This window comes from Lepidochelys kempii, chromosome 8 (genome assembly GCF_965140265.1).
Source record: "Lepidochelys kempii isolate rLepKem1 chromosome 8, rLepKem1.hap2, whole genome shotgun sequence".
Taxonomy (NCBI): domain Eukaryota; kingdom Metazoa; phylum Chordata; order Testudines; family Cheloniidae; genus Lepidochelys; species Lepidochelys kempii.
The window spans coordinates 106,437,188-106,507,432 of record NC_133263.1 but is presented as its reverse complement, the minus strand read 5'-3'; the positions used below and the strand labels follow the sequence as shown (position 1 = coordinate 106,507,432).

Sequence of the window (70,245 nt, the reverse complement as noted above, 5' to 3'; positions counted from 1 at the left end):
CAATGACTCCAAGATCTCTTTCTTGAGTGGTAACAGCTCATTTAGACCCCATCATTTAGTATTTATAATTGGGGTTATTTTTTTCCACTGAGCATTACTTTGCACTTATCAACCTTGAATTTAATCGGTCGTTTTGTTGCCCAGTCACCCAGTTATGTGAGATCCCTTTGCAGTCAGCTTTGGGCTTAGTGATCTTGAGTTATACCATTTCATCTGCAGACTTTGCCACCTCACTGGTTACCCTGGTTCTCCGCTTCGAAGGGCACCTGCCTGCCGCTGGCAGTGCTCATGCACTGGCCGAATCAGCACCCACCCCCTGCCCAGTCACGCCGGAGCAGCAAAGCAGGCCCCAGGCTATGGATCCCCCTCGGGGGCCAGACAGGCCACTGGGGAAGGAGCTGTGCAGTGACCAGTCTGTGGTGTGTGCTCAGAAAGCCGCAGAAGTGCGGATACAGTAGGTCCTGGCATGGCAGCCCTCTCCCCTGCTCTGAGTGCTGCATCAGCCGATGGATTCTTTGCAGCTCTTCTGGCCATGGCTGGGGTTACACTGATGTGCATTTGGGATTTTTGGAAGCGAAGGTGTAATAGCCGCAGCCCTTGGACGCTGTGTTTCCCAGCCCTGCCGTGCAATGGGGGATAGACCGCGACCGAGATTTCAGAGGTCTTAAGGCCAGAAGGGACCGTTGGGGTCAACCGGGCAGTTCTCCTGCCTCCCCTAGGCCAGAGACCCTCCCCATGACTCCCACATCCACCCCGGAACCTGGCTGAGCTAGAGCATGTCTCTAAGAAACACGTCTGCCTGTTGTAAGCCTCTGGCAGGATCATGGCGAGGAAGCTATGATCTGCCCCCTGCCTATGTGCTGCACCTTTGTCACTGCCAGCGACTCCAGCCCAGGGCCACCACCGCACCCAGAATGAACCTTCCACCCCCCTCAGCTTGATCTGCACTCCCAGGGCGCACTGTCCCCACAGCGTTACCCAGGCGCTGTGCATGGTATCCAGAGCCAGCATGCCTCCTCACGGTGCGTACCAGCACCACACGGCACACGTTGTCCGCACGCTGCATGCAGCCGTCAGGACAGCCATGCTGCCTGCACCATTGTCACACAACACGTGTCACCAGCCCAGAGCATGTGCCTGCATGCAGTGTTCAGGGTCTGGACATGGGAGGTACCTCCGCCACGGAGCAAGCATCATGTGCACATGGCATTCTGGGTCCACCAGGCTGGTGTCACACCCACGCATGTGCACCCCCTCTCTGACTGCCTCTGGGCTGTTGAGGGGGATGAAAGTCTCAGGGAGGGAGAACATCAAACTAGAGCGGAGGGAAACAATCCATAGTTGGGACCCTCCTTCCAAGTGATGTCATCGTATCCTCTCGCACTGAGGGTACCCCTCCTGGGGAGGGAACCCCAGTTATTAGGATCAGAGAGGTTATAGAATTGGGGGATTTGATCATTAGAATTACAGGTTTGTTTGTGATGGCTGGGAGAACCGTCTGGTGACCTGCCTCCCCGGTGCGAAGGTTGCGAATCTCTTCTGACACCTCGCCAGACATGAGGACAGACAACTATCTATTGACAAATTGTAGAAGTGCTTGTATGCAGATGCTTGAATTCTAAACCCTACAATGGGTGAACGTGAGTGCCTGGCATTAAATGAGGATGATGATAAAATAGGTCTCTCAGAAGCTTGGTGGAACAATGCTAATCAGTGGGAGACAGTAACACTAGGGTACAAAATATATATGGATGACAGAGTGGGTCGTGCTGAGGAGGGGAGTGGCACTATATGTGAAAGACAGCATAGGGTCAAACACAGTAAAAATTAAATGGATCAAACTGTACCGTAGAATCTCTGTGGATAGAAATTTCATACTTGAATAATAAGAGTCTAGCAGTAGGAATATTCTCCCGACCACCTGACCAGGATGGTGGCAGTGACTGTGAAATGCTCAGGGAGATTAGCGAGGCTACAAAAACAGAAAACCCAATAATAATGGGAGATTTCAACTCATATTGCCTGGGTACATGCCATCTCGGGATGTGATGCACAGATAAAATTTCTAGGCACCATTCATGACGGCTTCTTGGAGCAGCTAGTTCTGGGACCCACAAGGGGAGAGGCAATTCTTGAGTTAGTCCTAAGTGGAGCACAGGGTCTGGGCCAAGAGGTGAATACAGCTGAACCGCTTGGTAATAGTGACCATAATGTAATGAAATGTAACATGTTTGTGGGGGGGAAATACCAAAGAAACCCACTGGAATAGCATTTAACTTCAAAAAGGAGAACTACACAAAAATTAGGAAGCTAGTTAAATGGAAAGTAAAAAGGAACAGTCACAACAGTGCAATGCCCGCAGGCTGCATGGAAACTAACTAAAAACACCATAGTAGAGGCTCAGACTCACTGTATACCCAAAATGAAAAACAAACAGTAGAGGACCAAAAAAAATGCCGCCATGGCTAAACAACAGAGTAAAAGAGGTGATTGGAGCCAAAAAGGCATCTTTTAAAAACGGGAAGTCAGATCCTACTGAGGCAAACAGAAAGGAGCATAAACTCTGGCAAGTCAAATGTAAAAGGATAATGAGGCAGGCCAAAAAAGAATTTTAAGAGCAACTAGCAAAAGACACAAAAACAAAAAAGTCCATCAGAAGCAGATAGCCTCCCAAACAATCTGTGTGGCTCCTGGGTGATCGAGGTGCTAACGGAGCACTCAAGGAAGACAAGGCTGTTTCAGAGAGACTAAATCAACTGTTCGCATCGGTCTTCATGGCAGAGGAGAGGAGGGAGGTTCCCAGACCTGAGCCATTCTTTTTAGGTGACAAATCTGAGGAACTGCCCCAGATGGAGGTGTCAAGAAAATTTTGGAGCAAATTGATAAATTAAACAATAAGAAGTCACCAGGACCAGATGGTATTCACCCACAAGTTCGGAAGGAACTCTAATATGAAATTGCAGAACTACTAACTGTGGTATGTAACCAATTGCTTAAATCAGCTTCTGTACCAGATGAGCGAAGGATAGCTAATGTGACACCAATTTTTAAGAAAAGGCTCCAGGGTGATCTCATTAATTACAGGCCAGTAAGCCTAACTTCAGAACCAGGCAAATTGGCTGAAAGTGTAGTAAAGAACAGAATTACCAGAGGCATGGATGAACACGATTTGGTGGGGAAGACTCAATATGGTTTTTGTAAAGGAAAATCATGCCTCACCGATCTACTAGAATTCTTTGAGCGGATCAAAAAACATGTGGACAAAGGTGATCCAGTGGATACAGTGTACTTGGACTTTCCAAAATCCTTTGACAAGGTCCCTCACCAAAGGCTCTTAAGCAAAGTAAACAGATGTGGGATAAGAGGGAAGGTTCTTTCATGGATCAGTAACTGGTTAAAAGACAGGAAACAAAGGGTAGGAATAAATGGCCAGTTTTCACAATGGAGAGAAGTAAATAGGTGGGTCTGCCAAGGAGCTGTGCTGGGACCTGTTCTGTTCAATTTATTCATAACTGATCTGGAAAAGGGGGTGAACAGTGAGGTGGCAAAATTTGCAAATGATACAAAATTAATCAGGATAGTTAAGTCTGAAGCTGACTGCAAAGAGCTACTCACAAAAAATCTCACAAAACTGGGTGACTGGGCAACAACATGGCAGGTGAAATTCAGTCTTGATAAATGCCAAGTAATGCACATTGGAAAACATAATCCCAACTATACCTACAAAATTATGGGGTCTAAATTAGCTGTTACCACTCAAGAAAGAGATCTTGGAGTCATTGTGGAGAGTTCTCTGAAAACATCCACTCAATGTGCAGTGGCAGTCAAAAGAGGTAACAATGTTTTAGGAACCATTGGGAAAGGGATAGATAATAAGACAGAAAGTATCATAACGCCACTATATAAATTCATGGTACGCCCACACCTTGAATACTGCGTGCGGTTCTCAAAAAAGATATATTAGAATTGGAAAAAGTACAGAGAATGGGAACAAAAATGAATAGGGGTCTGGAACAGCTTCCGTATGAGGCGAGATTAAAAAGACTAGGGCTGTTCAATTTGAAAACGAGACTGAGGGGGGATATGTTAGAGGTCTATAAAATCATGACTGGGGTGGAGAAAATGAATAAGGGAGTAGTATTTACCCCTTCACATAACACAAGAACTAGGGATCTCCCAATGAAATTACTAGATAGCAGGTTTAAAACAAACAAAAGGAAGTACTTCTTCACATAACACATAGTCAACTTGTGGAGCTCTTTGCCGGGGATGTTGTGATGGTCAAAATTTGGGTTAAAAAAAAAACTAGATAAGTTAATGGAGGACAGGTCCATCAATGCTATTAGCCAGGATGGGCAGGGACGCAACTCCATGGTGTCCCTAAATCTCTCATGGCCAGAAGCTGGCAGTGGATGACAGGATGAATCGTTATAGAATTACTCTGCTCTGTTCATTCCTTCTGAAGCCCTGGCACTGGCCACTGCCAGAGAGACAATGGCTAGATGGGCCAATGGTCTGACCCAGTATGGCTATTCTTATAGACCCATAGAATCACAGGACTGGAAGGGACCTTGAGAGGTCATCTAGTCCAGCTCCCTGCACTGAGGCAGGACTAAGTATGATCTAGACCATCCCTGGCAGGTGTTTGTCCAGCCTGCTCTTAAACCCCTCCAATGATGGAGATTCCACAACCTCCCTAGGCAATTTATTCCAGTGCTGAACCACCCTGACAGTTAGGAAGTTTTTCCTAATGTCCAACCTAAGACGCCCTTGCTGCAATTTAAGCCCATTGCTTCTTGTCCTATCCTCAGAGATCAACAAGAACAATTTATCTTCCTCCTCCTTATAACAACCTGTTATGTACTTGAAAACTGGTATCATGTCCCCTCTCAGTCTTCTCTTCTCCAAACTAAACAAACCCAATTTTTTCAATCTTCCTTCATAGGTCGGTTTTCTAGACCCTTAATCATTTTTGTTGCTCTTCTCTGGACTTTCTACAGTTTGTCCACATCTTTCCTGAAGTGTTGTGCCCAGAACCAGACACACTAGTCCAGTTTGAGGCTGTATCAGTGCAGAGTAGAGCAGAAGAATTACTTCTCTTGTCTTGCTTACAACACTCCCGCTAATACATCCCAGAATGATGTTCACTTTTTCTGCAACAGCGTTACACTGTTGACTCATATTTAGCTTGTGGTCCACTATGACCCCCAGATCCCTTTCCGCAGTGTTCCTTCCTAGGCAGTCAGTTCCCATTTTGTATTTGTGAAACTGACTGTTCCTTCCTAAGTGGAGGACTTTGCATTTGTCCTTATTGAATTTAATCCTATTTAACTCAAGCCTGGTCTACACTACAGAGTTAGGTCGAAGCAAGGCAGCTTATGTCAGCCTCACTCTGTAAGTGTCTATGCTCAAATTTTGCTCCCACCGACATAACTGCCCCGCGATGCTGATTTAATAAAACCACCTCTGTGAGCGGTGTAGAGTCCAGGTCAACGTAGTTAGGTCGATGCCGTGTCAGTGTAGACATCACTGCTCACATTAACTGTTATTGGCATTCAGAAGCCATCCCACAATGCCCTACACTGACAGTACAATCAGTCCAAGCGCTCCTGATGAGGACACACACCGCCGACACAAGGAGCATAGTGTGAACACGCAAAGCAATTTAATAACTGTGCTGGCTGTATGCCAAAGTCACTTAGGTCGACAGAATTTTGTAGTGTAGACATGTCCTCAGACAATGTCTCCAGTTTGTCAAGATCATGCTACATTCTAATTCTGTCATCCAAAGCACTTGCAACCCCTCCCAGCTTGGTATCTTCCACAAACTTTGTAAGTGTACGCTCTGTATGCCATTATCTAAATCATTGATGAAGATATTGAACAAAACTGGACCCAGCACTGAACCTTGCGGGACCCCACTTGTTATGCCCTTCCAGCATGACTGTGAACTCTTTGAGTACTGTTTTCCAGCCAGTTATGCACCCACCTGTAGGTTCATCTGGGCTATATTTCTCTAGTTTGTTTGCGAGAAGGTCATGAGCCATACCAACATTGAGATATACCACATCTACTGCCTCCCCCATGCACAAGGCTTGTTTCCCTGTCAAAGAACGCTATTAGGCCGGTTTGACATGATTTGTTCTTGACTGTTACTTATCACCGTATTTTCTTCTAGGTGCTTACACAAATTGATTGTTTGATTACTTGCTCCATTATCCTTCCAGGTACCAAAGTTAAGTTGACTGGTCTGTAATTCCCTGGGTTGTCCTTATTCTCCTTTTTATAGACAATACTATATTTGCCCTTTCCCAGTCCTCTGGGATCTCTCACGTCCTCCACACATTCTCAGAGATAATTGCTAATGGCAGCTCAGAGAACTCTTCAGCCAGTTCCTTAAATATTCTAGGGTGTATTTCATAAGGCCCTGCTGACTTGAAGACATCTAACTTGTCTGAGCAATTCTCAACTTGTTATTTTCCTATTTTAGTCTGAGATCCCACCCTGTTTACACTAATGCTCACTAGTTAGTTGTCGGATCGCTGTTGATCTCTCTGGTGAAAACTGAAACAAAAGAGGCATTTAACATTTTGGCCATTTCTGTATTTTCTGTTATTGTCTTTCCCTCCTCATTGAGTAACGGGCCAACCAATAAGATGGGGGTGAACTAGAGGGCCTTGTGTTAAAGGAGGATATTGATATAATAGGCATCACAGAAACCTGGTGGAGTGAGGACAATCAATGGGACACAATCATTCTGGGGCACAAAATACATCAGAAGGGCAGAACAGGTCTTGTGTGGGAGGGCAAGAGTGGCACTGTATGTGAAAGAAGATGTAGAATCAAGTGAAATAAAAATCTTAAATGAATCCACATGTTCCATAGAATCTCTATGGATAGTAATTCCATGCTTGAATAAGAATATAACAGTAGGGATCTATTATCGACCACCTGACCAGGACAGTGATACTGACGATGAAGTAATCAGGGAGAATAGAGAGGCTATCAAAATAAAGAACTCAGTAATAGTGGGGGATTTCAATTATCTCCATACTGACTGGGTACATGTCACCTTGGGATGAAATGCAGAGACAAAATTTCTTGATACTTTAGATGACTGCTTCTTGGAGCAGCTGGTACAGAAACCCACAAGGGGAGAGGCAACTCTCGATCTAGTCCTGAGTGGACACAGGATCTGGTCCAAGAGGTAACTATAACAGGACTGCTTGGAAATAGTGACCATAATACAATAACATTTAACATTCCTGTGGTGGGAAGAACACCTCAACAGCCCAACGCTGTGGCATTTAATTTCGGAAAGGGGAACTACACAAAAATGAGGGGGTTAGTTAAACAGAAATTAAAAGGTACAGTGACTAGAGTGAAATCCCTGCAAACTGCAGGGACACTTTTCAAAGACACCATAATAGAGGCTCAACTTAAATGTATGCCCCAAATTAAAAAACACAGTAAAGGAACTAAAAAAGAGCCACCGTGGCTTAACAACCCTGTAAAAGAAGCAGTGAGAGATAAAAAGGCATCTTTTAAAAAGTGGAAGTCAAATCCTAGTGAGGTAAATAGAAAGGAGCATAAACACTGCCAAATTAAGTATAAAAATGTAATAAGAAAAGCCGAAAAGGAGTTTGAAGAACAGCTAGCCAAAAACTCAAAAGGTAATAACAAAATGTTTTTTAAGTACATCAGAAGCAGGAAGCTTGCTAAACAACCAGTGGGGCCCCTGGACGATCGAGATACAAAAGGAGCACTTAAAGACTATAAAGTCATCACAGAGAAACTAAATGAATTCTTTGCTTCAGTCTTCTTGGCTGAGGATGTTAGAGAGATTCCCAAACCTGAGCCATCCTTTGTAGGTGACAAATCTGAGGAATTGTCACAGATTGAAATGTCATTAGAGGAGGTTTTGAAATTAATTGATGAACTTAACAGTAACAAGTCACCGGGACCAGATGGCATCACCCAAGAGTTCTGCAAGAACTCAAATGTGAAATTGAGGAACTATTAACTATGGTTTGTAATTTGTCCTTTAACCTGTCAGCTACTGTACCCAATGACTGGAAGATAGCTAATGTAATGCCAATATTTAAGAAGGGCTGTAGAGGTGATCGTGGCAATTACAGACCAGTAAGTCTACCGTCACCGTCAGTACCGGGCAAATTAGTTGAAACAACAGTAAAGAATAAAATTGTCAGACATACAGAAGAACATAAACTATTGCTCCAAAGTCAACATGGTTTCTGTAAAGGGAGTTCATGTCTTACTAATCAATTAGAGTTATTTGAGGGGGTCAACAAACGTGGACAAGGGGGATCCAGTGGACATAGTGTACTTAGATTTCCAGAAAGCCTTTGACAAGGTCCCTCACCAACGGCTCATATGTAAATTAAGTTTTCATGGGATAAGAGGGAAGATCCTTTCATAGATTCAGAACTGGTTAAAAGACAGGGAACAAAGGGTAGGAATAAATGGTAAATTTTCAGAATGGAGAGGGGTAACTAGTGATGTTCCCCAAGGGTCAGTCCTAGGACCAATCCTATTCAACTTCTTCATAAATGATCTGGAGAAAGGGGTAAACAATGAGGTGGCCAAGTTTGCAGATGATACTAAACTACTCAAGATAGTTAAGACCAAAGCAGACTGTGAAGAACTTCAAAAAGATCTCACAAAACTAAGTGACTGGGCAACAAAATGGCAAATTAAATTTAATGTGGATAAATGTAAAGTAATGCACATTGGAAAAAATAACCCCAACTATACATACAATATGATGGGGGCTAATTTAGCTACAGCTAATCAGGAAAGAGATCTTGGTGTCATCGGTGATGAAGACGTCCACGCAGTGTGCAGCGGCAGTCAAAAAAGCAAACAGGATGTTAGGAATCACTAAAAAAGGGGATAGAGAATAAGACTGAGAATATCTTATTGCCCTTATATAAATCCATGGTACACCCACAGCTTGAATACTGCATACAGATGTGATCCCCTCATCTCAAAAAAGATATACTGGCATTAGAAAAGGTTCAGAAAAGGGCAACTAAAATGGTTAGGGGTTTGGAACGGGTCCCATATAAAGAGAGATTAAAGAGGCCAGGACTTTTCAGCTTGGAAAAGAGGAGACTAAGGGGGGATATGATCGAGGTCTATAAAATCATGAGTGGTGTGGAGAAAGTGAATAAGGAAAAGGTATTTACTTGTTCCCATAATATAAGAACTAGGGGCCACCAAATGAAATTAATGGGCAGCAGGTTTAAAACAAATCAAAGGAAGTTCTTCTGCACTCAGCTCACAGTCAACCTGTGGAACTCCTTGCCTGAGGAGGTTGTGAAGGCTAGGACTATAACAGGGTTTAAAAGAGAACTAGATAAATTCATGAAGGTTAAGTCCATTAATGGCTATTAGCCAGGATGGGTAAGGAATGGTGTCCCTAGCCTCTGTCTGTCAGAGGGTGGAGATGGATGGCAGGAGAGAGATCACTGATCATTACCTGTTAGGTTCACTCCCTCTGGGGCACCTGGCACTGGCCACTATTGGTAGACAGGATATTGGGCTGGATGGACCTTTGGTCTGACCCAATATGGCCGTTCTTATGTTCCTATGACCCTGCCCTGGGTCTTCCTCTTGCTTCTCATGTATTTGTTGAATGCTTCCTTATTACCTTTAATGTCCCCGTGGCCTTTATAATTTTGTCCCTACATGCTCATGTTGGTTTTTGATGTTCATCCTTTGTAATCTGACCTAGTTTCCACTTTTTGTAGGACGCATTTTTGAGTTTCAGGTTGTTGTAGATCCCCTGGTTAAGCCAGGGTGGTTTCTTGCCATTCTTCCTTCCCATGCACTGGAGTACTCTGCTCTTGTGCCCCTCATAATCTCTCTTCAAAAAACTGCCAACTCTCCTGAACTCTTTTCCCCTCAGACTGCCTTCCCACGGGATTTTACCGACCAACTCCCTGAGTTTGCTAGTCTGCCTTCTTGAAATCCATTGTCTTTATTCTGCTGTTTTCCCTCCTACCATCCCTTAGAATCATGAACTCTACCATTTCATCACCACTGTCACCCGAGCTGCCTTCTACCTTCAAATGCTCAACTAGTTCCTCCCTGTTTGTCAGAATCAAAGCCAAAATAGCCTCTTCTCTAGTTGCTTTCTCCACCTTCTGTCTCCAGTGCATTCCAAGAACTTGTTGGAGAATCTGGGCCCTGCTGGGTTATTTTCCCAGCAGACGTCTGGGGAGTTGAAGTCCCCCATCACCACCAAGTCCTGGGCTTTGGATGATTTTATTAGTTGTTTAAAAAAAGCCTCACCCACCTCTTCTTCCCGGCTAGGTGGTCTGTACTAGACCCCGACCATGGCATCACCCTTGGTTTGTACCCCTCATGTCCTAACCCAGAGACTTTCAACAGGGCTTCCTCCCTCTTCTATCTCAAACTCAGCAGTGCCTCCTCCCTTTTCTCCTTGCCTGTCTTTCCTGAACAAGCTGTATCCCTCGATACACATATAGCTGTCGTGAATTATCCCACCAAGTTTCTGTGATGCCAATTATGTTGTAATTGTGATTATTCACTAGTATTTCTAGTTCTTCCTGTTTGCTCCCCGCACTGCTTGCGTTAGCGTACAGACAGCTCAGATGTTCATTAGCTTTCCCCTCTGTATTTCCTCTTGTCTCTCCTTTGTCCCTGCTGCCCATGTTCCCCCCAGATTCTGACCCTTCGCCCAGGTCACCATGGTTTGGACTCACCTGTGGGCTTTTGTCTCCTGCCCCCGTTGAACCGAGCTTACAGCCCACCTCACTCGGCTAGCCAGTCTGTATCCGCAAATACTCCTCCACTTCCTCGATAGGTGACCCCATCTCTGCTCTGCAGTCCTTCTTCCTGGAACAGCTCCCCATGGTCAAGGAAAGCGAAGCCCTCCTGGTGACACCATCCGCACAGCCAGCCATTCACCTCCGGGATGTGTCTGTCTCTGCCCGGGGCCCTACCCTTCACCCCAGGGACGGATGACAGCACCACCTGCCCCCCGCCCAGCAGCTTCAGCCTGATTCCCAGAGCCCTCTAGTCACCGCTGCTCTGCAGTGCCCGTGGTGCCCGCCTGCACGGGCAGCTCGGGGTAGTAGTCAGGGCCAGATGATCCTGGGGAATGCTTCCGGGCCCCTGGCAGGCTGCACACCTCGCGGGAGGCCAGTGCAGAGGGTGCGGAGTTGATCCCGCAGCAGGTCCCGCACGGTAAATCCCTGGGGCTGGCGTAGGCGACACTGCCCTTGACCCCGTGACATTAGGGCTTGGTTCAGGACCCACGTGCTGGCCTGCCCGTGCCTTGCGGGGACCAGGTGCTTGCTGGGGGTCTCTCTGGGCGAAGCAGGCTCAGCTGAAGGGAGCTGGTGCTACTCCTCCTTCGCGTTCCTGCGTTTCCTCGCTGCCTGGACGTCAAACGAGGGGCAGAGCTGGCCTGGGGGGCTGGATGGGATTTCACCCACAGAATCTGTTCCCTTGTTAGTGCTTGGTAGCATCGTTCCCTCAGAGGCTGAGCAAATGCGACCTCTGCGCCGTGTGTTATGCGTCCCCCCTCCATGCATGCGCCACAGAGGAAGCGAGACTGTTATGGGAGCCAGTCGGCTAGCTGGAGGGTCTGGTGCTTTAGCTCAGGCTGCAGGGACACAGGCTTGCAGCTCTCGAGGTCGCTGGGTCAGTCCCCCCCAGGGCAGCTGTCACATAAGGACCATGTGTTTCAGTGGCTGGTGGCTCAGCCAAGCTCTCCTTGATCTGGTCCCCATGTAACAAAAACCATCACCCTTATAGCAGAGGGGCTCTGTGAAGGCTGCTGGCCCAGTGCTGGTGGGCTCTGTGCTCTGCATCTGGCACCTACCAATACCGAGCAGCGCTGCCCTGCGGCTTCACAGGTGTTGTTCCCCCCAAACAGGCCCCAGAGGGATTATGGGGAATAGACTAGACAAGAAACAACCCTCTGGAAAGGACTTTGCTTCTGCACCCCATGGGGGTCACAAGGCCCTCAAGGGCAGCACAGAGCCCCAAGGGGGTGAGACTGGAGGAATCTTCCCCCAGCACTTGAATCTAACCTCTTTGGCGTAGAAATTAGTCTTTCAGCTGATGCACTTCGTGTTACAAAGCTACTAGTAATGCCCATCGCTAGCCAAGCACCTGATGCTTTGCAGACAGTGCTGAATTAACCCTTTGCAGTAGATCAGTCTTCTCATCCCCGTTTTACAGGTGGGGAAACTGAGGCACGGAGCAGGACCATGACTTACCCTCAGTAGCCCAGTAAAACAGTTGCAAAGCAGGGAACAGAACCCTGAAGTCCTGCCTGTGCCATAAGGGTGGATCCGTGCACACTTACATGTCATTATAGCATCAGAAGTAAAGTAATCAACATGCATAATACGCGTGTGTGAGATTTCTGTATCTACTCCAGGCAGATGTGCCTTATGGGTATATTTGTGTACACACACGTGCATGCACACACATAAGAACATAAGAACGGCCATAGTGGGTCAGACCAAAGGTCCATCCAGCCCAGTCTCCTGTCTGCCGACAGTGGCCAATGCCAGGTGCCCCAGAGGGAGTGAACCTAACAGGTAATGATCAGTGATTTCTCTCCTGCCATCCATCTCCACCCTCTGACAGACAGAGGCTAGGGACACCGTTCCTTACCCTCCTGGCTAATAGCCATTAATGGACTTAACCTCCATGGATTTATCCAGTTCTCTTTTACATAAATTCATGGCAGTTAAGTCCATTAATGGGGCACTCAGGCTGGGCACCTAACTCCCCTAAGTCGCTGCGCTCCCATGGCAGGAGGAAGTGAGGGCTTGAGACCAGCCGGGCTTTCTGGAAAATAGACCCTGCTGGAAGTTGTGGTTTGAAGAGATCACAAGCATGGCCGATACAGGGAACAGTGGCGATGGAATAGATGAAGCTGCTGCAGGGCGTTTGGTGTGGTGCTGCACACCATGCTGATTAAACCCTGGGCTGATACCAGGTGAGGGAGGCGCACAGGCAATGGATTAAATGCTGGCTAACTGGAATTGTGATATAATTGTGCCCAGGGAATCATCCCTGAGCAGGCGCGGTTCCAGCGGGGAGCGGTTCTTGGCCCTGCACTATTTAACATTTCTATCAATGAACCCTGCAAAGGAAGAACAGATTAAATCGTTACTTGTTCCGTGTTTGTACAGGGCCTAGCACCGCGGGGTCCTGGGCCGGGACTGGGACTCGTAGGTGCTACAGTAATATAAACAATGAATAATAATAATTAATTACCAAGCCAGTTGGGCAAGGAGACCAAGACTGGGGGAGAGGTAAATAGTGAACAGGTCATTGATACAGAACCACCTGGATCACTTTGTAAGCTGGGCGCAAGCAAACAGTCTGCGTTTTGATAGGGCTGCATGTAAATGTATCCATCCAGGAACAGAGCGTGCCAGCCATTCGCACAGGATGGGGGGCTCTCACTTGGGAAGCAGTGACTCTGAAAACGATTTGGGGGTCATGGTGGGCAATCGGCAGAACATGAGCTCCCAGTGGGACGCTGTGGCCAGAGGAGCTAGTGGACCCTGGGGTGCATAAACAGGGGAATCTCGAGTAGGAGCAGAGACGTTCTTGTCCTCTGGGTTTGGCACCGGTGCAACCACTGCTGGAATCCTGTGCCCAGTCCTGGTGCCCACGGTTCAGGAAGGATGGTGATAATTGGAGAGGGGTCAGAGACGAGCCAGGAGAACCTGCCTTCGGGTGTTAGCCTCAGGAACCCCAGAACTGAACCCAGGGCTCCCAAGGGCCAGCTTGCTCGAATGGAAGAGCCCTTGCTGGTCCCAGGAGACACACTTGTGCCTTGCCTGGGGCTCACAGGGAGGAGTCTGATTGAGGACCCTGGTGAGGAGGTCTGAGGGAATGAAAACTGCCCTCTCCCATCCTCACAGCCTAGGCACGGGGCAAGGGGCTCGCCCGGAGCAGGTGGCGTGGCAGGACTGGCTGTGCAGGCTGGCAAAGCAGAGCAGGGACTGGAGGGGAGGGGTTGTTCCTGAAGGGGATCTCCCTGGCACTGCCCGGGACCAGACAGGGAAGAGCCCAGGGGCAGAGACTCACCCAGAGTCCTCACTTCCCTCCCTCTGAAGCAAAACTACCCGCCTGCCCCGCCAGCTGCTTCAACATGCTCCCTGGACATGCCTGGCACATGCGTGTGCTCCCCGTGTGCTGTTCCCTCTAGGCCCCATGGACAGCTCTCCAGTCTGTGCCAGGAGCTCACCCCCAAGGAAGCTGCGCAGGGATCACCCAGCCCCTGAGGCCCTGGTCTGCAGGAGACCGCAGCCGCATAGGGAGTGCTGCAAGCTAGGGGGCCCTCCCCCCCAGAGCGGGGCCCTCTCATCCAGCCTCTGCTCTGGGCTTACACACAGGACCCCCTTTCCATGGTCTGCCGGCCCCTTTCCCCTGCACCCTGGCCAGCACCAGGCCCTGGTTCTGGCTCTGGCTGGGCCGGGCACTGGATCTGCAGGCTGGGGAAGGCAGTGACTGGGCAGGAGCTGCTCCGATCACGTGCGGGGGCAGGTGAGCGCCCCAGCCCCAGACCTGTTCTGTCAGATTGGGGCTTGAGTCACCGCCTGGCCTGGCAGCCGCCCTGCACTCTCCCGGAGCACCCAGAGCACCATTGCACCGCCTGGAGCCTCCCCGCTCCGTGCAGCTGTGAGATCCAGTGAGCCGGATGCAGGGCCTTCTCCGGGTGCACCCAGGGCGTGGGACTCGGGGCAGGGGCCTGCTCCGGGCAGGAGGCCCCAGAGCACACAATTCAGCCCAGCGCGCCCTGGAATGCTGGGGAATGCTGCACCAGACACCCCTGTCCCGGCCTTGGGCTGGCAGGGGCCGGCTGCCCCCAGACAGAGGGTCCAGGTGTCTCTACAAGGCTGGTCCCATAGGAGCAAAAGAGCAAGATGGAGAATTTCATTGCCCCATCCAAAGAGACGCCCGGTCCTGTCGTCTGTAACCTACAGACAATGCCTAGAGCCCACAGCGACGGACAGATAGAAGGACAGGGGTGCCAATTCCCCTTGAACCCACCATCCCCATGGCATGGGCCAGGAGCGGCTGCTGGGCTGGGGCCCATATGGGGTCAGCAGGGAAAGGGGAGGAATCCACACACATGCGAGCAGCTCACCCAAACCGGCATGACCCATGGGAAGCAGAAGGGAGTGTCCAGACCTGGGTCTGCCAGAGGGTGGCACCCCGCTCCCTGCAGCCCTGCCCCGCTTTGGAACATTCCTCCGGGGAAACCCCGCAGCCAGCCTCGCGGGCCCAGAGCAGCGCATCAGCCCCGCAGTGTGTGCCGGGCCCCGAGAACCAGCCCGGCAGGAGGACGGGGAGCCACGCTCTGAGCTGCACCGAGCATGAACCCTGGCCAGCCTCGCAGGCCGCAGGCCCCTGCTGAGACCAGAGGGGAGAAATGGGCAGGCGGGGCAGGCGAGGGCAAGCACGGCCGCTGTTCTCACACCTCGGCTAACGTCCCCGGGGCCAGCATGGCCCCCTGGCTAGTGCCTCGACCGTGCCAGACGCTGCCCCCAGAGCGCCGCCCTTCCCTGGTGTGACCAGGCACGCTGCCGCAGGACCTCCAGGGCTGCATGTTGCCGGTGCACCGTGCACGCCCGCATCCGCGTCAAACAGCCACCGGCATGACCAGCATTCGCTGGGACGTCAGAGGCCACACGCAAACCAGGCACACACCCACATTTGCGATGCCAGATTAACCCCGCCCAGGGGCGGGGCTCTGCCGTGCATTTCACCTGGAGGGGGCGGAGCCAGCTCAGAACCCCACCCACTGAGCCTGAGACAATCAATTGTAGCACAATCCACCAATGGGAACACTGCTTAGAAGCATACATCATTAGAACAAGCTGCCATTGGCTGATCCATGATCCCCTGGGAGGCAATTAACCCTTTGTGGGTGTCGCATGTGCCAGGGCAGCAGTTCCCACGCCCCATGACCCCCCAGGGGGCCACGGGATCTCTGGCCAGGTGGGGCAGGCCGTGGCTCTCCTAGGCTGGAGGGTGTGACGTGGGCAGGGGGTGCTCACGCGTGCTAAGGGGAGTGCTGTGACAGTCTGGTGTGGACAAGTCAGTGCAGACAGTCATTGGGCAGCTAATGAACCCGAGGTAACGTCCCTAGTGCAGACGTGGCCTGGGAGGCAAAGGACTTGGGGATACAGTGCCGTGGCCACGCCGCGAAGTGTCCTTGCTGGGACTGGAGAACTCCCAGCTGGCAGCACAGGGATTGGCAGGTGTTGCAGCCGGGTCGCACCCCCGGCCAACCTGCTGATGTGTCCCTGGGCCTGGAGATCCTGAAGTCGTCCCGCCTTGGGCTGACCCCATTTGCTCCTCTCCGACTCCAGGCCCATCCTTCCTTCGCCGTCAGGATGCTGCCTCGCCAACTGTTACAGGAAAGCGGACGCGTCACTCCCTCTCCTGCCTGCCGGAGAGGCTACTCTGTCTCCCCATCTTCCAGCCTCACTGCCCCTTCCCTGGGCACAGTTTGCAAAGGGGAACTGGATTGTCCATTCCCTGCTGCACCGTGAAATCCGGGCCAGGCCTGCTGCAGTGAGTTTCCTTTTGGACGTTGTTATGAACGAGGAACATTACTCATGCTGGTTGCAAGCAGCCCCTGCCCTGGCTGCCAGCTCCCCCTGTCGTTCCCTCTCCTAATGGGTAGGTGTTGGTGGAGGCTGTTTGTACCTCTGCAGCATGTTGGCAGGCTTTCTCCTTGCCCTCGCCTCTTACCCCTGTGCAGGCAGATCAGGGCTGACCTGAGTTTTGCTGTGCACCGTTCCCAGGGCATCTGCCGGAGTCCCAGCAGCACACAAAGCTCAGAGCACTGGATGCAGTGGTTGGGTAGGAAACTGCAACCATTAATGAAGCCACTGGGTTGCTCGGGTGTAATAGAACAGGATAAAATAATGACAACACAGAACATATTGTCAGGACACTGCACCGAACAATGACACGGCATGGCCGGGAGCAGCTGAGCCTGGAATGTGACCACAGAAGCGCAGAGAAGTTGGTTAGAAATATGGCCAGGATGAGAAACTGTGAAATCCAGGATTGTGTGGGTGCCAAGCCTGCAAGGTGCTGAGTGTTTGACCGACTGAGCACTCAAGTCCTGGTCGCACCAGGCCCTTGGTTTGGAGAGGAGAAGGGTCATTAAAAGCCATGAGATTCTGAGGCATCTAATGCAGAGGCTCTCAAGGACCTTGCTCTCTTGCTGTGAACGGCAGCAAACTGAAACATGTTGATACTTCATGTAGGTAACCTCTGGAACTCCCTGCTGCAGGAGGCCAGAGCAACAGTTACTGGGGCTGCATTAGAAAAAGGGAGGGGTAGTGTGAAATAGCAGCAGTATCTCTAGCAGACCTTGCGCAAAAACAGAGCCAGGCCTCAGCTCCCCCTTCCCTTCCAGTTCTCGCTGGGTAATGAGCAGGGATTCTGGCACACAGGAGGGGAGGCCATTAGCAGCAGCCACACTGGGGCTGGCAGGAAGACTACTGGGGTGGGAGGGGGGATGCAGTGCTGCCCAGTGAGTGATGCAACATACCTGGAGAAGCAACCTGTGTCTCCAGCGCCAGAGATAGCATGTTAGCGTGGCTGATCCTGCTTCCAGGAGCCCTGGCCCAGCTCCTCACATGCCTATGGGAGTTAGGCCCCTGAATACCTTTGAAGAGCTGGACCCAGGAGCTCTGTTGTTTAAATGGGCACAGAAGTTAAAAAGGTGGGCCAAATTCTGCCTTCAGTTCCACCTGTGTAAATCTGGAGCCACTGCACTGATTCGGTGGGGTTGGTCTGGCTTTGCACTAGTGTAACTGAAACCAGAATCTGACCCCTTGGAAAGATTCATCCTTTCCCATGTGGCTAGTGACACTGGAGAGGAGGCGAGTGTTACCCTCTCACTGCCCTTCCCCCTTCCACAGTCCAGCTGCCTGCACGAAACCTGGTGAGTTTCCCTTTCTGTTTCCGCTCAGTTTCCCTTCGGATTGATTCTCTTGGCCATGCCTAGTGCTTGGCACTGAGCTCTCTGCCCTGCACAGGAAGGGTCACCTTGCACCCAAAGTAACTGGCTGTGCATTGTGGATCCTCTCCTCCCACCCCGTAAAATCAGGGAACGAGTTAGGTTTCGTTCACAACTTTGGCTGCGGCCGAACTCCCGCTCGAAGGTTTCTTCATTTCCCATTCCTGTCCCAGGCTCGGTTGTTATCAGGGTTAGCATCTCGCAAGGAGAGAATTCACACTCCAGCAGCCAGAGACCTAGGGGAGCAGATGAACTGCTAAGGAGCACAAATCCCATTTTCTATGCAAATAGCTGGTGTATTTGTGAACTTGCTGGGGAGAACCCTCACATCAGGGCCTGGAGAAACAATTGTCTCGCTGCAAAAAGGTTTCCATGAGGTGCGAGTGGCTCCTTAAAATGTTCATTGATCTCTCAAGAGCTGGACATCAGCATTGTTTGAATTCCACCCAATAAACCCCTTCATTGAGAGAATTGGGTCATTAAGGAATGTGAGCTCAGAAAGGGGAATGAAATCTTGTCTTCTGCTCCCCAGGCCTGTGTTTCTGTCCTTCCACTGAGATCTTTATCCTTCACTAAGGGTCAATTGTGTTAATTTCCCACTGGCGGGGATACAGATCAAAGTCTCCAGCTCAGAGATGGCTTCCGCCCTGGGGGCGCATTTAAAACTATGTTCCTAATGGGCACTTTTTTTTTTGCCTTTGAAATGAACCAAACTGCACCAAAGGCCAAACTATAGCAAGGGAGATTCCCCCTAAAGCCATACAAGGGCTCTGAAAAGACACAGCCCTGTTTCCAAGGGCGGGGGGGTCTCCTTGGTGTAGGTAATCCACCGACTCGAAAGACTGGCCCTGTCTACATGGGGACTGCGGTTGGTTTCACAGCCCCAACCGGGTATGGATTTTTCAGATCCCTGAGGGACGCAGTTGACCCGACCGAGTGTTCTAGTGGAGAGCCGGCCTCAGTCGACAGAACTGCGCTCGTAGCGGGCGTGGAGAACTGGGCTCAGGAACGGGGTCTGTGCAGGCCTGAACCCTTCCCCCAAGCGAGGTAGTTAAGCCGACCTCACCCCTGTGCAGACAGCGCCAGGCTGATGGAAGAAGTCTCGCATTGCCCTGGCTAGCGGCTCTTGGGGAGGGGATTACCTGTGCCCTGGGAGAACCCCTAGATGTTTCCAGTACGGTGGCACTTGGGATGAGTGCGCTCGCCCCGTGGGGCTGCCCCCTTCCTTAGTCTCCGGGCCTGGCCTGTGCGGGAGAGTCACGCTGCTTTGTCCTGACCCAGGGCCCGAACTGCTCTTGCTAAATCAGTGCTACCCCTGTATGGAAGCTCTTCGTTCAGTGGAAACCTGGCCTAGAGCTGTTTAGTTCAAAGCAGCACTCGAGTCCCACGGCCCCAGCTCCCCAAAACGTGCCGGACTGATATGAGCCAGGGCTGACACGATTGCAAAGTGCCCAGTTTGCACCAGTTTAACTAAACCGATTAAAACACGCGCTTTAGTACAGTGGTGCCCATTCTGGGGAAGCCAGGCCTAGAGCTGAGCCAGCAGGTGCCTAGCTGGATAGATCTGTCTATCTGCTTCTACCATCATCCTTGGCTGGACTTTCTGCGGCCCCGTTTGGTTAGGGGACTTGCCCAGGGCCACTCAGAGAGGCAGTGGCAGAGCTCTGAGCAGACCTCTTGAGTCGCAGCCCTGGCTTAACCAGAGACCAGCCTTAGCTTCTGTCGCAGGCCAGCATGCAGCCTCTGGGTAGCTGCAGCCTCTGTTCACTGCCAGTCAGGGCGGATGGACCTGGGGCCCAGAAGGGAACGACTGTAGCAGGTGCAGACCCCAGCAGGGGCCACGAAAGGCAACGGGGTGCAGTTGTCGGGGGTTGAAAATTGCATTATGATCTAAAGCACAGAAACGCCGTCTCTTCCCTGCCCGCACACCGAGACCCTGCTGAGCCCAGCCTTCTGGAAACACATGCGCCCGTTGCTGCATAGGGGCAGCAGGGCTAGTGCTGAGATCTGTCACATCCCCAGAGGAAATGCCAGGGGGGCAGGAACGCTTTGTCCCTGGAGACGGGGTTGCCAGGCTCAGAAGCCCTGCCCTGCCTGGGTGCCAGTCAGCCCACCCTGTCGGGTAGGCCACTGCCTAGGGTAGGCCAAGGAGATGGTCCCTTTTCACAGCAGAGTCCACAGAGCTCTGGACAATCCAGTCAAAAGCTTATCTGGGGGAAGTTATTAATTATTATTATTAATTAGCTGTACTACCGTAGTGCTGAGGTGCCCCAGTCACAGCCCAGAACCCCACTGCGCTAGGCACTGTACAAACACAGAACAGCAAGGGGGTTTCCTGGCCTGAGGGGCTCCGGGCTAAGCAGCCAGCTCTGCAGCCAGCCTGTGAGGGTGGGGAGCACCGGATCACAGTCGTAGCCGCACGTGTGCGCACGCACACCGGGGACACGCACAGAATGCCACACTGAACTCTCTCTCGCTTGCACACACATACACGCGCACGTGATTGCAAGGCAGCCTCCAATCCTGCTTGCAGCCCTGGGTGTGTAACTCCCTTCTCCCAGCTCCCGGGCTGCAGGGACTGTGAAATCTGGGTTACTATTGGTGATGATGATTTTCCCCTTCATTAGGCCCGGCTGAGGGAAGCCTCTGATTAAAGCAACAGGCCCAGGATATTAATTGGCTGGGATGTGTCATTGGCAGGGCGGAATCAGCACTGGCCTGAGCACTTGGGCTGTCGCCTTCCTGGGCACCCGCTACTGGGAAAGGAACAGTGAAAGTCACCAGAGGCCAGGCCGTTTGAGGGGGGCCAGGTGGGTGCAGGGGGCCCAGGCCAGGTTGCGTGAGGGGGGCCAAGCCAGGCTGTTTGCCAGGACCTTGGTTGGTGCTGTGGCCAGGAAGCCGCAGAAGGCAGCTGTGTCTCGAATGAGTGAGGGGTTCTTGGCCCAGCTCCGGGGGTGACAGAGGCCCCAGGCCTGGCTGGTGATAAGGGGCTCTGTCATTAGCCCCACAGAAGCCCAGGGCTGGCATGGACCACAGCGAGCCAGCTCCCCTCTCATCCTGTGGGGCCCCTCCAGGGCTTGGGGGGGGGCAAATACGCCCAACCCCCGCCTGCTGCCAGCACTAAGAGGGGGAAGATACTCAATTTTGTGGATGGCGGGGTGGGGGGGTAGCTGGTCCAGCCTCAGCTCCACTCCTGCTGTCAGCCTGGAGGGGAAGGGTCCCCGCCGCAGGGGGGCACAGCACATCCCAGCGCCCTTGGGAGAGCCGAGGGGGCTTCTGGGCCATGGCCTCCATGATGCGCTGGTTCTGGGGTGGCAGCCATGACACCCCAGCAGCTGTCGGGCACCTGCTGGGTGGGTCACTGCTTCCCAGGTCAGCAGAGACTCCTGGCGAGAGCGGGCAGGCTGCGGGGCGGGTTGCCCTCCCTGGGCCAGAGGTCCTCCACTGCTCCCGCTCGCTGGCTGGGTTGCTCAAGCCCAGAGCTGGTGCAGCGTGGACGTGGGCACGGAGCGGGCGAGGTGTTCCCCAGCCGGGGGTAGAGAGATCGGACGCTGCCCGAGCCCAGGCTGGCAGCGTGGCACACCCGGCGGGGCGGGGGCGGAAGAGTTGCTTGCAGCATGCAGCAGGAGGAGGACGGGGACCGTCCTGAGTGGCTACCTGGATCCAGGCTCCTCCGGAGCTCGGGTTGGGGCATGGGGCCAGGCTGGGCTCTGTCCATTATTCCTGGGTTCCCCTTGATCCCAGCTGAAGCACCCGCTGTCCATGGGGGAGTGCCTGGCCTCAGATCCTATCCCTGGAGCACCGGGCAGCAGCCAGGGAGCTGCTCTCCATAGCAGGCATGCCTGTCTCTCCTGGGACAAGCCAGGTGTCCCTGGGAAAGGGCCCCCTACTCCTCAGCAGGCCATCAGCGCCTCGCTCCCCACAGGGAGATCACACAGCCGCAGCAGCCAGACAATGGCTCTCCATTAAGGCCCCTAACAGCCCTGACTTGCCCCAAGCCTTTACAGACAGAGCCATGAGGAGGGCTGGGAAGCGCTGGCTGTTTGCCAGCCGTGCCCCACAGGCCCTTTGAAGTGTCCTCCAGCCAGGCCCCAGTTCTCCCCTCCTCCAGAAACCGGGGGCTCCCCGTCCCCCAGCCACACTCCCTGTGCCAAGGGGCAGGGGACCAGGTGATGGGAGTGTAGTGACTGGCTCCCAACACTGCCGGAGTGGGGCGGGGGGCGCGGCACAGGGAGATGGGAGCCCAGTTTCGGGGCGACGGTTCCTGTCCGTTCACAACGTGGCTTGCACACAGCCCTTCTGCAGTCCAGAGGGGCCCAGAGCCATGTCTGGGTGATGAGTTCCTCTCCGGTCTCGTCTCAAAGGGCATTGGTTGGCGGGACAGACACGCACAGTCCTCCCCACGCCTGGCCACCCGCCGGGCTGTCTGACACCATTTCCCAGAATACACCAGCTGTGCGGTGTGGCAGGACTGCGTGAGCTGTAACTACAGCCGGCAAGCCTGGTCCAGCAGCCTGCCCCGAGAGCCGGTGGCCTGACATCGGAGCCAAGCTCTGCCCTGGGCTCCGAAACGGTGCCGGCTGCGGTTTGCAGCACCAGATCCACTGCACCTGTAGGAGACATGCCCAGGAGCTGGCCAATGGCCCTGTGCAAAATGAGTTTGGTGAGTCTCTATCCCCTTCTCCGTGGGCCGGTACACGCGTCACAGAACAACAGCACAGGGGTCCCCCTCGTGGCAGCCTGGGCACAGAGGCCAGGGCCTGGGTGGCCCGCAGAGAAGAATCTGCCCACGGGGGGCACACCAGCAGTGGGCAGGGGTGGGGGAGCCCAGCCATACCCACTAAAGCTGGAGAGGAAGGGTGATGTAATTGCTAAGGCGCTGGCTGGGATTTCAGTTCCATTCCCGGCTGTGCTACTGCTCACTGTGTGTCCCTGGGCATGTCACTTGATCTCCCTGGGTCTTAGTTCCCCGTGTGTCGCATGGGGAGGATGATTCTGTGTGTGTCTAATTAGATTGCCAGCCCTTGGAGGCAAGGGTGGTCTCAGACTCCGTGTGTGTCCATGCAGCGCCCGGCACAGTGGGGCCTGATCCCAACTGGTGCTTCTGTAATGTGCGTAACTGATAGTACCTCACGGCAGCCATCCCCAGCCATCCCACACCTCTTCCAGCTGGACTCGGAAAGGGGAAGCCAGTCTGGAAAGCGGCTCCTGCCTCTTTCCACAGCAGCGAGGCACGAGCCGGGACAGATATGCAGGTACCAGGTCACAAGGGGGCTCTGAAAAAATCTGCTGGTTTGCTTTGATCTGGGTGGAAAATCACCCAGCTGGCCGGGACCAGGAGGGCAGCGGGGTGGGGTGGGGGGCCCAGTGCTGGTTCCGTTGGGTAATGAAGAAAAAATGTGTTTTGCTGGAAAGATTTTCCTCTCCCAGCTGGGGAGGCAACATCCGACCCTTATTTTCCTTTCCATGCGGGACAAGCACGAGCAGCGGCTCAGCCTGGGCTCTGGGGGGCGTGGATGAAGCCAGCTGGCTTCTCGCGGGCACGTGGGGCAGACGAGCTGGGGAGCCTCGGGGGTCGAGGAAAGGTGGATCCAAGCAAGGACCGTGGAGTAGGAAAGACGGAGCTGCTGTTCCGGACACTGTCTGGAGTCAGGGCTGCTCCCCTGTGATCCTGACACACACCCGGGAGATCAGGCAGGGCTGTCCCTGCAGTGGGTTTTAAAGTAATCCCTGTACACTGCCAAGGACCCCCCTAGACCGATACCGGGGTTGCTCCCTGCCCTGGTGAATGCAGCATGCTGCTGGCTAGGTGCTGGGCCATTGCCCTGCTCCGCTCGCACCAGCGGCCGTCTTGGGGCTAAGGGCTGGGGAAGGACGTGTGCAGTGCTGTCCCGTTTCCACTCGCCGCCCAAGTGTGAGGGTAGGACGGGGGCTGCCTGCCCTGGCGGAGGCCCGAAAACAATCCCAGGGCCTGCTGCTGTGTCCTGGGCAGACGTGCGCCCTGTGTGCCGGCCCGGGAGCCGCGTGAGGAGCAGTGCACGGAGTCGCATGCGCCCTGTGTGCCGGCCTGGATGGTGCGAGAGCCATGTCTGCGAGTGGAAGCAACGTCTGCACTGGGGGGGCTGGGACCCTGGGGGGCTGGGACCGTGCTACCTGCAAACCTGCCGACGGTCCGCCTGCCCCAGACTCATCCCTCCCCCGTGCACGCATCCAGACCACGGCGCCCCCCTGACTCAGCTGCACCCCAACCCATTGCCATGGCGCTCCCCTGACCCAGCTACACCCCAGCTGCACCCTGACCCATTGCCATGGCGCTCACCTGACCCTGCTACACCCCAGCTGCACCCTGACCCATTTCCATGGCGCTCCCCCTGACCCAGCTACACCCCAGCTGCACCCCGACCCATTGCCATGGCGCTCCCCCTGACTCAGCTGCACCCCGACCCATTGCCATTGCGCTCCCCCTGACTCAGCTACAGCCCAGCTGCATCCCGACCCATTGCCATGGCGCTCCCCCTGACCCTGCTACACCCCAGCTACCCCCTGACCCATTGCCATGGCGCTCACCTGACTCAGCTACAGCCCAGCTGCATCCCGACCCATTGCCATGGCGCTCCCCTGACCCTGCTACACCCCAGCTGCACCCCGACCCATTGCCATGGCGCTCCCCTGACCCTGCTACACCCCAGCTACACCCCGACCCATTGCCATGGCGCTCACCTGACCCTGCTACACCCCAGCTACACCCCGACCCATTGCCATGGCGCTCCCCTGACCCTGCTACACCCCGACCCATTGCCTGGCGCTCCCCTGACCCTGCTACACCCCAGCTACACCCTGACCCATTGCCATGGCGCTCACCTGACCCTGCTACACCCCAGCTGCACCCCGACCTATTGCCATGGCGCTACCCCGACTCAGCTGCACCCCGACCCATTGCCATGGCGCTCCCCCTGACTCAGCTACACCCCAGCTGCACCCCGACCCATTGCCTAGGCGCTCCCCTGACCCTGCTACACCCCAGCTGCACCCCGACCCATTGCCATGGTGCTCACCTGACCCTGCTACACCCCAGCTACACCCCGACCCATTGCCTGGCGCTCACCTGACCCTGCTACACCCCAGCTGCACCCCGACCCATTGCCATGGCGCTCCCCCTGACTCAGCTGCACCCCGACCCATTGCCATGGCGCTCCCCCTGACTCAGCTGCACCCCGACCCATTGCCATTGCGCTCCCCCTGACCCTGCTACACCCCAGCTGCACCCCGACCCATTGCCATGGCGCTCCCCTGACCCTGCTACACCCCAGCTACACCCCGACCCATTGCCATGGCGCTCACCTGACCCTGCTACACCCCAGCTACACCCCGACCCATTGCCATGGCGCTCCCCTGACCCTGCTACACCCCGACCCATTGCCTGGCGCTCCCCTGACCCTGCTACACCCCAGCTGCACCCCGACCTATTGCCATTGCGCTCCCCCGACTCAGCTGCACCCCGACCCATTGCCATGGCGCTCCCCCTGACTCAGCTACACCCCAGCTGCACCCCGACCCATTGCCTAGGCGCTCCCCTGACCCTGCTACACCCCAGCTGCACCCCGACCCATTGCCATGGTGCTCACCTGACCCTGCTACACCCCAGCTACACCCCGACCCATTGCCATGGCGCTCACCTGACCCTGCTACACCCCAGCTACACCCCGACCCATTGCCATGGCGCTCCCCTGACCCTGCTACACCCCGACCCATTGCCTGGCGCTCACCTGACCCTGCTACACCCCAGCTGCACCCCGACCTATTGCCATGGCGCTCCCCCGACTCAGCTGCACCCCGACCCATTGCCATGGCGCTCACCTGACCCTGCTACACCCCAGCTACACCCCGACCCATTGCCATGGCGCTCCCCTGACCCTGCTACACCCCGACCCATTGCCTGGCGCTCACCTGACCCAGCTACACCCCAGCTGCACCCTGACCCATTGCCATGGCGCTCCCCCTGACCCAGCTACACCCCGACCCATTGCCATGGCGCTCACCTGACCCTGCTACACCCCGACCCATTGCCTGGCGCTCCCCTGACCCTGCTACACCCCAGCTACACCCTGACCCATTGCCATGGCGCTCCCCCTGACTCAGCTACACCCCAGCTGCACCCTGACCCATTGCCTAGGCGCTCACCTGACCCTGCTACACCCCAGCTACCCCTGACCCATTGCCATGGCGCTCACCTGACTCAGCTGCACCCCGACCCATTGCCATGGCGCTCCCCCTGACCCTGCTACACCCCAGCTGCACCCCGACCCATTGCCTAGGCACTCACCTGACCCTGCTACACCCCAGCTACCCCCCGACCCATTGCCATGGCGCTCACCTGACCCTGCTACACCCCAGCTGCACCCTGACCCATTGCCATGGCGCTCCCCCTGACCCAGCTACACCCCAGCTGCACCCCGACCCATTGCCATGGCGCTCCCCCTGACTCAGCTGCACCCCGACCCATTGCCATTGCACTCCCCCTGACTCAGCTACAGCCCAGCTGCATCCCGACCTATTGCCATGGCGCTCACCTGACCCTGCTACACCCCAGCTGCACCCCGACCCATTGCCATGGCGCTCCCCCTGACTCAGCTGCACCCCGACCCATTGCCATGGCGCTCCCCTGACCCTGCTACACCCCAGCTGCACCCCTGACCCATTGCCAAGGCGCTCCCCTGACCCTGCTACACCCCAACTGCACCCCGACCCATTGCGTAGGCGCTCCCCTGACCCTGCTACACCCCAGCTGCACCCCGACCCATTGCCATGGCGCTCACCTGACCCTGCTACACCCCAGCTGCACCCCGACCCATTGCCATGGCGCTCACCTGACCCTGCTACACCCCAGCTGCACCCTGACCCATTGCCATGGCGCTCACCTGACTCAGCTGCACCCCGACCCATTGCCATGGCGCTCCCCCTGACTCAGCTACACCCCGACCCATTGCCATGGTGCTCCCCCTGACTCAGCTACACCCCAGCTGCACCCCGACCCATTGCCATGGCGCTCCCCCTGACTCAGCTACACCCCAGCTGCACCCCGACCCATTGCCATGGTGCTCACCTGACCCTGCTACACCCCAGCTACACCCCGACCCATTGCCATTGCGCTCCCCTTGACTCATCTGCACCCCGACCCATTGCCATGGCGCTCCCCCTGACCCAGCTACACCCCAGCTGCACCCCGACCCATTGCCATGGCGCTCACCTGACCCTGCTACACCCCAGCTGCACCCCGACCCATTGCCATGGTGCTCACCTGACCCTGCTACACCCCAGCTACACCCCGACCCATTGCCATTGCGCTCCCCCTGACTCATCTGCACCCCGACCCATTGCCATGGCGCTCCCCTGACTTACCTGCACCCCGGCTACACCCTGACAACGACCCAGCTACACTGTGACCTGTCTTATGGCACTCCCTGACTGCCAGGAGTGAGCTTTGGAACAAGGGCAGCCCTTCCATACAGCGCCAGGCTGGCCGGGGCACATGCAGCACACACGGGGCAAGGCACGCGGGGACGTCCTGCCACAGGCTGGGCAAGGAGGAGCCTGGCCCGTACCCAGAGGGGTCTTGGGCACAGGGACACCAGGACCCTTGGCTGCCGTGGTTACCACTGAACACTGACGCTGCAGGGTGAGGACGCAGGCCCTGCTGGGCCAGCCAGGCCAGGATGGGTTGCACATTTAGGACGGAGTGTGCACCAGTACTGCGGGGATGGGTGCGGGAGGAGAACGTGGCTGGCTGGATACCGCGCTAGTCACCAGCCGTGCTCTCTGGGCTAGCTGGGGCTTTGCAGGAGCCCTGGCCAGCATCTCGGCCTGTGTCTGTCCACGATGCTGGGCTGAGATCCCTGCATGCAGCACGGGGACAAGCACGGGCTCGGGAAAGGCCCTTTCCCCCCGGCTGGGTCTGAGCCAGATGCAAAGGGGTGCTGACACCGCACGGGAAGTGTCCCACCGCAGATGCTGTCTTGTGGCCCGGCATTACTGCATCTCTCATGCTTTATCACGGTCCGTATTTCAGGCCCCAAGTGATCAGAACGGGCAGGGGCCCAAGCCCAAACCCTGAGCCAAAGGCCATCCCCCCCACAGTGTGAGCAAATGGAGAACTAGTGTGGCCCAGTGGCCAGAGCACAGGACTGGGGTCCAGGAGCTCTGGCTTTGCTTCTGGGCTCTGCCACTGACCTGCTGGGTGACTGCCCAGGTCTGCGCTCTACCCACTAAGCCAGGCTGCCTCTTAGGGAGGTGAAATGCTGTGATCTTGCCCTCCTACCTTTGCTTATTCCCAGCCCCACCGGTGGTTCCTCCTGCAGTGCCATGCTGGCTGGGGCGCAGACCCAGCCACCAAACAGCTGGAATATTTAGGTTCCTTTCAGTGAGGAAGGGTTGCCCAGTGGGTAGGGCACCAACCCAGGGCTCATAGATCCCAAGGCCAGAAGGGACTGTGGTGATCAGCTGGTCTGACCTCCTGCATAGCACAGGCCAGAGACCTGCACCCCTGCACCCCCCACCCCAAGCAGAGCTGTTAGAGAAATATCCAGCCTTGTAGTTACAAATGGTCCCAGGGTTAATGACCCTCATTGTGAAAAACCGATGCCCTATTCCCAGTCTGAATTTGTCTGTCTTCAGCTTCCAGCCATGGGCTCATGCTAGACCTTCCTCCGCTGGATTATCAGCTATCTGAACCCCATGTGGGGGTGTACAGACATCACCCCTTAACCTTCTCTTTGTTAAACTAGATAGATGGAGTTCTTTGAGGTGATCACTGTGAGGCAGGTTTTCTAATCCTTTAATCATTTTCAAGGCTCTTCTCTGACCCCTCCCACATTTATCCACCTCCTTTTGGAACTGTGGGCACCAGCCCTGGACACAGGATCCCAGCAGCGGTCGCAGCCGGGCCAGATACAGAGATAGAATAACCTCTCTGATCCTCCCCGAGATTCCCCTGTTTATGCAGCCCAGGGTCGCATCAGCGCTTTGGGCCACAGCCTCCCACGGGCTGCTCCTGTTCTGCGGATTGTCCGCCCCAACCCCCAAATCTTTTTCAGAGTTACTGCTTCCCCTTCCGTACGTACGGCATGCACCCTCTGGTCCTAGATGGATACATGTAGCCATATTAAAACACGTGGCATTTGCCTGAGCCCAGCTTGCCGAGGATCCAGATCGCTCTGTGTCACCGACCCGGCCCCTTCTCCGGTTCCCACTCCCCCAGGTTTTGTGCCATCTGCAAACTTGATCAGTGATTTTTCTTCCGGGTGACTGATAAAAGCGTGTAGCAGCGTAGGGCCAAGACGAGATCCCGGGGGGAGGGGGTGCACTGGAAAGGCACCTGCTCATTTTGAGAGCTATCAGGTTGCTGGTCTGAATCCACTGAATGCGGAGCGTGGCAAGTTTATATCGTGCGCGGTTTTAATCAAGCCGTTGCATGGTACCAAATCAAACACCTGACGGAAGTCTGAGTCTATTACATCAGCACCGCTACCTTTCTCAACCAAACTTGTTATCTCACCAAAAAAGATACCAAGTTAGTTTGACAGGATCAATTTCCCATAAATCCATGTGGATTGAGATTAATGACATTACCCTCCTGTAATTCTGTATTAATTGAGTCCACGTCAGCTGCTCCATTATCTTGCCCAGAATTGATGTCAGAATGACAGGCCTGTAATTACTCACACCCTGCCATTTACCCAACATTAACTTTCTTCCAGTCTTCTGGAACTTCCCCAGTGTGCCAAGATGTATTCAAAATCAACATCAATATTCCAGCAACCTCTTCAGTCAGCTCTTTTAAAACTCATGGGTGCAAGTTATCTGGACCTGCTGATTTTAAAAATGTCTAACTTTAGTAGCTTCTATTTAACATCCCCCAGAGATATTAATGAATGAAAAGAGTGTTATTATATGATATGACTACATTGTGTTTTTCCCAAATACAGAACAGAAATATTTATTGGACACTTCTGCCTTTCCTGCATTGGTATTGCTAATTTTACCATTTCCATCTAGAAATGGACCAATACTGTTGTCAGGATTCTTCCAAAATATATTTAAAAAATCTCATTCTTACTTTCCTTAACTCTGGTGACCATAGAGTTCTGGTTGTGTTCTTTTGCTTCCTTTATCAATGTTCTACAATTCCTAGCATCTGATTTACATTCATTACTGTCAATTTCCCCTTTCTTTTATTTGCTACATTAATTTATTTTGTGTTTTTTAGCTGTCGTCACTTCCCCTCTAGACCTGAGTTCAATTCCCTGCTTTGCCACAGACTCCATGTTTCTCAGCTCCTATCTGTACAAGGAGGATAATAACACCACCCTGCTTCACAGGACTCAGTGAGTGAGGATAAAGAAAAGGAGGACTTGTGGCACCTTAGAGGCTAACCAACTTATTTGAGCATAAGCTTTTGTGAGCTACAGCTCACTTCATCGGATGCATTCTGATGAATGGAATGCATCCGATGAAGTGAGCTGTAGCTCATGAAAGCTCATGCTCACATACATTGGTTAGTCTCTAAGGTGCCACAAGTACTCCTTTTCTTTTTGCGAATACAGACTAACACGGCTGCTACTCTGAAACCTGAGTGAGGATAAATACACTGAAGATTGTGAGGTGCTCACATGCTGAAGTGATGGGGTCAGATAAGGACCATGACTTGTTTATTTGTGATAGAAACACTCTAACAATAATTAAAAACACAGAGAGTCAAAAATACAGTATAATGGACTGGGACAGATCCTCAGCTGCTGTACATTGGTGTAGCTTAGTTGTCTCCAATGGGGCCACATTGATTTCCCTGAGCTGAGGACCTGAGCCGAGGCACCATGACTATACTCTGTGTGCCGTGGCTCTAGGTGCCAATGCGAGATCATCCCCATGAAATCACTCCTACCAGAGAAGCGGCGTCAGTCCCAGCAGCCTGGCCAGGTTGCAGTTTAGACCATTCACCTACCACCTCCCCTGAAGTGGGTAGGTCTCTTACAGCTGTTCTATGGGTTTGCCTGGGACTGTGAAAAAGCAACCACATTCATCCCTGGGGCGAGGGCTGCATTCCTCGCTGAGCGTAGCATTGGTCCCAGGCAGTACCACCAACCCCAAATGGTCAGAAATCCTGAGATTAGCCTCAAAATCATGAGATTTTGTAAAGACTATCTATTCTTTCTGTCTGCTGCTCTCTGACCTGTTGGCTCACACATGAGTCATGTTTGGAAGCTTTTCTCCACAGCTATAAGGCCTGGAAAGTTACTTTTGGAAAACAATGAAAGCCAAGATTCTCACCTACATCACTTATCTCTGGGGCTTTATGCAAACACTGAGTATTGTGAGCTCACCAGCATTGGCCATAGTGCCCCTGGGATCCGTCAGTGTGAAAATGCCAGGAATGCCGGTGTTAATACTCTTCCTGGAAACCTGCCTCTTCCTTTAACCCCCAGAGAAAGCTCAAGAGAGCTTCGGGACAGGACAGAGATAACATCCAGATAAGGAACCTGTTTCCACTTTCTCTAACTCCCCTGACTCAGGAGTGGTCCTGGGAGATTTGCTCCAGCCAAGCGTCTTGTTTGCATGGTCTGGGACTCCCCAGATCTAATCTGTGCCGGGTGTTTAACTTGGTGACGGTAGGTGCAACTTCTGCAAACACCTGGGAAGGAACAAGCCTGGCAGGGTTTATAAATATCCCCCAATACACTTCACGCTCTGCTGGCAATGTGCCTCAGTGACATCATTTGAGGCACACAGGTTTTGAACTTGATCAAAAAGAAAAAAATCTGTGTTCAGAGCGAGCGATCTGTGTGGGGCGTGTGGCCATGCTGGGGACTGGCAATACCTTGATTTGATCTCAGCTACCTGCTTTGCACCATTGCTTCCAGGTTGCAATGGAAAGCTCTGAAAGTGACTTCACCTGCAGAGCCCTGCTGCTCTTCACCTTCACCTCCTGCTTCTGCTGGGCTGTCTGGGTGGCTGGGATAGAGAATCCCTCTTCTCTGGCCTGTTTGGCTGTCTGTCCGTCCTTAGACTGTGAGCTCATCGGGGCAGGCAGTGTCTCGCCATGTACAGCGGGGGGGCGCTCTGGGCGTGACCACAAACGCATGGGACACACTGATTGGTCATCATCATTAAGCCGTTTGGTCCAAAATAGAATTCCATTTCTGTGACCAATTTAAAAAGAATGTCATGGCTGCCATCTCACTCAGCTTCTGTCCCCGGGCTTTTCATTTCTTTGATTACAAAAGCTTGAAACGAAATAAAGTAAAATGTGTTTAGTTGCAGATTGGACTTTAAAAAAACCCAGGTGTTGGAAGATGGTTTCTCCACTTTTTCTCCCTTTTATTCCCCTGCTCTTTTTCGGGGGAGGGGGTGGGTGGGAATCAAAACAAGGAGAAACAAAGGAGGGAGGGGGCAGAGAACAGAAACACCTTGAAATATAAAACCTAAAACGACATTTTTTTTAACGAAACACAAATATTCATTTTGAAAATTGTCATGGAAAAAAACACACAAATTCAAACAAAATGCAAAAATCAACAACGGTTGGCGTGATGGAAAAGCCATTTTCAAAGTAAAAAGCCTCCAACTTTTTGACCAAAACATGTCAACCAGCGCTAGTTAATAAGAAATGATTATTAACAATCACAATAAAGTTCTGCCCGAAACGCCAGACTCCTCCACACCGACAATGAGGTTTCATTTTCACTTTTTGTTTTGCAACACTTGCTTTGAGGAGCTCTTGAAAACACACCAGCTCTTCAACTGCCTTGTCCAGCACCCAGTTATGTCCCTGTTCTGCTTCTGCCTCCTCTCGGGCCCTGGTCTACGGTATCTTGACAGTCCCGATATTAGGGGCTTGGTCTTACATAAGCAACTGTACCCCCACAAAAGAAGTGTCCCAATTTCCCCCTTTCCCCCCCAAAAAACAGGTCCCAATTTGTCACACTTGCTATCTGGTCACTCTCCCCCAATCCCATCCCCAGGCAGGCTCAGGTGGATTCTGCCCCTCTTTGCCCCCTGGCAGCTGCCCCATCAGGTTTCCGCTGCAGCTTGGCATGGCCTCGGTGGCTTGTTTGCTTGCAGGGTTATCTGGTCTGAAGCGAGTGTTGGTTTTGGCGAGGAGTGCCAGGACCACGCCTGCTGTTTAAATACCACAGCCAAGGGGGTTAGAGAAATTGAATGAAATATTTGTTGCGGTTGGAAGACACACACAACCCAAACACACACCGCTCCGCTCTCTGGCTACTAGAGGAAAGCAGGGGGAGGGAAGATTCTCTGAAAAACCACACTGGCTCCTGAGGCTGCTTTGGGGAAATAATTAGGGCCCAAATCATGCCCCGTGTGGCTCCGCGGAGCCCAGTTCTACTCTCGCTCAGGCGGCTGTAAATCCTGGAGTGAGAGGCCACGGCCACTGGTCTCTGGGTGTTGCCACCAGGCTGAATGTGGCGAGACGCCGCTGGCTTTGCACACCCACGGCCCGATGTGCCACTGCCCTGCACTCTGTGTGGTCACTTTCACCAGTGCCGGGTGGGCGTCCCAGGCCGCCGTGCTCCTGTGCTGGCCTTTTGTGCTCACTCTGCCCGGGTGGGAAGGGTAGGGTGGTGGCGGACCGCCCTTCCCCGCTGACTGCTCATTGGGTTTGCTGTTTACACCTGCTTCCTAACTCCTTTGCACCCAGTAGGCCAGATCCTGCTTTCACTCACCCCAGTGTAAATCCAGAGTGTGTGTGAGGGGGGAGCTCAGAATGTGAACCAGTGTGAAACCAAAGCCCCTCAGTTATTCCCTGCAAAGAAAGGTGCTAATTAGCAAACGGATGCATATGGTTTATATGGATGATCCAGTGAAGCCTAGTTCGAGGAATGGAGCACTCTGAGGTCCTCTCCCCAAAGTCCCTGCAGAGACGCCGTCCTGATGAACTCACGTCACAAACTGTTTCATCAGAGAAGGTCATTTCCAAAGGAGGCGAGTGCCAATAAGAAACAAACCTCCACTCCGAACCCTGTAGCTGCGGGAGGCACAGAACAAAAGGAGGAATTGGGCTTGAAATCAGATTATCTCTATTCCTAATTTATCCCCCTTTTATTATTTCTAACAAGTAAGCGGGTCTATTTTGGAACTGGCGTCCCCAGGAGAGTAGCTAATCAGGGCAGTACATGAGCAGACTTTAGGAAAAAAGTTCCTTTTGTGATGTGTCGCAAGCCTATTTACTAATATGAAAGCTGGATAATTAAATGCCACTTCCTGGAACACAATGAGAAAGCTTTATGTAAAGCCACATGAAAGCAGCTTGCTCCCAAGAACGGACCTTTCAAATTTCAGTGTGCTTTTGTGAGGCTGAGTGTTGCCCTGTGTCTGGTGGACGCTGTGTGTGGATAAATGTGTGGATTGCGTGTCTGTCTGTATGCAGTGTGTCGCTACAGGGTATCCAAATGTGTTATGTGTCTGTTGTCTTTCATTACCATCAGTAGCACCATGTTGCATGGGGCTGATTGTATGGGTGTTCTGTGTGGGTGTGCATATGGTTCTGATGTACCATTAGTGTGTTGGGTGATTTCTTTAATTGTCTGTATGCTACACACAGCCTGCGCGCACACCGATTTGACACAGTGTTTATAATACAATGACAAATAAGGAGATGCAGGGTTACAAAAAATCCCATCAGCTCAAAGCTCCTACCCACAGAATGTCTTTGTGCAACAGCGTCTAACTCTTCCTATCATGTTTCAGAGTCAGCACAGGACACAGGCACTGCTGCATGGGCGTTAATAACACATGAGGGTTTGTCTACATGGGGAAACTGACCAGAACAGCTCTTCGGAATAGATCTCTGTGTGGACACGCTATTCCAGAATAAAAGTGATGTTATTCCAGAATCATTATCCTTTTTGGAAGCACACCAATCATTCCTGGATCAAATGACTTATTCTGCATTAGCTGTTCTGGTCCATTTCCACATGCAGATGAGCCCTCACTGACTGCACAGGGCTGAATTTCACTGTTGTTTATAGTACAGAGAACTCTTGACTGCAGAAGCTGCGGAAGCTTGAAAGCTGGTCTCTCTCCCCAACCAAAGCTGGTCCAATAAAAGATATGGCCCCTCCCCGCACCCCCTTGTCCTGCTGATGTCCTGGGACTGACACGGCCACAACACGCTGCATACCCTTGGCTAGATATTACTTTTCTAAATGCAGCCAATGCAGCATCACAGGGCCTGTCTGTGTTGCCCAGTATCACACCCACTATTTGAAAATCACAAAGACATTCCCCAAAGCAAACAGGCAGCTCTCCAAGCCCCTCGGCAAACCCTTGCAAGAAGGGATGGGATGTGCACTGTGCCCTGAAGCGAAAGGCACCTAAACCGGGTTTTGGAGTTTAGGAGCCTAAATACCTTTGAGGAACTGGGCTGTTCCCCTTTTTGTTCCCATAGGAAGGAGGCCTGGAAGGGGCAATAGGTTTGGTGTTAATTTGGCGAGTCTTCTTTTCGGCTTGTTTTTTACATTACAAATCAGGTCTTATCTACCCTGGAAGACACTATGGTAACTGGAGAAAGAGTCAAGTTATAAATAACACAAGGGACACGCGACTGAACAGCGGAGAGGGGACTGGCACGTTAGTCGGACTGTTTAAAACACTTTGTTTTTGGTAACTCCTCTTTAACTATAACACCTAATAAACATCTGGGAGAAAGAGCAGCTTTGTTAAAGGTTCCCAACCCTTCCCCACACACATACGTTCAGGGGCGGGATGAAAGAGTGCCCAGTATATCCCTCTGAACCCCCCAGCAAAACCAGGGGAGACCAGATCACGAGGTTGGGGGAAAAGCTGGGAAAATCCCCCCTCTTTCCAGCCTTTTCTGTTCCTCCAGCGGTGCCAACTCTCATGATTTTGTCATGAGTCACGTGATAATTATTGGTTTCCTTCAAGCCCCAGGTCCTGGAGTCACGTGGGCACGTGATGATTTCAGCCTTCAGTCTTAAAGGAAAAGTACGCTTCTAGCCCTTGTGGCTGTGGAGAAAGCCTCAAAATGTGACCCCCATGCACCCTAGAAGCTCCAAAAGCAGAAGGCCAATAAAAAGAAACCAAACCCACCACTCTGACATCATCTCATGGTTTTAAAGCTGATCTCATGATTTTTGAACACTTGGGGCTGGCAATGCTGTTCATCATAGAGAAACAGAACAGGGCACCTGTCCCATTTTCCCTCAAACCCTTTCAGGTGTCACCGTGACAAACCCGGGCTCCGCTGGGACAGCTAGGTCGGACCCTGTCCCTCACTCCGTCTGTGCAGCTCCCAGCCCAGGGATGCTTGGATCGTGCCCGGCTGCAATGCTAATCATTTCTGAACCCTGCGTGTCCCTTGGCACGTGTCAGACCAGCCTTCACGGGGGGGGTCTGAATGTACGAGGAATGTGCGAGGAGGCAATGTGTTTGCAGGCCAGCATGTATGTTTCTGTTCACAGGCGTGAGCCTGAGCATGTTCCTGCGTGCATTCCCGGGCGATGGCCTTGCGAGCGTCCTTGGGCCTGGGAGGCCATGGGTGGGGCGGCTGCGTGTGCATGTTGCTGGGTGTTTGAGGGCGTGGTAGTGAGGAGGTTGGCTGTACCTGTTGCAGCTGAGAATGTCCACTCCCCCCTGCTTCTCCCAGCAGGGCCCTGGTCTCACCCATGTAAAACATCCACTGGTCCCCTTGAGCCATCAAAACCTGGCATGGCTGGCGTAACCTCCTGTCCATCAGTGCCGCCTGGGCCCTCCTGCCTGCTCGCACACAGCCTGCTGCTTTCAGGGTTCCTGTAACAGTGAAAGTTAAGTGGGGAAAAAAACGTTGTCGTTAGCGTGTAATAGAGGAAGAGAGGTAAAAAGGGCAGGAAATTTGCACCAAGTCCATTTCCCCTTGGCCCTGGGCCGCTGCTCATTCCGGATCTGGGATTTGCGTAGGCAGAGTTAAAAATAGTGGGTATAAAAGAGAAAGGCGAAGGGCCGAGAGAGCCCCACAACAAGCCGGCCTCCAGCCTGAGAGAAGAGGGCAGAACTTGTGCAAGCCGGGCCAGACAGAGATCAAAGCAGACCTGCCCCCAGGGGAGCAGGCAGCCTAGAGGGGAGGACACATCTCTGTGTGTGCGCGGGCATGCGTGAGTGTGCATTGATGTGCACAGTTGTGTGAGTGAGTTTGTGCATGGGCAACACTTCCATCCTTGTCACACCAATGAAGCCTCCTTGAAATGAGCTAAATTTAAAGTGTGTGTGTGTGTGACAGGCTGTTGTGTGTCTGAGTGTGTGCATAGGAGGAGAATCTGTGCACTAGTTTCTCTTGTGTTAAGTTTTCCTTGCAAAGAGCAATGGCTCTTCTTAGTCCTAGAAAATAACCCTGAGGGTCTGAGCCCTAGGAGGCGGAGAAGGAAGGATATCTGGGCCTGATATTCCTGGTGTCAATTCTTATGGATGCTTTGGACCCCTCACAAGGGAGTTGGGTAAATGACCCTTTGCCACAGGCGGAGAAGATGCAACATTAGGTATAAATGCTAATGATTATGAACAAGATCATGGCTGGGTATTTCTTCATTTAATTAAGAAAACGTTAAATACCGCTGATAGCGCTGCTTGCGGGGCTGCGGGTCCCCAGGAGCCCCCTGAACACCTTGTTTGCAGGGGAGGGGGCTGCCCAGAAGAACCGGCCTCTGAGGGCTTCTCTCCTGGCAAAGGCTCTTGGAGGGCAGGCACCGGCCCCCGCCCCTCCCCAGTTAGGAGCGGGACAAGATTTGTTCACATCGGTCCCTCCCGGGAATTTCCTGTCCATTAACAACAAATCTAAAAGCCACCGAGGAGAAAAGGCCTTGAGATCAACATAAATAAACCAGCCCCGGCGCGCGGGGCGGCTCCCCGCGCAGGGTGAAGGGCAGCCGGGGTTCCAGTGGCCGGGAGTCCCGCCGGCGGCACTGGGGAGTGGCTGGCGGGGCGTCCCTCGCGCGGCCTGCCCGGGGTGGGTTGAAGTCTGTGCCCGGGCATAGCGAAGGCTGTGATCGCCCAGCCCCCGGCCGCGAACCCGCTGGGGCGGGCGGCCCGGCACCTGGCCGCGGGGCCGGTTCCTGGGGCGCCCCCCGCAGTCCAGCGGCCCGGCGGAGGGCGCAGCCGGGGGGCCCCGCGCTGGAGGCCGCAGCGAGCGAATCTCGCCTGGCCTGATAACATTGTGTTTGTCCCGGCAGCGGGGGGAAAGCTGCCGGGAGCCGATAAGAGCCGGCGGCTCCGGGCTGGGCTGAATCTCCCGGGAGTTCCGCTTTGCTCTGCGGCGGGCCGGGCTGCGGGGCCCCGGGACTTAACCCAGGGCTCCCCGGGGATCGGGCACAGCTCCCGGGGGAGCGGCGGGAGGAGGGGGCGTCTCAGCTCCGAGGGTGGGGAGCTCCCCGCCGCCAGCCTGTCCGTCCATCCCTCTGTCTGTCCATCCAGCCCCTCTCCTCCGTCTGTCCGTCCATCCCTCCGTCTGTCCGTCCACCCTCCATCCCTCCCGCTGCCAGCCTGTCCGTCCATCCCTCCGTCTGTCCGTCCACCCCCTCTCCTCCATCTGTCCCTCCATCCACCCTCCATCTGTCTGCCCATCCCTCTTCAGTCTGTCCGTCCATCCCTCCATCCCCTCCCCGTCGCCTGTCTGTCCATCCACCCTCCATCGGTCCGTCCATCCCTTCATGCCCTCCCTACCGCCCGTCTGTCCGTCCACCCCCTCCCCACCAGTCCGTCCGTCCATCCTTCCTCCGTCTGTCCGTCCATCCCCTCCCTGCCATCAGTCTGCCCGTCCATCCCCATACATGGAAGAAGGAGCTCCCCACCACCAGTCTGTCTGTCCGATCCACCCATCCCTTCACCCCCATACATGGAGGGGAGAGATCTCCGCCAGCAGAGGCTCTCTGTCTATCCACCCCTCCATCCATCCCCATAACTAGCTTATCGAGCCACCCCCAGAGACTCTCAGCCAACCCCAAAGCCATGGGTGTTTGCAGCCACCTTTCTGCCTCTGGTTCAAGCAGTTGGAGGAGTCCTGGTGTGTCTCCCCCTTTGTGGAAGATGGTGGATCCCTCTTGTGGGCAGGAGCTTTCCCTGACACCAGGTGCTGCTGGGCTGGCCCAGGACTGGGGACGTGTTTGATGCTCTTAGTCTTACCCCACCCTGGATCAGTCCTATTAGAACAGAGCATCTTTCCCTAGGGCAGCGGCTTCCCTGCCTCAGGTCCCCATCCCACCAAGGCCAAGGCAGATGCTGGGGCAGTTCCCAACCTTGCTGCCACTCGGGGCTCCCCAGTTCCTCCTTCTTAGCAGAAAACAAGCCCAAGGGGCCGGTTGGTTCTAGCCCCATGGGAGATGGTGAACGTGGCCCCTTGGGCAGCAGTATTTGTAGCCCAAACGCTTGCTGCAGGGAATGGGGCACAGGGGCCTAGTGGGGCTGCCCCACTTTCCACCCTGGGGCCCAGGGGGTAAAGGACTCCTGAAGGGGCCACGCCCTGGCAAGGGAGCCAGGTGTGAGGCTAAGTCACTGTGGTGGGTCATGGGCTGGCACCAGTCCCCAACTATGCCACAGACTTCCCAGGCGACCTTGGGCAAGTCACTGAACTTCCTTGTGCCTCACTTTCCTGGCACACCAGATGGGGCTGAGGCCTCCTTTGCCTCGTTCACTTGTAAACGAGGTCTGTCTCTCACCAAGCGCCCGGGCACTGCCCGGCCCCTGGCACCAGCCGGGTGCTAGACGTAGTGCCCACCGATGCCAGCGCCCCTCTGTGCAGCAGCCCCCAGCTTTCCTCTGCCAGCTGCTCTTCCAGGTTTGCCAGGAGCAGAGCTAATCTTTAACCCTTTCTTCTCCTCCCCCCACCGCCTCATTCATCCCTCCACTTTACTGTCCTGTTTGCTTTGCTGCTGTTTGATCTTGTCTAATGCCCCCTTCTTTACAGCCTGTTTTAGTGGCTGGAGAGATAATTCTCGTTTCCCAAATGCAGCTCTTGGGCTTCTGTAAAGAGAGGGCTGGTTACATCTCTCCTGCCCAGCTGGGCCCATCTGAAACCCACACACAGTAGGGCAGCACCTACTTCAGGGACTCGCAGGGGCCCCCCTGTGCTGGGACCTGAGCTGATCTCCAGCCGGGCCCCACCCGCTCCTTCTCACTCACAAGTCACAGCGCCCACTACATTGGGTCTGTAAGAGGAATGTAAAGGGAGGCTGGTCTCTCTCTAGGGGTGGAGGCCTTGGACAAGCCTGCTCGGTTCCGAGTCCCGGCTCTCACGGACTCCTGGTGTGACAGCAGGGGAGTCACTGACCCCGTCCCCAGCTGTGCCATGGGGATAAAGCTTCCTGTCCAAACGATAAGGGGGCTCTCGGAGGCTGCATTTGGGGCTCTCCAGCACCTAGCACAGCAGGGCCTGGTCTCAGGGGAGGCCCTGGTCTCAGGCGGGGCCCTGGTCTCAAGCGGGGCCTCTCAACGCGCGCCAGCAGGACGAATACCAACCACCTGGGAACCACTCCACAGGCCAAGACCCCCGGCAACAGACGTGAGTCCCATCCGGCGGCTCTTTCTCTCCCTCTGAAAATGAGCCAATATCGCAGGGCTGAGTCTATTCCAGGGGCTCTCAAACTTTGGTCCTGGTGACCCCTTTCACACAGCAAGCCGCTGAGTGCCACCCTCCTTACCGATTGCAAACACTTTTTTTATATTTAACTGGGTTATAAATGCTGGAGGCGAAGGGGGGTTCGGGGTGGAGGCTGACAGCTCACAGCCCCCCAGGCCATAACCTCCTGACCCTCTGAGGGGTCCTGAGCCCCAGTTTGAAAATCCCCGAGCTATTCAAATGGAGGGAAAAGAGGGCAACCCAAGGGTAAGGAGAGGCTGCTCTTTCCTCTGGCTCCAGGACATTTTGTCTTGTTCTCTGTAAGCTCTTGGGGCAGCAGCGGCCACCATATCAGTGTCCTGCACAAAGGAGACTTCAGGCTGACAGGCTTAGCAGCCAGGCGGGTCAGGAGAGCCGCCCACGCCGGGCACGCGTGGCCTTCCAATGCCAAAGCTGCTGCTCGACAGAGAAGGACTTTCCAGCTTTTAGCCCAGCGGGTGGAATTCAGTCTGGATAACAAAACAGGATTCTGAAATAACAAGCAGCCCGCTGATGTCCAGGCCAGTGCGTGCTTTGGAAATGAGTCCAGGCGTTCTTGGTAAAAGGGGAAAGACTTGCATAGTTGTTTTCCCTTTGGATTCCTGCACTCATTTATTGCAGTGCTCCACCCTGATAATTAAAGGCAAGTGCGGAAAGCAACTGGTAGGGTAGCTTAGGGTCCGGAGCAGGGAAGCTCTGTGAGCATTTACCTGTGTGGGTAGCTTCATTATTACTGTCTAAAGAGTCTTCTGGCTCCGGAATAGCAGAGGCCTCAACCCCAAGTTCTTCGAAAGGTAGGGAGAGATGGAAAGCCCCAGAGCGGGAGAGGCTTGGGGAGATAAACCTTATCGCTTCTAGGCAAGCTCAACAGCCAAAAAGCCATTCCTGGTATTGGCTGGAGGGAGGCCAGCCCAGCTCAAGCCAAGAGAGGAAGGTGTGGGAGGCTGTGTCTTCCCAGCGATGGCTTGGCTGGGCCAGTCCTCGCAAGCTGGCCGCTCTGTATTGGCTGGAGGTCTCTTCAGGGCTCCGTGTGACCTGCTCCTGGCTTCACAGGTAGCCCGAGGTTTCCCTGCTGCCCTGCAGTCCCCCCTCTCTGGGCTGTCAGGTGCCTGGCTGGGGGTGTTTTCTTCCCGAGGGAGAGAAACGCCGCCCGCCAGCAGCACCCGGCCAGGCTGTCCTGGGCCACCAGCTGCAGACCCTGCTGCGCTGGGGACTCGGGCCCTGGGTCTACACTCGGGCGGCTCTCAGCCTGGGGAGGCCCCAGGGCGGGCACAGGGCCCCCGGGTGCAGTGGGGCCTCACCAGGGCAGGGACTCCGGACAGTCACCGGCACTGCGCTGGCCACGCTGCGCTCCACACCCCCGGGGACCCACAGCGAGCCCTGAACCCCGCGCGGGCCCCCCGCCGGGGAGCAACTTTCCTCCCGGCTCCGCCGCTCCCGCCGCGGGCTCAGCCCGCCGGGCGAGCGGGCCCGGGGCGCGGACCGAGGGAGAAGACGGGGCGGGGGGGGCAGGAGCCCAGCACCGCAGCCCGGGGCCGCCCCGGGTCTCCCCCGCCCCACCGGGTGCCCGGCTCGGTGCGCCTTCCAGCACCCGGCTCGGGGCACATCCAGAGGGCGGGGCCTAAGGACCGGGGGGGGGGGCCCGCCGCCGCTCTGGCCAATCGGCGGCGGAGGGCTGTGAATATCCAAGCAGGGGCGGGCCAATCCGGGCGCGCTGGGGATGTTAACAGCTGGGGAGCGGGCCGGGCTGCGCTAGACCTGGGCTGTCCGGGAGAGCGCCCAGCCGCCCGGGAGGGAGCCCCCTCGCCTGCCCGGAGCCCAGCGCGCTATGGCCGGGGCCGTGGGGGAAGCGGCGCTGCCGCCCATCGCCTCCTTCGCCAGCCTGCTGCCCGTGGAGGAGAAGCGGGCTCCGCTGCTCCACGTAGGTGCCGGGGGGCGCTGCCAGCCGGGGGGCGCCGCCCGCCGGGGGGCGCCGGGTGGGGGGGAGAGTCTGTAGGGACCAAGGTACCGCCACTCCCCGCAGGGTTGGGGGCGGCGCCAGGGAAGTTTTTGTAGGGTCTCCAGCAACTCCAGGGTTGTGCAGAATGCGGGGGGGCGGCCGGGCTGGGGCGGGGGGGCGGCCGGGGCCCGCTGCGGGGCGGGGGGGGGCGGCTGTCAGGTGCGCTGGCGGCGGGGAGGGGGCGCGGCCGGGCATGGGAGTCCGTCACTCCTTTGGGCGCTGGGCGGGTTTGCGGTCAGGAGCTGGGCTCCCACGAGGCAGCGGATGGGGGGACCCTGGGTGGCCCAGCACCCCCGGGGGGGGGGCGGTGGCTCCAGCTGACCCCGCTCCAGGGAGCCCGGGGTCACTGGTGCGCCAGGCGCGCCCTGCCCTGCCCTTCCGGGGGCTCCTCGCCAGCGAGCGCAACCCGTTCTGCTGGTTTGGGGATGAGCGTCTCCTCCGGTTCTGGGGCGCCCGGCCCCTGACTCCCCGTCTCCCCGCCCTGCAGCCCCGCTTCGCCGCCATGGAGGGCGGCCCCGCCGGGATCAAGAGGGAGGAGGACGACCTGGGCAAGTTCGTGGACTTGGATTTCATCCTGGCCCACACCAGCAGCCCGCAGCAGGCGGGCCCCGCCTACCCCCTGCCCGACACCCCGGAGAGCTGCTGCACCGAAGGCGACGGCTCCTACCCGCCCGGCAACAAGTTCGGGGCCCCCTACCCCGACAGCCGCAGCTACATGGCCGAGCTGCTCACCGCCGACCTGCCGGGCCCCTGCGAGCTGCAGCGGCGGGAGTACACGGAGCTGCGGGTCCCCGGCGGGCTGGGCCACCCGGCCATGGCCCGGCCGCTGCCCCCCGACCACCGGGCGCCACAGGCGGGGGCCCGGATCAAGAAGGAGCAGCCGGAGGAGCAGGCCTGTATGCTGGGCATGGGGGGCGAGTGCCTGGGGCCAGGCGCCATGGACCACAAGCCCCTCATGATGCCCCCGCACGAGCAGCTCTACCCCCCACACCCCGGCTTCCCCCACGCCAGGGTGGGGCCCCCCGAGGAGATGGGGCCGGCGGGGGAGTGCCCCCTGCTGGGCGACCTGCACCCGCACCTGGGCCCCCAACACTACCCGCTGCCCCCGCAGCACTATCCGGCCCACTTCGCGGCCCACGGGCCGGCCCAGTTCCATGGACACTTCAGCGTGTTCCGGGAGCCGCTGAAGGCGCACCCCGGCCTGCACAGGATGCTGGTGACGCCCCCCAACTCGCCCGTGCTGGATTACTTCCCCGCCGGGGCGCCCCCCGAGGACTGCAAGCCCAAGAGGGGCCGGCGGTCCTGGGCCAGGAAGCGCACGGCCACCCACAACTGTGAATACCCGGGCTGCGGCAAGACGTACACCAAGAGCTCGCACCTGAAGGCGCATATGCGGACACACACCGGTAAGGCTGGCCCTGCTAGGGGCCCGCGGCGCTCGGGGGGCCCCTGCCCTCTCCCCGCCTCCTGGGGCGCACCGCGGGGCAGGGGCAGGGGCGAGTCACTCCTTGGGGGGCTGTGGGAGTTCCCAAGCCCCGCAGGAGCCCTGGGACAGAGGGAAGAGGACGGGAAGCTGGCAGCGTAGAGGGGCTGGGCCCGACCCCCGCCGTCGGATTCCTCCCCGCAGCGGAGTTACTCCCATGGGCTGCACGAGGCGCGGCTGGGGAGATTTTGCAGGAGCGGGCCCGGGGGACGGACAGTACTTGGGGGAGGGCAGGAGCGGGCTCTGGGGAGGGGGGGGACGCGATAGTGGTGGGTGAAAGAGCCAAAGTTGTGTCCCTTAAACTGAGGAGGGGACGGGCCGGGGAACCGGTGCCCCCTTGGCTGCGGTTGCAGCTGGCGGCGCCCGGCTGCGTGCACCGGGCCTTGTTTGCAGCCAAGGAGATGGAGCGGCTGCTGGAAAGCCCAGGGGGGTTGGGAGCAGGCTCCTAGGCAGGGCAGTGCCCGGGCTGGCGGGCTAATGCTGTTCTGGTCTCTGCCCAGGGGGGTTGGGAGCAGGCTCCTAGGCAGGGCAGTGCCCGGGCTGGCAGGCTAATGCTGTTCTGGTCTCTGCCCGGGGGGTTGGGAGCAGGCTCCTAGGCAGGGCAGTGCCCGGGCTGGCAGGCTAACGCTGTTCTGGTCTCTGCCCAGGGGGGTTGGGAGCAGGCTCCTAGGCAGGGCAGTGCCCGGGCTGGCAGGCTAACGCTGTTCTGGTCTCTGCCCAGGGGGGTTGGGAGCAGGCTCCTAGGCAGGGCAGTGCCCGGGCTGGCGGGCTAACGCTGTTCTGGTCTCTGCCCAGGGGGGTTGGGAGCAGGCTCCTAGGCAGGGCAGTGCCCGGGCTGGCGGGCTAATGCTGTTCTGGTCTCTGCCCAGGGGGGTTGGGAGCAGGCTCCTAGGCAGGGCAGTGCCCGGGCTGGCGGGCTAATGCTGTTCTGGTCTCTGCCCAGGGGGGTTGGGAGCAGGCTCCTAGGCAGGGCAGTGCCCGGGCTGGCAGGCTAACGCTGTTCTGGTCTCTGCCCAGGGGAGAAGCCCTACCACTGCAACTGGGATGGCTGCGGCTGGAAGTTCGCCCGCTCGGACGAGCTGACCCGTCACTACCGCAAACACACTGGCCACCGGCCCTTCCAGTGCCACCTGTGCGAGCGGGCCTTCTCCAGGTCGGACCACCTGGCGCTGCACATGAAGAGACACATGTAATGGACAGAGCCGCCTCTGGGGACCCGCAGCTGGGCGGGGAGAGACTGAACGCTATTTATGAAGCCACAAAATATTTTCTTATTGATGCCACTAATTTATGTCACTAGTGAGGTCTGGAAAAGAGCAAACACTCAGTATTTAAAGGTAAAACCAGCTGGATCTTCCACAGCCAGGTCTATAGAAATAGCTACCCAGGAAGTGCAGAGCCCAGGGTGTAGAATACTGTACAGAATGAGCGGAGGCGTTTTTAAAGGGATTTTTAAGCTTATACATTTTGTTCCAGTTTGATTTTTTTTTTTAATAATGTTGTAATGTAAAGACTGGGCAGCATTGGCGTGGATCTGGGTTAAAGTGGGACGGACGCGTTTTGTAAAAAAAATCCAGCTCAAATAAACAAGCCATCTTCTGTAGGCTTCTAGCACCTTTTTAAGCCTTCTTCAAAGGAAGAGCGGAATTGCCAGCGTAGGTGGGACTCCTGGGCCATCGGCTCTGGTGTCACGCCGTGCTCCGCTCCCCACCCAGTCAGTCGGGGACTGGCTTACGCCCTGAAGTAGGATCACTTCCCAGTGGTGTGTTGGCAGTAACTCTGCTGCCCACTCCTATGACGTATTGGCATGTTCAAGGCCCAGCGGCTGCAATCCCAGATTGCTCACTGCCACTTCTTTGTAAAGTGAATTTCTAACCCAAAATGTGACTGGCGTGTGGAAAGAAAATGACCCACGCTGTAAAATCTCATGCCTTGTGAAGCAATCTCGTGATTGTTTGGGAGCCTGACTTCAGGACTCTGAATACTGCTGAGCAGCACAAGGCCAGGGATCTACCTTTATACCCTTCCAGGGAGCGTTCCAAATCCTACTGGAATTGCCATAGCCCCAAGACAGCCCGTGCCTCACGGGGGGACACAGTCGGCAGCCTGCTCCCGTGCCTGTACAAAGCAGCTGCATCTCTCGAAAACCTTCATATTTGCAATGTCTGTTCTGGATTTGTCTTGTCATTTTTAACTGTGTATTTTTGTTTGTTCCCCTTCTGCTGAAGGGTGAGCAGGAAACCAGGTACTGCTGCAGCCCCCTTTCCAAGCTGCTTCCTAAAACTCTTATTTGTGTAAAGAGAACAAGGAGTTTTGTCCACCTATGAATTCCCAGGTCTCTGCTGTACTTGAAACCTTCTTTCTAAAAGAGCAGGCCAAGGAGGCTTGATGTGCAGCTTCTGCAAAGTGCACTGAGTTGGAAGAGAGCAGGGATATAGACTAGTTGGGTTTTATAGAACTTGTCTTCCTGCTGGGACTCCCAGCTCTGAGAAGAGCCTGTTCCTCTCTGTGTATATTGTCAATTAACATTTCTCTGCTTGGGCACACTAGCTCTCCCCCACTTTGAAATGTTACTTTTCTTTATATGCAAACCATTGCGCTATTGTGATCGGATGTAAAATAAATGAATACACCTCAGCAGCAGGAGCCTGCAGAGTTTACTTTGAAACTCTCCCCAGGAGTGAGAAGCAGATGGCAGGGTTTACTGTTTGTCAATATTATGAGCCTCAATGCCGATTTCTATTTAAAATAGCCGTGAAGGAATCTGTGGCAACGGCCTTTGCCTTGTCTCGGCATCTTCCATGAGTGCCAGCACTCAGAGCAAGCATTAATGCGTCCCTTATTTCACCACTCTCTGCCTCTGTTTCCCCATTCTACAGATGTGGAAATGAAGGCACAGAGGTGAAGTGACCTGGTCACAGCAAGTCAGTGCCAAAGATGAACTGAACCAAGGAGATTTGACTCCTGGTCCTTTTCTCTACCCACTAGATTCCTCCCCCCCACCCCTTCTAGAGCTGTGAATGGAGCCCAGGAGTCCTGACCCCCTTGTCAGGTGGTTACAGCCCAGGATGCTTCCCCCCGCCGGAGCTCCTGTGTCCATGCCAGGTGTGTGGCTCAGTGGAACGCCCCAACCAAGCTACCAGGCAGCTTCACTCCACTCAGGTGCTGAGGTTTCCTTATGCATTAATAGGTGGTGACTAAGCGCTGGCTTGTTGGCAGGTCCCAGGCCCAGCAAGCAGGTCTGTCTCCATCCCTCCCACAGCCAATTACCCGTGATACACGCACTGCTCCGAAGGCTGGGGCTTGCACAGACCTGACGGGTAAAATCCAGCTCCTTGCAGAGGTGAGTCCTGCAATGCTGGCTGCTTTGTGAGTTCTGGCCCCTGGAAACTCGACTGGGCTGAGCCCTGTAGCACAGGGGATGAGCCGGTCACAGCCTGTAGGGCTGGCCCAGCTGTGCCCTAGAGAGCTGCCCATCTCCCACTGGCAGCCTAGTGACTGGGAGCATTGGGTCCTTCCTAGCCCACCAAGGATCTGCCCTGGCGCTGCCCAGTGCGGGGGGGAGAGGGGAGTATCGCGGGGTGCTGAAGTGACTGTTCCAGGGTGTCAGCTAGAAATGGCAGTGCCAGGACAGCTGGGCAGGGGACTCCAGGACATTCATTTGGCTTTTGGGTGCTGGGGATTTGTCCTGCCTGCAAATCCTTCCACACTCTGGGGTTCCATTCTGCCTCACTGCTCACAGCCCTGAGGGGGCATTTAAAATGGGGGGGCATTTCTGTGCTAAGGGACAGCTGGGGCATATGCTTAATGAGCCTCCCAGCTTCCCCTGTCTTAGTGGATGCAGGTTCCCTGCTGGCAGAGACCCCCAAATGTGGGCCAGGGTGATCCAGCGGGCCTGGCTCTGGGGGGAGGGAGGGGTGGATTTCCTGGCCTATTGGTTCAAGGGCACCTGCCTCGCCTCTGCTGGCCACTCTGGCAAGGAGCCAGGCTCCAGGGGAAACCTCCAGCACTGGTGAAATTCTCCAGTGACTTGTTCAGAAATGTCAAGCTGCCGACTTACAGGGAAGGTGTGGGCTGTTTGACTAAGCAGTGAGTCAGGCCGGCAAAGCCAGCTGGGTGTTGTGTGTATAATCCCTGGCTCTGGGGTTTATTTCCAGGGGAAGGGGTGTGTGTGTGCGTGCGTGCATGTGGGTGGGTGCGTAAACTGTGTTTCTACAGCCTTCCTGTAACATTGGAGTGGCTGGGTCTGGTGCTTGCTGTCCCAGCCTTCCTAGGCACCTGCCAAGCCAAAGTGACAGCTCACCTTCCCTGGTGAGCCGAGCTGAACCCTGCAGGGAGGAAAAACCAGTTCCAGGTCCCCTTTCATCATCCCATGGGCCTGCCAGGCAGTGCGGGGGAGGGAAGCGCAGTGCAAGGCCCAGACTTTTTCCTGCCTGCCACTTAGCCCTTCGTTTGCAGGGTGAGCTGCCCACAGGCGCTGACAAGTTTGTTCCCGTGGCCTTCATGACCCAAAAACAGCTGGGAGAGGAGCCTTCCAAGGGGGCAGCCAGCGGGAGATGTGGAGGTCGGGGCCAGCCTCACCACCCTGGAGCCTGCCAGCCTGTCTCTAGCCACAAGGCCCCCACCAGTAGCCACGTGCTGCCGCTGGGCTTGAGCCCAGAATGGGCTGCAGGCGAGGGGGGAAAGCTCACGTCACACATGCTGAGGCCGCTGATGCTCCCTTTGGGAGCTTGGGGTCTTTCTTGGGGATGTTTGACTTTGCAATTTCAGGTCAGAACCTTGGTGAGGTGAAACGGGGCCCTGGGGCAAGACACTTGATGATAACCCTGCTCTGGCTATTCAGACGGTCAGCTCTTCCTTGGTGCGTGTACAGTGCTTGCTCAGGTGGGCATTCCTGGGACTGTAATGCAAATCACCACCACAGGTTTAATTCACTAATAAAACCCACTGATTCTGAGCCAGCCCCAGAAAGCAGCAAAGCTGCAGATTCACTGAGCTGCTTTGGTAACATTTGTAAGCTCTTCCCCCGCCCCCTACATCTGCAGGGGGACCCAGGTCTCAGGGAGATGGGGAAGGTCCTGTGGCATGTCCCCTTTGGCTGAGTCAGCATCAGGCTCGCTACAGCGTTTGCTGCCCTAAAGCCAGCGGCTGGAGCAGAGGAGACAGGAAGCCGCCGGTGGAATCTTGGGGGTGACACAGTGAGAGAGGAGATGGGTGAATGGGGGGGCAGGCAGGGGGCTGAGGGTCTGTGGTAGGGCAGGCAGACAGTGAAATCCCCAAACCATGTCCCAGTCTGGCTGGGCCAGCCCAGCTCCTGCCCAGACAGTCATAGAATCCTAGAATATCAGGGTTGGAAGGGACCTCAGGAGGTCATCTAGTCCAACCCCCTGCTCAAAGCAGGACCAATCCCCAATTTTTGACCCAAATGGCCCCCTCAAGGATTGAACCCACAACCCTGGGTTTAGCAGGCCAATGCTCAAACCACTGGTTTGTCTTTCTGCCCCATTTTGCAGCAGGTCTCTCAGCCCAGAGGGGCTGTGAAGGAATCAGACCTGGCCTGTTTCCTCCCAGAAGGAAACAGAACGAGGAGCTCGGTGGAAAACGCGGCCTCCGGGCTGCCCCCTTTGCCAAGGAGCACCAGCAGGGAGTGAACAGGCTGCTGTCCCCATGAGAACTCCCCCAGCTCTGCCATTCACGCCAGCGGCTCAGCTGACAACTGACCACAACACCCAGAGCCGATCTGAGTCTTACCAGGTGCTGAGGGGACTGAGGGGACGGGATGAGGGATGCCCTTCAGCAGTCCAGCAGAGTGAGGAGGGCCGTGCGCACCCTGCTTCCCCCCAGAGCCGCTGCCCCTTTCGACCAAGGGTCTCAGCTGGGGCTGGGGGAATCCAGGTGTCGGCCCCACCAGCCCTGGCTCCTCAGTCTGTTAATGAACTGCCCAGCAAAGTCTGGTTTAGGGGGCTGGCTGGAGAGAAACAACCCAGTAAAACTAACCAATTTATTTGAGCATACGCTTTCGAGAGCTACAGCTCACTTCATCAGATGCATTCACTGAATGCACGATGTAGCTCACGAAAGCTCATGCTCAAATAAATTGGTTATTCTCTAAGGTGCCACGAGTCCTCCTGTTCTTTTAACCCAATAAGAGTTGCTATTAACGGGATGATGTCGGATTGGAGGGAGGTCTGCAGCGCGGTTCCCCAGGGATCTGTTCTGGGTCAGTGTCTAACATCGTTATTAACAACCTGGGTGTAGGAATAGAGAGAACTGATCAAGTCTGCAGAGGACACGAAGCTTCGGGGGGTTGCCAACGCTTTGGAGGAGCTAAAGTTCAGAGGGATTCTGAGCTGGGCTGTAGACGACACAATGAAATTCCACAAAGACAAAAGGAAAGTGCTACGCTCGCCACGCAGGCCTGTGTGCAGCCACTCCAGGCTGCCAGGACAACGACGCCTTTTCACTCAGCAGCTTTGGGCGGCTCAGAATCGGCTCTGCTTGTTGGAGGGCCTCGGGTAGGCCCCCCAGAGCCTGCCCAGGCACCGGGGGCCGCTGGGATCTTGTCCTTCCTGTGCATCATCAGCAGAACCCCTCCAGCCAGAGCAGACACCCCTGCTGTTTCTCCCTTCGCGCTCTGGAGTCCAAGGCCACCAGGCAGGTACTTCAGAGCTTCTCAGGCCAGAAGGGACACTGAATGTGGAGCCTGATCTGCATAATCCAGCCCAGCGAGTCCCCCATCCCACCTGGCTGAGCTCCACAGGTCTGGCTGTGGGGTGGTGAATCTGCCATATCTCCTGGCTAGTTGCCTGGGGAGCTGTAACCATCTTGTGCAAGGGGTGAGAGAATTGCCACTCAGTTTCAGAACCCCTCCCTGTGCGGGGCAAGTGTCGTAATCCTCATTTTACAGCCAGGGAAACGGAGGCATGGGGGATAGTGACTTGATCAGAGTCACACAGCTTCTTCTGGGGCTAGAAGCCAGGAGCCCTGAGTCCCAGCCCCTTGTTTGAGTCATTCGATGGCCCATCATTTGGGCCCATGGGTGATAAGAGCAAACTGCACCCCCCCAAACCGAGAAACTGGATGTGAAGCTGGGGCTGATCAAAGGAAAACAAGCCCGAGGCAGTGAGCGGCCTCGAGGTGGTGAGAGGGGAGCAGCAGCCATATCAGCTGGGCTGGGAGCCCTTCTGCGGTGCTGGAGCTCTGGGGGTGTGGGCGGGCGTGCAGGGAGCAGGGGTGTGTGTGTGTGTGTTGGCAGCTGCCCATGGGGGCCAGCCACACGTGGCTGCTGAGCTGTCAGCAGGGAAATCAGGCCCCTTTGTGGCTGGTCTCCGCCACGTGCCTGCGAGCCTCAGGGCCGTCACCTGGAAGCACTGCCCCTGCTGAGTCTGAGCCTGTCTGCGGCCCAGCGACCCCTCCTCCCTGGCTGATGCGCCCACCCTTCGGCAGTGCCGGAGCCAGCCCCAAGGGCAGTGACATGCTGGCCGCAGAGGAGCCTTGGCTAGAACCCCCTCCCGCATCTCTCGCTTCGCTCTGGGGGGGGCCGTAGGGCTGTGAAAAGGCTCCAGCTGCACAGCCCCAGAGACCGCGGCGCCGGGGTCGCCTCCCCCAGGTTCTGGGCCCTGCACCCCGTGTGGCTCTGGAGGTACCAGGGTGGGGAGATCCAGCGCCAGGGCCCACACAAGGCTTGGCCTCTCTGCTGACATGGGGCTGGCTTGCGCCAGTGGGGCTGGTTTGATGTGGGCATCTGCAGTGAGAATCACCACCCATCCCCGGCTGGGCTGGGCTGGGCTGGGCATCAGGAGCGGCAGGTCTGGAGTGGATCCCAAGCAACGCCCAAAAGGGACAGCCCAGTCCCAGTGCCCTGGGCCCCTCGCGGCAGCTCTGTCAAGGGCCGGATCACTCCCGCCAAAGCGTGTGCCCCTTTGCCTCTCTGCGCTGCACCTGCCAAGTGCTAAGGGCAGTCTGACGCTGGCTGAAGGGCAGAGCTGCCCAGGTCGACCGTCAGGGATTCTTGTCTGGCGGTTCCCCCTGGCACGGGAGCTCCCCTGCAGCTGATTCCAACGGCCACCAGGACGCCCCACTGCCCAGGCTGCTCTCATCTGGGCCCAGACCTGGGTGCTTTGGGGTGTAGCTGGAAAGCGAGATCCCCAGCCAAAGGGCTGAGGGAAGAATCTGAGAGTTGGGGCCCAAATGGACCCCGGCTCCCCAGCTTCTTAGAGGGTCTCCACGCAGGCTGTGAAGTGCCTTCCATTGTTCCCCGGAGCAACGCGCGTCCCCTGCCCCACTGAATCGATGGCAAGCGCCTCCTCTCTAAGACAGGGCTTGAGAGCCCCAGCAGTGGGGGGGCTCCTGGCTGCCCCAGTCCCAGCCTCTCCCAGTGGGGGGCGGTGCTGTGGGGAGCAGGGCAGGAGCACTGGCTGGTGGCACAGATCCCAGCTACTCCAGCCCTGGCCTCTCCCAGCAGGGGGTGCTGTAGGGACCGGGGCACGGGTGCTGGCTGGGGTGGGGGGCAGATCCCAGCTGCCCCAGTGCCAGCCTCTCCCAGCAGGGGGTGCTGTAGGGAGCGAGGCAGGAGCGCAGGCACGGGTGGGTCCGGCTCCTGGCAGGGATCCTGTGGAGGAATGCCCCATGGGAGTTGGCATCCGCAGGGCTGCAGAGAGCGGGGCTGTTCCTGGCAATCATTTTGCCATCCATTTCCCGGTGTCCCTGATATGGCGGTGAATGGGGCGTCGTGATAACGCACACGCACACGGGAGCTGCCTCACCCTTAGGAAACATTTAGCTTTGGGCACCTGAGTCCACCAGGGGAGCGATAACTCTCAGCCTCACACTCCCTGCTCGGCGTTTGCACCTGGCCCTATCGCATCTTAGTCACACACTGAGGGTTTGTTCATTGCTGGGCCCCAGATAACCTCCTCCTGCCTCGCTGGGCCAGGGTTTGCACTCAGCCTCCTCCGCTAGGAGGGCAGAGGTCCACAGGTGCGCGCGCACGCCAGGGCCTGGGGGAGAGACTTGTCTCTCCCAGGGCCCAGCAGGGCCCGGTGACCAGCGTGCGTGTGCGTGGAGGTGAAAGGAGTGACACTTCCTTGGCCTAATAACTGTTGGATCTCACAGCACAGCAGGCCTGGCCTGGTTTGTACAGGGATAGGGAGACGCCCTGGGGGAAGCCAAGGGCTGCAGGGTGGGCACGGTGCTGTCCCCACTGAGTCAATGCTGGATCCAACGTCTCTGCAGGGTGCTAGGGGGTGTGGGGCTGAGGGAGCCGTGCGGGGCCTCTGTAAGGGATGCTCTCCCCGCAGAGTCAGTGCTGACCCCAGTGTGGCAAGGGGGGCACTACGAAAGAGGTGCTCCTTTGCATGAGCTCTAAAACCAGTTCCCTGGTCACTCGATTCTGTGCCGGGCGGAGGTGGGGTGTGAGGGGGAGCGGGCTACGCAGCGACCTGGCCAGCTTGCAATATGGATAATCCCTTTTCTCCCTGCACTTCCCGTTGGCAGTCAGGGAGCGAGTCTTCACTGCCAGACAGTTTAACAGCTGCTGAGCTCCACTCCAGAAGTGGCTTCATTTCAGCAGCGAGCAAAGTCTGTGCAAATCTGGGAGCTTGGCAACAAAGAACTACAGAAATGTCCCATTCTTCTGAGCTCTTAGGGCCTGGGTGTTGGCATATCAGGCAGAGGTACCCCACAGGAGGCGCTGCCCCTCCTAGGGTATTTCCAGCCCCCTACGTGGCTGTGGGACTAACCCAGGAAGAGATACATGCGTGCACGCTCATGTCCCCGGCCAGGCACCTGTTAGCCACGCACAGTGGTGCCGGCCCTCTGGAAGCACCCTCTCGGCGCCACGCAGGTGTCTCTCAAAGGCAGGAACTGGCCTGGCCAGACAAACGGATTGTTTCCCAGTAGTCTGTGTGGCTGCAGGGTTCCCTGTGCCAGATGCCAGCGCAGGGCGCCAGGCAGGGCCCAGGAGGTAACCCGGCGGCAGGCTGGAGGGAAGGCCGTGGTTTCAGGCTTAGCTGGCTGCTGTAGGATCATCACACGGTCGAGAGGGCTGGAGATTAGGACAGAGGCGGCAATTCCCTTTCAGTCCGGACCGCGCTTGACTCCAGAAACAGTCCCCCGGGGTGGGGGGTGTGGATCTTAGCACCTGCCTGCTTAGGGGGAGTTGGAAATGGTGCACAGTCCCCCCACCCTCACATCTATCTTCCCAGAGGGGTGAGCCTGGTTAGGTTTGTCAGCAGCACCAACCCCTGGAGTTGACCAGGACAGACAAGTCGATCTTGTGAGTGGGCTGGGAAATGTGCCGGATGTTTTTGCAGAGCTGAGCTGGCTTCCCAACCAAGGGCCGAGCTCTTTCCACAGCCCCGCCCACGCCAAGTGTTAATTACAGGCCGTCTCACAACCATGCCCAGGAACCCAGTGGTGCCTAAGCAGTCAGAGACCACGAGTCAGGCCCAATTTGCACTGGGGTCACATCTGCCAGCTTTTCTCAGCAGAGACAAAGGCTAGAAACTTACCCCTCCCCTTTTGGGTTGGTTTTTTTTTTTTTGAGATTCTCACAAAATCCCAGGACTCCAGGAGCTGGGCCTTGCAGAAAAACACCAACTATTTCCAGACTCATGATAAAACTGGGGGAATTGAGAACACCGGGAGTCCCAGTCAAAGCTCAGGCCCCCTTGTGCTGGGCATTGCACGTGCAACTTAGCAGAGCCGGTCCCTGGTCCAGAGAGGCATCAGACAGGACAGGAGAGGCAGGCAACGTACACAGGGTGCAGCTGCAGAAGGAACAGAGCTTGGCAGCGAACCAGAAGCCCGAGCTGAGTAAAACAGTCTGGTAAACCTCCCTTTCCCTCCCCAGGCCTCCGCCGATTTAGCTGTCATGGGGTGAAAACACCAGAAGCTGCCAGGGCCCAGTCCATCCTGGGCTCCCCTGGGGCAGCGGAACCAGCAGCAGCACCAGTGGGGAGGCCTTGCTCAAAACCCCTAGGGAGGCTGCACCACCCTTGCAGAGGGCTGCACCCCTCTGTAGTGGCTGGTACCCAGAGGGTAACTGCCTAGTACTGCTGCCAGCCAAGGGAGATGCCTATGTGCTGAAGGTTGGGGAGTCCAGTCCTGTGGCTGGCCCCTGTGAAGGGGAAGGGGGCTTATGCAGACATGGCCCAAAGCCACTACAGATCCCTCCATCCCTCCAGCGTTCACCTTCCCTTCAAGCTCTTCCCCTCACCCCTGCCAGTGAGCAGGGACGATGCCCCCTTTCAGTGGGGCAGTGGAATGGGGGTTGCCACCACAGGGACACTGGATGCCTGTTTGTCCAACACCCCCGGGGAGCAGGGTCTTAATGGGTGCCCAGGCAGGCAGGCCCTTGCCAGGCCTTGCAGCAGAGCCGAGTGCTGGCATGGGGAGGGGGCAGCGGTGAGAGGGGGAGGGTGCCCAGGGAGGGTGGCTCAGGCTGGCCGGCTTGCTCTCCCGGGGAGCCCTTCAGCAGAGCACCTGATCCGATGGGTCGAGCACATCCTCAGAGGGGAGGGTCTCACTTGCTCGGGGAGGGGCCAGGGCCAGGCTGGCGAGGGCTGGGAGCCCTCAGCTCCCAGTGGGGGACTGGCATTGACGGGGCAGGGCCGGGGTGGGAGAAGGTGGCTGCAGAGACCATGCATAGCAGGCCTGTCCTGGGCTGAGCCATGGGCTGCTCCAGATCAGACACACACGCCCTGCTCCGGAGTCACCCAGCCCCACAGGGTGAGGGAGGGGAAATCTCTGCCCATCACAGCTTCCTCCTGGTGGGGACAGCTCCAGCTGCTGACCCAGCCTGCAACATGCATGCCCGGGCACCCAGGGGGTGGGGTGCAGCCCAGGGCCGGGCATTCAGGGTCAGAACACAGGGAACGACCCCGAGCTGGGGCCCGCGCAGTCCAGGGATTGTCACCCTGGGGCTCTGCCCCCGTCTCCATTCCCCCCGCGACTTGGCCCTCAGGTCCGGCACAGCCAGGGCAGCCCTGGGGTGGCAATGGCAAGGGGGAGCCCCAGCTGAGAACTCAGCCCTGGATTCGGGAGGAGGGGGGAATGCCCAAGTGGGTTCTGGACAGTGCCAGCTGGGCTGGAGAGACGGCGCACAGCCTGGCCCAGTAATGGGAGCGGGGGAGCAGAGCCGACACCGGCGGGCCAGGCATCCCGTGGGGCATGCATTGGGGCGGACGGGAGATGGGCTCAGCTGACTGCAATGGCAGAGAGCAAGGGCTGCAGTGGGGCAGGATGGGCGGCTGGGAAGCACGTGGCAAGGACCTGCGCCTTGCAGGGGGCTGGGCAGCGCTGGGATCACCTGGGCATCATCATCACAAGGACAGCTGGGATGGGTGAGCGGAGGGGCTGCTTGGGAGACGACCGTGCCATGAGTGAGGCTGGGAATGGCCCAGGGTATGGGTGCACTGGACGGGCAAAGCCACTTCCTGCAGTGGGCCCACAACCATCAGGGCAGGTGAACGATACCTGCAGCGTGTGTACGTGTACATGGGTGTATGCACATGCGTGTGTGCATGCATGCATGTGTGGGTGTTTTCCAACATGGGTAACCATGCCAGCACCCCCACCCCAAAATGTACTTGGCCTCCCAAGAGACCCTGCATTCCACAAGCCCCTTGAAAGAGAGGGGGGGAGGTAATGGGGTTAATGGGATTAGGTCAAGTTCACTTGGGGGGGTTGCATTTACAAGGACCCTTCATTGTCCCCCAGATCCTATTACCCGCCCCTTTCGCTAGGCAACTGCAAAATGTAACAGCCTGGTGACTCAGAGCAAAAGTGTTGTAAGGACCCCAAATTCAAGAGCAGAGCTGGGCCTGAGTCTCCTGGCTGCCATGCTCCTGGGCTACCCAGATCAAACAGCCCCACACACAGTGAGGAGTGTCATATCAGTGTCAACCATTCAGATAAGGGCTCGCTCCAGTGGGGTTTGAACTGGGGGCCTGAGGCTGGACAATGACCCAGCTTGTCTGAGTATTTGGAGACCTGGTCTGTATCAGGGTGCCCTGGAGCCCACAATTCCAGGCCCGGGGAAACTGCAGGGAAACTTTGGCTTTTGTTTTAAAAACCTGCCTTCTAAGATGACCCAAGCTCAAACCAGGGCTGTGGTGTCCACAGAGCCAGAACTTAACACCTAGGGTGCTAATTGCCCCCTTTATCTCAACAGGCTGTGAAGTGTTTCACTGTGCTATTTTAGCAGAAGCCTCCAGCTAATCTGTTTATCCCACAAGTCCACAATGCCTCTCCACCTTCTGTGATACACATTTGTGGGGCCACCACAAAACCTGGCAGCTAAGGGCAGTGTAAGGGGCCTGGAATGTAATAGCTACGCATGGTCGTGCGGTGCCTCATGGTCTCGGACACCATCCGATGGTCCAGGGACATCTACATCGAACACATCACCGGCCACCGACAGTACCAGGAGGTGTGAGCCGGTACGACATCGTGGATCCACTATGGGAAAGGGACTGAGAGCCTTTTTCCATTGGACCATACGAACCGGAAGCATAAACTCACTGAACATTAATTCCCACCAAATGAGGGTAAATCCATTCTCATCATTGTACCCACTCATTATACTCCACACCTGAACATAGCCATTATATGAACAACATACCCCCATATCTCAATGTCTGTACTTTGACCCATTAGCCTTTTACCCCCAATCGGGGATATTGCAGATTATGTATTCCTTACGCCACCCATTCCTAAACCGAATTTCGCACCCCTTGATAATCTGTACCTTATTCCCTGATAACCAGAAACTTCTATGCTTAAACTCTATACCATTTTCTTTTTACTTCAACATCATCTTAATAAAATTATTAAATCTGTTCAAAGGGCTGGTGTGCTGACTGGGGTTTGCACTTTGATATTCAGTTCAGTAAGGCCCAGATCCCCACAGAGGTTTAGCTGACTACCACTCTGAAACCTAACTCCAGTTGATTTCCCTTTGAGGAGCTGCGCCTAAACCCCTTTATCTGGTAGCATGTCCCCCTCTGTCTTCTCTTCTCCAGACTAAACAAACCCAGTTTCAATCTTCCCTCAGAGGTCATGTTTTCTAGACCTTTAATCATTCTTGTTGCTCTTCTCTGGACTTTCTCCAATTTGTCCCCATCCTTCCTGAAATGTGGCACTCAGAACTGGACACAATACTCCAGCTGAGGCCTAATCAGCACGGAGTAGAGCGGAAGAATTACTTCTCATGTCTTGCTTACAACAGTCCTGCTAATACATCCCAAAATGATGTTTGCTTTTTTTTGCAACAGAGTTAAACTGTTGACTCATATTTAGCTTGTGGTCCACTATGACCCCTAGATCCCTTTCCACAGTACTCCTTCCTAGGCAGTCAGTTCCCATTTTGTATTTGTGAAACTGACTGTTCCTTCCTAAGTGGAGTACTTTGCATTTGTCCATATTGAATTTCATCCTCTTTACTTCAGACCACTTCTCCAGTTTGTCCAGATCATTTTGAATTATAATCCTATCCACCAAAGTACTTGCAGCCGCTCCCAGCTTGGTATCAAACTTTATGGGTACATTCTATGCCATTATCTAAATCATTGATGATTTACTTGGGGGATAGCATTCAAGCCACCAACCCAGGGCAAGACACAAGAAATAATTCTTCCGCTCCACTCCTCACTGATTTGGCCTCAGCTGGACTATTATGTCCAGTTCTGGACACCACATTTCAGGAAGACTCCGCTGGTTGGAAGGCATGAGATGCTATGTCCTGAGGTTGGGAGTTCCACGACCACCACTCCCAAGAGGAGAAGGCGGGTGGTGGTGGTCGGGGACTCTCTCCTCCGGGGGACTGAGTCATCTATCTGCCGCCCTGACCGGGAAAACCGAGAAGTCTGCTGCTTGCCAGGGGCTAAGATTCGCGATGTGACGGAGAGACTGCCGAGACTCATCAAGCCCTCGGATCGCTACCCCTTCCTGCTTCTCCACGTGGGCACCAATGATACTGCCAAGAATGACCTTGAGCGGATCACTGCGGACTATGTGGCTCTAGGAAGAAGGATAAAGGAGTTGGAGGCGCAAGTGGTGTTCTCGTCCATCCTCCCCGTGGAAGGAAAAGGCCTAGGTAGGGAGCGTCGAATCGTGGAAGTCAACGAATGGCTACGCAGGTGGTGTCAGAGAGAAGGCTTTGGATTCTTCGACCATGGAATGGTGTTCCAAGAAGGAGGAGTGCTAGGCAGAGACGGGCTCCACTTAACGAAGAGAGGGAAGAGCATCTACGCGAGCAGGCTGGCTAACCTAGTGAGGAGGGCTTTAAACTAGGTTCACCGGGGGAAGGAGACAAAAGCCCTGAGGTAAGTGGGAAAAGCGGGATACCGGGAGGAAGCACAGGCAGGAATGTCTGTGAGGGGAGGGCTCCTGCCTCATACTGGGAATGAGGGGCGATCAACAGGTTATCTCAAGTGCTTATATACAAATGCACAAAGCCTTGGAAACAAGCAGGGAGAACTGGAGGTCCTGGTGATGTCAAGGAACTATGACGTGATTGGAATAACAGAGACTTGGTGGGATAACTCACATGACTGGAGTACTGTCATGGATGGTTATAAACTGTTCAGGAAGGACAGGCAGGGCAGAAAAGGTGGGGGAGTAGCACTGTATGTAAGGGAGCAGTATGACTGCTCAGAGCTCCGGTACGAAACTGCAGAAAAACCTGAGTGTCTCTGGATTAAGTTTAGAAGTGTGAGCAACAAGAGTGATGTAGTGGTGGGAGTCTGCTATAGACCACCAGACCAGGGGGATGAGGTAGATGAGGCTTTCTTCCGGCAGCTCACGGAAGCTACTAGATCGCATGCCCTGATTCTCATGGGTGACTTTAATTTTCCTGATATCTGCTGGGAGAGCAATACAGCGGTGCATAGACAATCCAGGAAGTTTTTGGAAAGCGTAGGGGACAATTTCCTGGCGCAAGTGCTAGAGGAGCCAACTAGGGGGGGCGCTTTTCTTGACCTGCTGCTCACAAACCGGGTAGAATTAGTGGGGGAAGCAAAAGTGGATGGGAATCTGGGAGGCAGTGACCATGAGTTGGTTGAGTTCAGGATCCTGACGCAGGGAAGAAAGGTAAGCAGCACGATACGGACCCTGGACTTCAGGAAAGCAGACTTCGACTCCCTCAGGGAACGGATGGCCAGGATCCCCTGGGGGACTAACTTGAAGGGGAAAGGAGTCCAGGAGAGCTGGCTGTATTTCAAGGAATCCCTGTTGAGGTTACAGGGACAAACCATCCCAATGAGTCGAAAGAATAGTAAATATGGCAGGCGACCAGCTTGGCTTAATGGTGAAATCTTAGCGGATCTTAAACATAAAAAAGAAGCTTACAAGAAGTGGAAGGTTGGACATATGACCAGGGAAGAGTATAAAAATATTGCTCGGGCATGTAGGAATGTTATCAGGAGGGCCAAATCGCACCTGGAGCTGCAGCTAGCCAGAGATGTCAAGAGTAACAAGAAGGGTTTCTTCAGGTATGTTGGCAACAAGAAGAAAGCCAAGGAAAGTGTGGGCCCCTTACTGAATGAGGGAGGCAACCTAGTGACAGAGGATGTGGAAAAAGCTAATGTACTCAATGCTTTTTTTGCCTTCACGAACAAGGTCAGCTCCCAGACTGCTGCACTGGGCAGCACAGCATGGGGAGGAGGTGACCAGCCCTCTGTGAAGAAAGAAGTGGTTCGGGACTATTTAGAAAAGCTGGACAAGCACAAGTCCATGGGGCCGGATGCACTGCATCCGAGAGTGCTAAAGGAGTAGGCGGATGTGATTGCAGAGCCATTGGCCATTATCTTTGAAAACTCATGGCGATTGGGGGAAGTCCCGGACGACTGGAAAAAGGCTAATGTAGTGCCCATCTTTAAAAAAGGGAAGAAGGAGGATCCTGGGAACTACAGGCCAGTCAGCCTCACCTCAGTCCCTGGAAAAATCATGGAGCAGGTCCTCAAAGAATCAATCCTGAAGCACTTGCATGAGAGGAAAGTGATCAGGAACAGCCAGCATGGATTCACCAAGGGAAGGTCATGCCTGACTAATCTAATCGCCTTTTATGATGAGATTACTGGTTCTGTGGATGAAGGGAAAGCAGTGGATGTATTGTTTCTTGACTTTAGCAAAGCTTTTGACACGGTCTCCCACAGTATTCTTGTCAGCAAGTTAAGGAAGTATGGGCTGGAAGAATGCACTATAAGGTGGGTAGAAAGCTGGCTAGATTGTCGGGCTCAACGGGTAGTGATCAATGGCTCCATGTCTAGTTGGCAGCCGGTATCAAGTGGAGTACCCCAAGGGTCGGTCCTGGGGCCGATTTTGTTCAATATCTTCATAAATGATCTGGAGGATAGTGTGGATTGCACTCTCAGCAAATTTGCGGATGATACTAAACTGGGAGGAGTGGTAGATACGCTGGAGGGGAGGGATAGGATACAGAAGGACCTAGACCAATTAGAAGATTGGGCCAAAAGGAATCTGATGAGGTTCAATAAGGATAAGTGCAGGGTCCTGCACTTAGGACGGAAGAACCCAATGCACAGCTACAGACTAGGGACCGAATGGCTAGGCAGCAGTTCTGCGGAAAAGGACCTAGGGGTGACAGTGGACGAGAAGCTGGATATGAGTCAGCAGTGTGCCCTTGTTGCCAAGAAGGCCAATGGCATTTTGGGATGTATAAGTAGGGGCATAGCGAGCAGATCGAGGGACGTGATCGTTCCCCTCTTCGACATTGGTGAGGCCTCATCTGGAGTACTGTGTCCAGTTTTGGGCCCCACACTACAAGAAGAATGTGGATAAATTGGAGAGAGTCCAGCGAAGGGCAACAAAAATGATTAGGGGACTGGAACACATGAGTTATGAGGAGAGGCTGAGGGAGCTGGGATTGTTTAGCCTGCAGAAGAGAAGAATGAGGGGGGATTTGATAGCTGCTTTCAACTACCTGAAAGGGGGTTCCAAAGAGGATGGCTCTAGACTGTTCTCAATGGTAGCAGATGACAGAACGAGGAGTAATGGTCTCAAGTTGCAGTGGGGGAGGTTTAGATTGGATATTAGGAAAAACTTTTTCACTAAGAGGGTGGTGAAACACTGGAATGCGTTACCTAGGGAGGTGGTAGAATCTCCTTCCTTAGCGGTTTTTAAGGTCAGGCTTGACAAAGCCCTGGCTGGGATGATTTAACTGGGAATTGGTCCTGCTTCGAGCAGGGGGTTGGACTAGATGACCTTCTGGGGTCCCTTCCAACCCTGATATTCTATGATTCTATGAAGGATGTGGACAAATTGGAGAGAGTCCAGAGCAACAAAAATGATTAAAAGTCTAGAAGACATGAGCTATGAGGGAAGATTGAAAAATGGGTTTGTTTAGTCTGGAGAAGAGAAGACTGAGAGGGGACATGATACCAGTTTTCAAGTACATAAAAGGTTATAAGGAGGAGGGCGGTAAATAGTTCTCCTTAACCTCTGTGGATAGGACAAGAAGCAATGGGCTTAAATTGCAGCAAGGGCGGCTTAGGTTGGACATTAGGAAAAACTTCCTCTCACAAAAGCTTATGCTCAAATAAATTTGTTAGTCTCTAAGGTGCCACAAGTCCTCCTTTTCACTCAGGGTGGTGAAGCACTGGAACAAATTACTGAGGGAGGTTGTGGAATCTCCATCACTGAAGGTTTTGAAGAGCAGGTTAGACAAACACCTGTCAGGGATGGTCTGAGTCCTGCCGTGAGTGCAGGGGATGGGACCAGATGACCTCTCGAAGTCCCTGCCAGGCCTACGATTCTACGATCTTCTCATTTAAACAAAGCTGCCCCAGAACCTGCCGCCTCGGCCGAGGGTTGCAGGGGCCTGTTGTGCAGTGTAGGGCCAGGCCCTGCCAGGCCCAGGAAGCAGTAGCAGCCGCATGGCTTGAGTCAGTTGGGTGCCCTGTGGAACAGAGGGCAGGCAAGGACCCCGCACAAGCCTGGCTGTCCCCCAAACAGGCCCTAGCTGTGAAGCAATCAGCCAGCCCCTGCTGGCACTGAGTCAATCAGTGGGACAGAAACTGGTTAATTCCACAGGGGTGTCATACAATGGCAGCCCAGCAGCCTTGGAGATTTCAAAGCACCTGCCCGGTTTAGCTTGAAGTGATTCAATCAAGCCATGAATGAAAAGCAGTTTGAACTAAGTAGCAGCGTGAACCACAGCTCTGCAGGCCTGAGGGGCAGGGCCAGCTCCCCTGAATGCAGGTTTAAATACAGTGTGGGGTGCACACCTGGGGCCAGGGCAGAGCAGCTCCCTCAGGGATGCACGAAGTGCCAGGGCCTTGACAGTGCAACTCTGCTCAACTTCAGGGGCGCCCTCTGTTTCTCGTCTTTCCCCATCCTCTCTCCCGGTTTCTTCTCCTGTCCCCTCCTGCAGTAACGAACTCCTAACTTCCACTGGGGGCTTAACCTCCACCCTTTCCATCTGCTGAAGGCTCAGCAATGAAGCGGTTAATGCTGACATGTCACCACCCCAGGAAAACCGCTCGGGAGCAGGGCAGTTCAGCCTGTAGAATCTTTTCCCAGGCTGGCTGCAGACTCAGGCAAACATCACTGGGCCAGTTACACTCAGTTCACATTTGGAAAGTCTCCCCTCCCCCACCTTGAAAGGGCAAAGGCTGGATGGAAACATCCATTTTCAAACCAAGAGCTGGGAATCTGCAGCCTGAAATGCCACAGGGGTCAGGAGCAGCCCGGCGACTGACACTACTGGCCTATCTGGATTTATCACCATTGTTACCTGTATTGTCCCAGTACTTAGGAGCCCGATGGTTGGACCAGGACCCCATTACGCCAGGGGCTGTACAAACAAGAACACAAAGACCAGCCCTGCCCCAAGCAGCTTACAACTGAAGGCCAGGTCTATGCTGCAAAGTTTCCCCCACACACATATATTGGTCAGGAGTATGGAAAAATCCACCCCACAACTGTACTATGTGCTAAAAGGAGGAAATTAAACTAGGGTCAAAGGGGACAGATGACAAAAACCCACATGTAGGTCTATTAAAAAAAAAAAAGTGACCTTAACAGAGGGCTGAATGTTGGGGGAGGGGGAAATGGAAAATTACAACAGAGTCGTAGGAGCAACAAGAGGGAAACCTGTTAGAATCTGCTCAACATCTTAGATGTCTACAGACAAACACAAGTAGTATGGCGAATACACAGGAAGAACTGGATGAATTAGTCCATAATATAAATTATGACTTAAGTGGCACCACAGAGATTTCGTGGGATCAGCCTCATGACTGGCATGTTGGTATGGAGGGATACAGCTTGTTAAGGAATGCCAGGGAGGGGGGCTGAATTATGCATTGAGACTGTATGCACTTGTTCTGAGATCCAGCAGGACGGGAGAGGCAGACCAGTTGAAAGTCTCTGGTAGGAACGGGAGGACTTTACCTGGACATCTGCTGGTGAAGCAAAATGGCAAAACACGGAATGTCAGTACGTTTTTGGAATGTGTTGGAATGGTTGGGTTCCGGCAGTGAAGGAAGTAACCAGGGGGCAGCTAATTTAGACTTGTTTCTGACCAACAGGGAGGGATTAGTGGTGAATCTGAAGTTTGAAGGAAATCTGGGTGACAGTGACCATGACATGAGACATTTCATGATCCTAAGGAAAGAAAGAAGAGAGAGCTGCAGAGTAGGGCAGCTGATGTCCAATAAGCAGCTTTTAACCATCTCCACAAAATGGTAGCTCAGGTCCCATAGGAAGAAATTCTTAGGGATAAAGGAGATCTGGCAGTTTCTCAGGGAGACAATATTAAAGATGCAACAGTAAACTTTCGCATGCAAAGGAAAGATAGGAAGAATAGTAAGAGGCCCCATTAGGAGCTCTTTAATGACCTGAAAAAAAAATCAAAAGGAACCCTACAGAAAGTGTAAACATAGACTAATTGCTAGAGAATAGTACAAAAGAACAGCACAAGCATGTAGTGACAAAATCAGCCAGATCAAGGCCGAAAATGAGCTACTCCTGGCAAGGGACATAAAAAAGCCATAAGAAAAGGTTTTATAAATGCATTAGGAGCCAGACCAAGACAAAGGAAGGTGTAGGTCTTCTACTGAGGAGGGAAGGAGAGCTAACAATGGATGATATCAAGAAGGCTGGGGTGTTTAACGCCCATTTTGCTTCAATCTTCACTAAAAAGGTAAATTGTGACCAGGTACTTTAACACAATTAATATTAACATCAAGGGGGAAGGAATGCAAGGCACAATAGGGAAAGAACATGTTAATGAATAGTTAGATAACAGCTGTATTCAAGTTGGAAGGGCCTGATAAAATTCATTCCAGGGTATGGAAGGAAATAGCTGAAACAATTTCAGAACATTAGCAACTATCTTTGAAAGAACTCATAGCAGACAGGTGAGATCCCAGAGGCCTGGAGAAGGGCAAACATTGTGCCTATCTTTAAAAAGAACTTGGGGAATTATAGACCGGTCAGGCAAACTTCAATACCTGGAAACAAATTATGAAACAATTTGCAAGTGCCTAGGGATACTAGATGTATAAGGAATAGCCAGCATGACTATTATGAGTCAAGAACAAATCCTGCCAAACCAACCTAATGTCCTTGTTTGACAGTGTTACTGACCTCATGGATATGGGGGAGGCTGTAGTTGTGAGCTAGCCTGATTTCAGCAATGCTTTTAACACAGTCCCACATGGCATTCTCATAAGCAAACTAGAAAAATGTGGTCTAGATGAAATTACTATGAAGTTAGGTGCAAAATTGGTTGAAAGAGCATACTCAGAGTAGTTATCAGTGGTTCGCTGTCTAACTGGGGGGAATGTTTCTAGGGAGCTCCGGCAGGGGTCAGTCTGGGTCTGGTACTCCTCCACATTTTCATTAATTATTTAGATAATGGAGTGGCGAGTATGCATACAACATTTGCAGATGACACCAAACTGGGACGGGCTGCAAGCACTTTGGAGGCCAGGATTAAAATTCAAAACAACCTTGACAAACTGGAGAACTGGAAATCGACAAGATGAAATTAAATAAAGACAAGTGCAAAGTACAACACATAGGAAGAAAAAATAAAATGCACAACTACAAAATGGGGAATCACTGGGTAGGTGGTGGTGCTTTTCAGCTTGGAAAAGAGATGACTAAGGGGGGATATGATAGTGGTCTCTAAAATGGGGTGGAGAAAGGAAATAAGGAAGTGTTATTTACTCCTTCTCATAACACAAGATCGAGCGGTCACCAAATTAATGGGCAGCAGGTTTAAAACAAACAAAAGGAAGTATTTCTTCATACAACGCACAGTCAACCCGTGGAACTCTTTGCCAGAGGATGTTGTGAAGGCCAAGACTATAACAGGGTTCAAAAAAGAATTAGATAAATTCATGTAGGGTAGGTCCACCAATGGCTATTAGCCAGGATGGGCTGGGATGGTGTCCCTAGCCTCTGTTTGCCAGAAGCTAGGAATGGGCGACAGGGGATGGATCACTTGATGATTCCCTGTTCTGTTCATTACCAGCATTGGCCACTGTCGGAAGACAGGATACTGGGCTAGATGGACCCTTGATCTGATCCAGTGTGACCATTCTTACATACTGCTGAAAAGGATCTGGGGTGATAGTGGATCACAAATTGAATATGAGTCAGCAATGAGACGCAGTTGCAAAAAAGGCTAATCTCATCTTGGGCTGTGTTAACAGGAGTGTTGTATGTAAGACACGGGACATAATTGTCCCATTCTGCATGTCACTGGTGAAGGCTCGGCTGGAGCACTGTGTTCAGTTCTGGGCCCTGCACTTCAGGAAAGATGTGGATAAATTGGAGAGCCCAGGTGAGAGCAACAAAAATGATCAAAGATTTGGAAAACTTGATCTATGAGGAAAGGTTAAAAAGATGGGGCCTGGTTAGTCTTGAGAATAGAAAACTGAGGGGGTGGGAGGGACCCGACAGTCTTCAGCTACGTTAAGGGCTGTCAGAAAGAGCACAGTGACAGATTGTTCTCCATGTCCACTGGAGGTAGGACAAAAAGTGATGGCTTCACCTGCAGCACAGGAGATTTAGGTCCGATATTAGGATTCAGAAAATCTTTCTAGTTCTCAGGGGAGTTACGCTCTGGGACAGGCTTCCCAGGGAGGTTGTGGAATCGTCATCACTGGAGGTGTTTAAGAACAGGTTGGACAAACCCCTGTCAGGGCGGGTCTAGGTTTATTTGGTCCTGCGTCAGCCCAGGGGGCTGGGCTAGATGACCTCTTGAGGTTCCTTCCAGCCCTACATCTCCATGATTCTATGCTGGCATCCCCCATCTCCGAACCGTCTCCAATTTATCAACATGCTTCTTGAAATGTGGTCACCAGAACTGGACAAACTATTCCAGTAGCAGTTGCACCAGTGCCAAATACAGAGGTAAAATTACCTCTCTGCACCTACTTGAGATTCCTTTTTATGCACCCCAGGATTGTATTAGTTTTTTCAGCCATGGCATCACACTGGTTTCTCATGTTCAGTGGATTATCCACCACAACCCACAAATCTTTTTCATAGTCACTGCTTCCCAGGAGGGAGTCCCCCATCCTGTAAGCATGGCCTATAATTACCTGGCTCATCCTGCTTCCCCTTTGTTCCTAGTTGTACACATTCACATTTAGCCATATTAAAGGCATATTGTTTACTTGTTCCCAATTTATCTGTGAATCAGTGACCTGTCCTCTTCATTGTTTACTACTCCCCCAATTGTTGTGCCATCTGTAAACTTTTTGAGTGATGATTTTATGTTTTCTTCAAGGTCACCGATAAAAATGTTAAACAGCGTAGTGCCAAGAACAGATCCCTGCAGACACCAAGGGAAAGAGACCTGCTCACTCACAATTCCCCTTTAGTTACATATTGAGACCTATCAGTTAGCCAGTTTTAATCCACTTAATGTGTGCAATGTTCATTTTAGATCCTTCTAGCTTTTTAATTAAAATGTGGCTCAGTATCAAGTCAAATGCCTTACAGCAGTCTAATTATATTACATTAACTCTATCATCTTTTTCAAACAAACTTGCAATCTCATAAAAATATTTTACAGGATCTGTTTTCCATAAACCCATGTTGACTGGCATTAATAGCATTACTCTCCTTTAATTATTTATTAATCAAGTCCTGTATTCGCTGCTCCATTGTCTTGCCAGGAATTTATGTCAGGCTGGTAGGCCTATAATTACCTGGCTCATCCTGTTTACCCTTTTTAAAAAATGGCACAACATCAACTGTCTTTCAGTCTTCTGGAACTTCCCCAGGGCTCCCAGACTTGTTGAAAATCAACATTAGCAGTCCAGTGAATATCTCAGCCAACTCTTTGAAAACTCTTGGATGCAAGTTAGCTGGACCTGCAGATTTAAAAATCCTGGCTAATAATAAAAATGTCTAACTTTAGTAGCAGCAGTTTAACACCCTCCAGAGATATTAGTGGAAGGGAAAGAGTACTGTCATCACCATATGGTGAGACAATATCATCTGTTTTCTCCCTGAATACAGAATAGAACACTTCTGCTTTTTCTACATTATTATCAATAATTCTACAATTTCCATCTACTAATGGACCAAAACCATTGTCAGGATTCTTTTTGTTCCTAATATGTTTTAAAAACTCCTTCTGACTGTCCCTTAACTCTGCTGACCATAGATTTCTCCTTGGGTCCCGTGGCTTCCTTATCAATTTTCTGAAATCCTAGTTTCTGGTTTATATTAATTACTATCAACTTCCCCTTTTCTCCGTTTGTGTATATATATATATATATATATATATATATATATATATATATATATATACACACACACACACATACACAGCTGCCTTCATTCCCCCTCTAATTCCTCCTAGCTGTATCTGTGTCTTCCCCCATCAGAATGAAGAGAGTTTGGTCCCTTCATGACAAGCTTTTGCCTTCATAGCTATGTTGGTCAGGGGTGTGATTTGTGACTGACAGACCTACGCTGGCAATAGCCCCTAGTGTGGACAAAACTTACACTGGCCCCAAACTGTGCTTTTTACCAGTTCCTCAAATGAAACAACCCATACCTACAAAAAGGATCCCCCCACCCAGTATAACTGCACCTACACTAGGGCTTTTGCAAGCATAGCTAAAATCAGGTAAGGGTTTGATTCCCCCCTGACAGTTATGTTGGCAAAACTTCTAAGTGTGGACCATGCTGCAGGTGGGTCTGGAATAAGCTATCCCACCCAAAGCACACTTTGTTGGTAAAAGCTGCGTCCACACTAGGAGCGCTTTGCTGATATAATCTACTGGTCTAACTACACAAAGACCTGACCAAAGAGAGGGCCTCTCTCACACATGGCGCTGCCGTGGCGTGCCCTGGTGAGTGATGCGAAGGCCAGGCAGACAGCAGCATGAAGCGAGGTAACGCCCAAGGGTCACATTTCCCGTGCCCCCTGCAGACCCGAGCCTCTGATGATGTGGCCACTATTTCTAAACCACGGAAATCAGTGAATGGTGCTAAAGAAACAACCTCATGTGGCTTCCTACAGGGCGAGTTCCAGGGCTTAAATTCTGCCAGAGCTGTCTGGAATGGAGCCCCGGGAAATATTTTCAACCCCCCTGGGGCTTTTATAGCATTGGGGGGGGGAGAGGAGATAGCCATGGGGCTCCAGGAAATACTCCATGAACATTTAAGCCCAGGCTAGTTCCCTTAACTCCTTCTGCTGCGCTTGGCCATGGGGGAGCTGAGACGGGTGTGCGGCGGGCGGGACTGGGGGGCTCAGGGGTGTGGAGGGGGGTGATGGGAAGCAGGGAGGAGTGGTACACAGGCAGGGGGGCAGCAGGGGTGGGCCCGGGGAGCAGTGTGTGCGAGGGGCTCCCCCTGAGAAAGCAGCGCCCACTGGGCCGAGGGTGGGGAAGGGCCAGGGCGCCCCTGGCGGTCAGTCCCGGTGCCAGGGATGCGGGGACCCGGCCCCGAGGACCCCCCCGTCCCGGGCTCCACCGCAGGGCTAGGGCTGCGGCTGCTCCCCTCGGGGCGGCGCTTCCAGCGGCCCGGACCCCGGCTCCAGACCCCGCTAC

General features: G+C 54.4%; 2 protein-coding genes and 1 long non-coding RNA gene across 4 annotated transcripts in view; 2 read left to right on the top strand and 1 right to left on the bottom strand.

Annotated features, from left to right (window-relative positions):
• Positions 1-30,659: 30,659 nt before the first annotated feature.
• Positions 30,660-42,214, bottom strand: LOC140916376 (uncharacterized). Its single transcript, XR_012160515.1, has 3 exons — positions 41,429-42,214; positions 36,702-36,886; positions 30,660-34,103 (listed from the first exon to the last, which is right to left on the bottom strand). It is a non-coding gene; the product is annotated as an uncharacterized lncRNA (long non-coding RNA).
• On the top strand, positions 41,637-46,840 carry LOC140916375 (uncharacterized). Of its 2 annotated transcripts, none has more exons than XM_073357960.1 (3): positions 41,637-41,771; positions 43,205-44,123; positions 45,218-46,840. In XM_073357960.1, exons 1-3 carry the CDS (start codon positions 41,679-41,681, stop codon positions 45,391-45,393), a joined length of 1,188 nt encoding a protein of 395 aa, XP_073214061.1. In that variant the 5' UTR covers positions 41,637-41,678; the 3' UTR covers positions 45,394-46,840. The 2 variants fall into 2 exon arrangements, with proteins under 2 accessions (XP_073214061.1, XP_073214060.1); XM_073357959.1 differs by lacking the exon at positions 41,637-41,771 and adding an exon at positions 42,408-42,639.
• A 23,275-nt stretch (positions 46,841-70,115) lies between these two features.
• The window catches only part of DMAP1 (DNA methyltransferase 1 associated protein 1), a 53,382-nt gene continuing 53,252 nt past the window's right edge, over positions 70,116-70,245 (top strand). The window contains exon 1 of the mRNA XM_073357953.1: positions 70,116-70,245. This exon is cut by the window's right edge and continues 44 nt beyond it. The gene's annotated coding sequence lies outside the window, so the exon portion shown is untranslated.

Coding starts and splice junctions, on each gene's coding strand:
- LOC140916375 (XM_073357960.1), top strand. CDS start 41,679: ATGGCTTGGCTGGGCCAGTCCTCGCAAGCTGGCCGCTCTGTATTGGCT. Junction 41,772..43,204: donor ACCTGCTCCTGGCTTCACAG/GTAGCCCGAGGT, acceptor CCCGCCCTGCAG/CCCCGCTTCGCCGCCATGGA. Junction 44,124..45,217: donor GCATATGCGGACACACACCG/GTAAGGCTGGCC, acceptor GTCTCTGCCCAG/GGGAGAAGCCCTACCACTGC.